Below are 56,423 nucleotides of genomic sequence, written 5' to 3' on the forward strand. Positions count from 1 at the left end.
TGAGGGGTGACCTCATTCATGGGGATCAATATGGAAAGGGGGAGTGTCAGGAGGATGGAGCCAGGCTCTTCTGGGTGACAACCAGTGACAGGACAAGGGGCAATGGGTGCAAACTGGAACACAGGAGGTTCTACTTCAATATGAGAAGAAACTTCTTTATGGTGAGGGTGCCAGAGCCTGGCCCAGGCTGCCCAGGGAGGTTGTGGAGTCTCCTTCTCTGCAGACATTCCAACCCGCCTGGACGCCTTCCTGTGTAACCTCATCTGGGTGTTCCTGCTCTGGCGGGGGGATTGCACTGGGTGAGCTTTCGAGGTCCCTTCCAATCCCCGACATTCTGTGATTCTGTGATTTGTGGGTGCTCACAACCACTGAAAAGCATCTCAGGAAACACAGAGTTTCAGCCTTCCAGGCATTTCGGTGCTCTGGGTATCCACGGTTTCCCTCGCTGTGGGGTTCAGCAACATCCCCCAACTCCCCAACACCAGCCCTGTGGGAACGGCACCTTCCAGCCGTTTCACCGGTGACACACGCAGCGTCCCCGGGGCCTCCTGCCACCTCCTGCCATCCGCACGGCCCGGGCCGGCCCAGAGCGAGGGGCCTCGCAGGGCCCGGCTGTCCGGGGCCCAGGAGGGGCTGCGGGGAGGGCCGGGAAGCCGGGGGAACCCCCGGGGCAGCGGCGCGGGGCGCAGCCGGCGCCGTTTGCGCGCCGCACCGCCCGGCCCGGCCCCGTTTGGCGGTTGCGCCACCTGCGGCTCCGGCTGCCGCTGTCAGTTGGGCGGCTGCGTCCCAACATGGCGCCGGCGGCAGCGGCCGCGGGGCGCGGGGCCGCGGCGGGCGGATGGAAATACTGATGACGGTGCGGAGACTCGCCTCCATCTGTACCATGGTGAGAGCCGCGGGCGGGCGGCAGGGGCGCCGGCCCCGCGCTGAGGGGCTCGGGAGGGCCGCAGCCGGAGCGGGGCGGCCTCGCAGGGGCCGCGGCGGCGCCGGGAGCGGGTGAGGCCGGAGGGGCCGCGCCGGGCAGGGGCGAGCGGGGCTGGAGCCGAGCGGGCAGGCCCGGCCGGGCCGCCCGAGCGAGCCGAGGGGATTAGGCCCCGGTCCCGGGAGGGGGGAAAAGCGTGTGGGGGGGAGCACGGAGCTCGCCGCAGAAAGGAGAGCTCGCCGGGGGACGTGTCAGCTCCCAGAAAGATGTGCTTAGGGCAGGTGGATGCTTGCTTTCAGGAAATAAAGCAATTATCGAGCATAAATTGTTTTTTTGGGTCAGATCGCAGTCGTTTGTTGTGATAACTGAGCTCGATTTAAAGGTCGCTACACCAGTTTGTGAAAGCTCTGTAGTCATTTCACATGAATGCACATAACAGGGTGTCATCCGTATTACCAATGAAAATCTAGCAAGAGGGAGACTGATAATTGCATGATTATGCAGAATTTTTAATGAAGTTACATTGCTGCGTAAGTAGAGGCCAGTAAGTGGTTTGTCTAGCACTAAAACACCCTGACTCATAGGAAAATATTGCAACTTGATACGCCATCAAAACATTTCACAAAGATTCTTACTGTAAGGAGTTTAGTCAGTATAAGCTATAACAGGGGTTTGAATTGTCAAAATCCAACTTAGAATCAAGCTGAGGGTATTCAGTTTTACTGTTTTAGTTTTCGTAGTCCTGCATCTTAGTTGCTTCAAGTGGTCAGACGTCAGGTTTAGATCTCACTTGGGGCAGCAGCAAACCAGAGAGCAGGTTGCCCTGTCCAGAGGGGCTCTTGTCTTCCAACTTGCTGAGACTGATTTCACACGTGTGTAAAGTGTGCAGGGTTTTTCTGTTTCTTTTCCATGTAGGTACTGGCTGCTGGTTTTGATTAACTTGAGATCCAGTTGAACAGAGCCACAGTGGTTCTGTACAAACCTGAGCGTTTGCAGATTCATAGTAATACTCTTAACATGAGATTATTTTTCTTTTTAAATCTGTGGCAGTGGATACCTGATCTTAAACTTTGAAGCATTGAAGAAGATTTCCCAGAATTTCACACTTCACTAATCTCACTAGATTTTTTGGCAATATAATTTGTATTTTTAATTGCCCATCACAAACACAAGCGAAAATAAGGTCATGAGAGGTGGCTGAATCGTGACTTCATTGGGGAGTTCTGCTCCCCAGAGGCAAGTGATTGACTCAGCCCCATGTAATATTTTGGATGCATTCCTGAGATCAGCTGACTGAGCCTCAGATTAAGAGGACAAATGTAAGGCAATGCATTTTCCTGTGAGTATGTAGCCAAACCTGAATACAGCCATTCCAGTGCTTACGATTTGGTTTTAGAGACTTTGGCTATGTGTGCTCAATCTTGGATTCATTTCTGCTCCTGTGCTTACCTTGGTTTTGGTTGAGATGATGGAAGAAAGCTAAGCAGATACCTGTAGCTTGCTAGTGCCCCTTCTGAAATACTGTGGGTTTTTTCAAGAGACTTTTCACAAGGTTGCAGCATTTGGGGAGCAGGTTCTCCTTTTACTGCTTTTGTTTCAAGTGGAGAACTTGTTTAATTTCTCTGCAGAAAAAGTCGAGCGGTGCTGCTGACACTAAATGATTGTATTAAACTTGCTCTCAAATTTCTTTTGTAGCTGTTTAATCAGATGCTATGGAATTTTTGAGCATCAGTGTTTTAGGTGCATGTATAACTTGGCTAAACTTACTGTCAATCTCACTTTTTTTTCTTCGGCTAGCCCAGGAAAAGTAAGGTCTGGGTGCTGTATTTTAAAGTTGAATCAGTTTATTTGCATCTACTTCAATTAATTTCCAGGAAGGGAAAATACTGTTTGCTTTGTCATGATGCGAATATGAAAAACCTAAGCCTTCTTTGTAAACACATGTAATTACAATAACAAAGTCCCTTTGGGAAACTACTTTCTTCAGGATTATGGTAATATGTAGTGATTGTAGAGTACTTTACATATTTCTAGTTAAATATACAGTTTTCACCAGTGCTTCTAGTCATCTTCTGTGCTTCAGGCTGGAAAACTGAAACACAGGTTTATGACATTCTCAGACCCCTTAGTCAATCAGTAGCACAGGGACTGGCGTTTCTGGCTTTCTGTCTCAGACACTTGTCTCCAGTATCTCTTTAAAAATTAAATTCGATGCCTTAACTCGTTAGTAGACAGTAATGTAGTTATAACTTTAATCATATGCCCCTCCCTAAAATAACTTCCAGATTTTTGTGCTGTGAATCATCTCTCCTGTGCCTCATGATGTGATCACCATCCCTTTTTCAGTGATTCCTTAACGTTCATGTGGCAGCTATAGCATTGCGAAGACGGGAAACTCGTAGAAAAATACTTGTCCATTTGAATATGATTCATTGTTTTGGTAAAGCTGCTGTCGCCTATGGCAAGACACATCCATAGCCAAGAGCTACCAACTAGAGCTCTGCTGCATCCCTTTGACTTAATTTTATTTCCCAGCCCTTATCTTTCCCGTGGACTTCAGGAGCTTCTGTTTTCTTTTTGCAAGCAACTGCAGAATTAACTGGGAAAGTGAAATAGAAAGCACTATTACGGTATTTTGTTACACTTCATGAAAAATGCATAGCTCCTGTTTCAAAAATATTTAAAAGCGGTGTCTTTGTAGTTCTGTGGCACACGCATGGTCGTGGACAGATGTGAATCCTCTCTTGACTGAGGAGAGTGAACAGGGAGGGCTGAATTTCCATGGGTCCGAATGCATCATCTAATTCAGAATACACCTCCAGGGGGCTGAGGCAGTCGGTTGTAGAACTGAGGTTTTGAGTCAGGAATTGGGGTTTTTCTTGTTGCATTGACAATAACTTTTTTTGTTGTTGGAGAAGCAGAACAGATCATTAGAATGGAGCAAAGTGTGAATTATAGATCCGATCTTGTCCTCTCTGACTGCTAATTTTGTATAATAAAATGTCTGTAGTAAGCTGTTAGCAGAAATATTGGTGTTTCTGGTAGGCTAATTACAGACACTTCCCCTAGATTCATGTCTAATTGTTTGCTAAACCAGTAAGACATGCCTGAAGAACTCAAATCCAGTGTACAAATTGGTCGTAGTCTTATTCTGCTCCTCTGAATCAGTACAGCATGGGTGTAATTATTAACTTCAGTGCTAGAGAAAAGATGACTGAATCATTTGTAAATAACGCATTTCCATTTGCCGCCTGAATAATTTACATTATTCAGTTCAAGCAGGGCTTTCGTGTTGCTGATGTATGTTTGCCATGCTGCTGTTTCACCTGTATTTATATAACTCTGTTTTAGCTTTATCAGTGAAATAGCATTTATGGCTGGGAAGGCATCGCTCAGGAAGGGAGGATAAAAGCAGAGATAGCTAAGCAGACTTCTGTTTCCAGCAGTGCTCTGCTTCTTGATTGACTTGTTAAGCTAAAGGGAACAAATATTCATCTTTGGACTTAAAACTCAGCTTAAAAATAACCTGCTTTATTTTAGGGAAAAAACAAACCAAAACAAAACCACGTGTGTAAACCATTGCAAACCAGTTAGTAGGTCACTTTGTGCAAGGTTTTTCATGTGCTGTTTGTACTCTGGTTAAATGCTGCGTGTGTGATGAGTGGTTATTGGTGCGTTCTCCAGATTTTGGACTTGCAGCAGTTTGGAGATGTCAGCCTGTGCAAAGCAGCCAGCCAGGCTGCAGGTAACCGCCAGCTCAGGTCGATAATGTACAGGTTTCCTTTGAATGATTTTTAGGATTTTGGAGGAGTCCTGAACTACCTCATGGACTAGTTTTTTCTGCTATTCAGGTGTCTGTTTTGTCCCAGATTGTCTATAAATGTCAAGATTTCGTTACTTTCCTTTGGAAAATGAGAGATCATAACTGTGTTGTGCCATGGAGTACTGAGGAAACCATGTGCAGTATATGGTTCATTAGTTGAAGCTAGATATTAATTATACTAGAGGGCCTTTACTATAGAGCTGTTACAATTAAAAAATGAAGTGTGAATACCTGGGAAAAGATGTCAAAATAGTGTGGGTAGTTCAAGAGGTGCTCTATATTATGGAATCTTTCTTGGTTTGTTCTTTAGTCAGGATTTAGGGCAAATGCTTTTAATACATTGAATTCATCTATATTTATATTAATATGAACATCACTTAGTATTTGTTCCTATTGAAAAGTAAATGGCTTTCAGTGTTTGCTCTTACAGGTGTCAGTTTGGGAGGTTCCTAGACTTGTTGCCAAAATAAAGGGCTAAATAAAAGGGATCATTGTTTGGTTTCTTATGTCATATTTTATATTTTCAGCTCCTTTCCTAGTGAATTATCCACTTAGCCTCCCATCCACTGAGTTGTGAATATATACACATTCAGATCCGTTGATGGGCCCTGTGTCTGAATTTTACAGCCATACCTCTGTGCCTGTTTAACCTGTACATGTGTAATCTGTGAAGTTACAACCTATTCATAAATCCATAGTGTGTTGCCTTCCATCAGCATCCACTTCCTTGCTTTTTACAGTATTGTTCCTGCACTGTTTGATGTGTGAAGGTCATGAGAAAATCTTATTACCCGCTCACAAAAGAACAAAACTGGTAAACATTTGGCCTGGGGTGCACCTGTAGATCTGTTTGTGTTTGTTTTTTTAGAGAGCCGAAAAGCTGCACAATATCTGAGAGCTGTGCTAGTGAGACATCCTCTCTTCTGTGCATTGCAAGGTCTCCCAAGGTCTGGAGAAATCTTGTGGAGCTCTTCTCGGGTGGATGAACTGCCTGTGAACACTTTGGTGATCTTGGAGACAGTGGCCAAGAAGGGGGAAATGGGTTGCATACAGTAGGACGTTAGAGGCTGAGACTCTAAGCAGCAGCTTCTATATTTCTTACCCTTCATCCAGCATTCTTTCCATATGTCCTTTTTATGGGAGCCTAGCTTTACTATCTAACGTTAAAGAGCATAAAATTACAGAATTTCATGAGTGTGTACGACTTGCTTTACATCTGTAAGTGAGGCGTAGATCCTTCGACCTTGCAAGACCAGCTTCTGATTGAATAAACATTGACATGAAACAGCTTATAAAGCATTCTGTATTAATTTATTTTAAACACTCCAATTAAGACTTCAGGTTTTAAACCCTTTATAGTAGTCAACTTATTTTGAAATACAGCTTCTTCTAATTTCCCTGTGGTCTCCATGATATTGGCAGTAGCCAGAGCACTCCGTAAGCTTGGCTCCCTGTTGAAGAGCAGGCAGAGCCAGGCGTTCCTGCCTGTAAAGTCTGTGACACTGTTACACCTGCTCCTTTCAAGATTATCAGCTTGTTTTGCATGCATAAGCACGCTAAGCACTGGCATCCAAAGTTCAATTTACCATAATTTGTTATGCCTAGAGCGGCAGCCTTCCTGGATGTGTGAGAAGGGATAATTTCAAAACCTAAATCACAGTGACTGATAGCTGAGCTGACAGCTCTTTTTGTCCGACTTCAGTGCTACACAACCAAGGAGTTTCAAAAGGTAGGGAAGCAACATCTCATTCTGTGTTTAGAAAATCATGACAGTATGTTCTGTAAACTTCCAGAAATACAACCTCAGTTCTGCTCCTTTCTGCGATCCCCCACATGGTATTTTTAATAGTCCTGAAGCTGGAACTATTATCACGGCTAATACAGCAATTTAAGTGCAGGCAGATGTTATGAAATGCGTCATCTCATTCAGATTTCTTTCCTGAAAGGCTTTAAGTAGCTCTGGCTTAGCCTACTTTTTCTTTATTTTCCTTTTTGTTTTGTTGGTTCACTCTTTAAAAGTCACTCTTCAGTCATGCAATATATTTAACCAACTTTTCTAATCTTGAGGGCCGCACGATGGTGTCCCTTGGAGCTTTTCTGCCCAACTGGAAGGCTACTTCCCACCTTTTTTCAAATGGTAAACCTTATCCTACTCTACTTTGTTAAAAAGAAAGATTCAAATGAATAATTAGAGACTGCAGCAAGACTTGTGTACCAGATATGTCCTGGACACTGAAATATCTCATAAATGTCTTGCCCATTTTTGTGTTTCTTTAAGGGAAATGTCTTTTGCAGGCAGGTGCATGCAGTGCGCTCAGTGGGAATAAACTGGTTCCAATCCAAAAGCTGAATTAATATGGTGTTGAGCCCAAACTAGTATATCATAAGGGATTTTTATTTCAACAGGCTGTTACACCAAGCATGCTACTCAGTTCTGAGCATGCATGCAGCTGTAATAAAAGTTTAGAGATATCCTAAGTTGCGGTGCTTTAATTACTTCATTTGAACTGAATGATATTAATTGCAATGGGAGAAGGATAAAAGGCTTGTGTAAAAAGCATATAATGTGGAAATTAATGTTTTGCACTCAACTAAAAAACCCAGTAATTTATCCTTGAAGGAAGACTGTATCTTCAGATTTCCATGGAGTGTTTTAAATTACCTGGTTCTCTATAGCTCGTTAAAAGTAATTGGATGATGATGTTAGTCTTCTGTGTATTTTAGATAGGGCTAAAGAAGTGAAGTATATAGGCAAGTATAGGAAACTACAGTTTAAATGTTATACTATGTACATATAGGATTACTTCTGGAGCTTTGAGAGCAATAATACAAATACATACAGATTTCAAGAGTTCACTTCTGAAAATCCCCTGCTGTCTACAAATGAACTGTAAATGGAGCATCTAAAATAAGCAAGACAGTGATTTACTCCGACTCGGTAGATTTTGTCAGGATCATTATTGTTAAAAAAAGAAACAAACTGCAAGTTTGTGGTTGTAGTTTATGAAAATGCGAGAAGGGCTTCGTGGTTCTACTTACTTCTTTTTCTTGTACTTTAAGCCACTGCTTCATCCGTGTTAGCATTTAAAAAACTCTGGTAGCATTTGTTTGTCAAGTGTCCTGTCTTGCTTAGGTATCTCTAAATTTCAATGTCCTTCTAAGAAACCTGACGAATCTTGAGTATGCTGTCCCATTCTGTTGAGCTAGTAAGGAAGGGTTATAAATCCATTGACAATCTGCTGTCGCATGGATTTTCCTGCGTAATTTCAAACCCATTGTATAGTTAGAGCAGTCAGAAATGCTGCTTGCACCGCAACCACCTTTAATGACTATTTTGATGGTTATTTTTTTGTGTCTTCACTTACTATCCCTCTTCTTTCATCGTAGTGTCTTCTTGTTTCCTTACTGTGATTCTTTCAGCCTGTCCCATGAATGTGTCACACACTCACCTCTACAGTGTAGCAAATGCACCCAGTTGTTGGTAGCTGGTGGATTGTGCTAATGTGAGACACTCCACCATTCAGTCCAAGCAGGTGTGAAACCAGCACCTTCCAAAATGTGCAGGATGGCAACCAGAGCCCTGCTCCTGTGCTGTCCTAATCCTTGATAGAATCACAGCACGACACCCTTTGCCATCATCTGCTCTGTGCTGGTTTTTTCTTTCATTTTATACCCTCAGTGCCTCTCACTGCTCGAGCAGCAGCACAGCCTTGACCTGATTAATTTTGACAAGTGCTCTGAATAGCAGCAAGGATGCTGACCCAATGTTGAGTTAATTTTGATCCTTTTCTTACTGAAGCTCGAGCAGCAGCTGCTTCATACTCATAAGGTCTGCTTGCATGCTTATCAAGACAGTACAACATTGCTTTTATAACCATTCCTACATCTGCAAAGTTACCTTGATAGCAGCAAAAAGTAGATACTTATAAATGGAAGTGTGAATTCCTTCAAAGTGTGAAGGTGTTAGTACAGGATAAACAATTTTGACTGGTAATGTTGGTTCCGTCTGTAATAATAATCCACTTTTTCTCAGCCAAGTTTTGTGGAGGATCAGGATTTTGCTGAAACTCGGTAAAGTCCGTAGTACTGAAAAGGGAAGAAGTTCTGACTTGAAGCAGGACCCGTGTGGATGCAGCCGTGGACTTCTCTCATCAATTGACCATAGTTCATGTTCTGAGTTGTATAGTTGATCCTAATCACTCCCAGCTGTTCTTCTGTAGCTTCAGAACTCTTCAGCTCTGGGCCTTATTATCATTTCTACTGTAAAGCTACTTACATAAAGCGAATAGAAAAAGTGATAACTTTTCTTCATCTCCCAACAATAATTTCTTCTTATGCCTCCTCTCAGAGAAGTGATACAATCGGTAAAACTTGGTCTATAGGAATAATTACAAATTCAAATAAGTTTAAGGGTATAGAAGTATTTAAGCCCCTGGAAAATGTTGATGCAGTTCCAGTTCTGAAATCATTTAAATCTAGACCAGGCAAAATATTCATTTTCTTTGCAGGAGTAGTCACAAACTGTAGAACTTATAAGAGACCGTAATGCCCGAGCGTACTTCTTTCTTCACTCGTTTGGGTGATGCAATGAGTTAGCAGTGTAATCTGGCTAAAAAATAGATGTCTACTACTATTTTTTTCCACTTGCGTGGTGTATTGAACTGGAAATAAATCTTTAAGACTTCTCTACTGAGCAAAAAGGACTCACGGCTTACAAGTTGGAAGGCTTGATAGGTCTCTGTTCTGGTTTTGATGGGTTATTCAATTAGAATTTCAGCTATACTGTGGGGTCACTTCATCCATGATGACTTGCTTAGACAGCTACCTCAGGTAAGAGTTTCTGAAACTGGTCTTTTCATATTCCTTGTTACTTTACTGTCCTTTTTGGCTTTACCAAACTCAACAAAGCGTGCCTTAGAGACCTTTTGGTGTTCTTTGGGTAAATATTAGTTTTAATTAATCCTATCTTCCCTATATCTCATACATATTTAGTGCTGGTGTGATGTCCTCACTGAGTTGATATGAAAAATGGAGAAAAATTTGGATATTACCAGTTCCCTGTGCTTTTGTTTGCTAATTTAAAATCCACTATATGGGATTTTTTTTAAGGGTGTTCTTTGTCTTTTCTGATGGAAATCAGCAAGCACAAATGTTTTTGGATAGGTCCCTTTTTTAATCAGCTATGACAGAAAATATTTTATTGTTGTTTTTTGGGGGTCATCTTGGCCATTGTTAGCCGTATCTATTATTCCAAATTGCTAAAATAGTTCAGATGGACCAGGCAGCTTTCCATTTTTGTATTTGATTAATAGTGCCAGAACTGTGGAAACCCACCGAGCTGAGCTTGCCCGCTCTCTGGATTCAAAGGAGATGTGAACAGAATAGGGGAGCTCTTGAAAAGTGCAACCAACCTCCAAGACATCGCTTTAAGTCACAGTAAATTCTAGAAAATTAAAAATCCTGATTGCAAGTTGCTGAAACTTTAGTTGTCACCTCCCCCACCAGTATGGAAGTGTTAAATTTGCATCTATCTGGGAATCTAATTATATAAGTAAAACAGTATTGCCGCTTTAGTTAAACTAGGAGGATGTTTTCCTCGTCAAGTAATTATGTGTTGACTGTATAAATTTGTGGTTTGTTCCTGCTCACAGAGCCATGTACAGAGAGTTTTTATCGTCTCTTCCTGAACCAGAGTAGCAGAGCAGATACTTGAGAGCGTTTCCTTGGGCCTCCTGAAAGTCTCAAGGATGTTCTTCTGGGGTTTTTATGAGATGTATTTATCTGTCTTGCTTTAGCAATGAGGAGTCAATTCTAATCTCATGCATTAAGCTTTATATTTAGCTGTATTGTGGTGTACATTATTTGCTTAGCCAACCAAACTCAATTGGTATGTATTGGTGATATTTTTGGGTCATTTTTTTATTGCTCCCACAATGCGTGTCATAGTTTAGCAAAACAGTATTGATTTTCTTATGTTTTTAGATGTATAAAGTACTGTAAGATGCAGAATAGTTTGTGGCACCCCAGAAGAGATACATCTCTCTTGATTCACCAAATAACCAAGTATAAATTTTCATACTTTGGACACTTGCCACTTTTGTTAGAATCTATTTCTAGATGAGAAATGTGACTTTTATGTTTCCAAAATTATGAAGCATGTATTGTTTCTTATGGGCAAATATTTATGTGATTGGAGGCAGAAATATTTATCCAGATGGAAAAAATTTTGAGTGGGAGTGGGAAAATGTGTATAACACCTATCGATCTGAAAACAAAGCTGCTTATTAGGCTTCATTACTGCAAGACACGGTTCGTGCTGCACTAGGTCTCATCTCCGCTTGGTTAATTTGCTATTTGCACGTTTAGTTGTAAAGGTGACGGATCGTGAGTAGCTGAACGTTGACTCCTGTTACGCAGCCTTGCAAGTGTGTCGTGTATTTCCATCCTGATACGTGACCAAGGCCAATTTGTGCTGTCACCATAAAGTGCTTTTTTCCCTACATACTCCTTGCCTTGTGTAGTGTAGATCTGGGTGTTGACTCCAGTGATAAATCACTCTATATTGTTTGCACCGTTGGTATTTTGCTGTGGTATGCTAGGCATGTGCATCTTAAAGAGCCTCTTCAGTATGTTACATATTATTTAATTTGCAAGTTTGCATCTCAGAACTATTTATGACTTGTTTGTGATTTTGATTCCTCCCACAATTGCTTTGAGTCCTGTTTAGTTTTTATGATTTTAGTATGCTAATTTAAAATGTTCTCTGACAAGAAACTTCAGAAACATTGCAACTAAATGTCAGGTTAATTTAGCTTCTGTGGCCGATTGACTTTAGCATTTGATTTGTTAAGAAAAGCTTAATTTTTGATCTGTCCCTGCAGTGAACTTACCCAAACTTACAAAGTTTGAACAGTAGATAAAAGGAAGCACTTGAAAAAAAGGCACATGTAACCTGTTAGATTAAATGGGTAGATACATGTGGAGTACAGGTTGGTGGTTTCGTTGAATTGCAACACTGCTTTATGGTAGGTTATTAAATTCTTTATAGCATACTTTTGATAAAAAATTCAATTTCATTTTTTGTTCAGATATTTGTTCCATATGTTGCTTTGCACACTGGAGTATTGGGGTTGTCTGGTTTCACTAGTTCTGTAGATTGTGGTACATGCTTATTCCTTTGTTTCTCCAATACATTGTCGGAGATTGTGGAGGAGATGAGAAGACAGTTCAGAGCAATTTAAACCGAGCTTCATAGGCTTGCAGATTTTACACACATCCCTTCCTTTATCTTGCAACAAAGAGAATGTAAGAGTAAAGGAACCTCACTGAGCAGTCAGGTCTGATTTCAAGACTGAACATTTTTCAAAACCAGCATCACCTCTTGTGCACTTACATAGTACGTGGGTTATAATTTTTTATTACAGTATTTACCCAAAGTCACAGGGTTGATAAGAACAAGATGAGCGAAGAGCTGAAGTAACATTTGGAGAGAGTTGTATCAGCCATTCTTCCTTGCAGATTTGCAGATGTCTATGTTTGGTGCAAGTTTTCGGGGGGGAGATAATGGAGGGAAAGTGAGGTCCTTGGAAGCAGGTACTGGATGCAGGGAAACAAATGAGAGGAGCTGCTTGAACTGGCACCGATGCCTCAGAAAATTTCTGTGAAATTGCTGCTTGCACAGCGTCTTGCTTGTAAATCTCTAAGCACCTAGTGAATGTGTTTGTGGTTTTTATAGTACCCAATTTTGAGCCTTCCGCATTTTGTCTTTTTTTTTAATATATGTAATTGACTGTAAATCTGATATGGGAGATCCAACTATAGAGTTTCCACTCCACCTTTTAAACTAGATTATTTCTTCGTTTCTTTCCTGTTTCTTAGAAAATTTTTAGTTATTTCTTTGGTAAAGGCAATCTAGATGGACCTGTCCGTACAGTCTTTCCTTGTCTGTGGTTTACATTAATAGCAGAATGCTAATGGAAGTGATGGAAATATTTGCTCAGCAATTAAAAAACATTACCAGCTTCAGGGAAATAGAGGAATTAAATTTTGTGGAACTGTAATTTTTGTTTGTTTAGTGCTTTTCCAGGGTGCTTTAAGGTGGCTCACCCATGCAGAAGGATCTCCGTTTACAGAAGGTTATAGGTGGAGTGACTTGGGTATTTGAAATACAAGTCAAGAATCCAAAGTGCTTGGATTCTGTGTCGAATGATGGTAACTCCTTAGCAGCACAGATGCAGCTTAAGGACTGTTGGAAGATCAGCAAGAAACATTAGAGAACAAGGTGGAGTGGGATGAGGGAAGGTTCCAAATCCCAAGTGAGAGCTCAGCTGTAAGGTATCGGTGGATTAAAAAAAAGGGGGAAACAATTGAAAGAGAGGTGTATAAACCACTTCGAGTGGGCAAAGTTAAATTTGAAACTAAAATGCTTATATGCTTTAGTTCTTGTTCTGTGTGACAAATGAGACCATATGGATCCGTAGTGGTATTTTTCAGTTGTATCGAAAATAGCAAGTTCTATCATTATTTGCTGGAGACACAAGGATGTATCAAAATGTACTGTAAGCTTAATGCAGTGTTCTTAAATCAAGAATGGCAAATCCGAAGCACTTCTGGTGATCTGAGTTTGAGCAATGACCGATAAAATGATTCTTTCCATTCTTTTTTTGTTTTTGTAATCATGCTCGACTTTTCCATAGTATTTTCCAGGAAGAATATTAAAACATTATAATATTTCTAATGTTTCAGTGAAGGCAAGATTTTTTCAAGAATTCTTTGTATGAGATGCAAATCATAAACAGCCACATCAAACCTTTTGTGCATCAACATCACAAAAAGGCGTTTTTTCTTTCATGGGATTTGTAGCCCATATGGTTTCTGTCCTCTAGATTGAGAAGTTCCCGTGTGCCACAAGTTTCTTTATTTGTACAATGCATTCTTGACTAAATTTAAATTGGTGTTGCTAGGTCACTGTGAGTAACCTGAAGTTTTAAGTGAAAACAAATTTCTTGTTGTTAGTTTTCAAATAAATTCAAATGCCAACTCCCCCTCTGTTAGATCAGATAGCTCTAATTCCGGCTGATGAAGTTTTCAAGAGAAACCATGTTACCTTTTATAGTAATAAAGCATCATATTGATTTCATTTTGAAGAGCATCAGAAACACAAGATGCTAATTCTCTATGGAAGTGACTTATTTTCTTAGCTTCCTTGTTTTTTATAAGAGTAGTACGAATTCTGTGGGACTTTTTTAGGAAGTTTGTTGGGTTTTTTTTTCTAACATAAACATATTGTTTCTTTATAGGGCGCCAATGCCTCTGCTTTGGAGAAAGAGATTGGTCCTGAACAGTTCCCTGTGAATGAGCATTATTTTGGCTTGGTCAATGTAAGTGAATTTTCTATGCTTGAAACGCTGGTTTTTAATTCATATTGTAATTTTGAATTTAACAAGATTCTCTGTTAGAAACCTATCTACGAGCACTTCTAACTTAAAAGGGGACTCTGAGTACACACCGCATCCTGCAATATGGTGCTGTGCTTTGTTATTAACCAAGATATAAATGTTGTCTTAAACACAGAAAAATAAGTATATATATTATGAAGTCTTTGAGAGAAACCTTCCTACTCAGGTACGTTTCTAATTATAGGATTGTAATATTTAGCTGGAAAGGACATTAACTAATTAAGTGTGTACATTGTTCATATGCTCTTCTAGAGAAGAGATTTGATTTTACCTGATGCTACAGTGTAAAATTTGAAGCCTTTAAATGAAATTTTGAGCTTTAAAAATGAAAATGTGTTACTTTTCTAAAAAGATATTGCTCATCGGATTAGTGGACGTTCTTCTATGCAAGAAGATAGCCAGGAGATGACATTGACTTGGTCAATAATTTTCTTGCATGTAGTAATACGCCTTCTTTATTTTTTGACAGCCTTGTGTAACAGTGAATCCTTCTAAAAAGGTGTATTTTTTGTATTTGTCAGTTTGTGTAGATCTCACTTGACTGGGGTCTGTTGGGCAATAAGAATTGTTTGCCTAAATTACCTATGGGGAGATTGGAACATTGATGTTGATCTTGCCAGTGCTTCTGGAGGAGAAAGGCAGGTGTTGCACCTGTGACATCTTTTACCAATTAATATAGGAGGTTGGTTAACAGAATCAGTAATTCCATGGCATCATATTTATGATGTGAAACTACCATTTTTGCAAAACTCCTGAGAAACATAAGTATACCTCTGTTTGCTGGTCGTCTGGGTACATTTTGTTGAAAATGGAAAGATGATATTTTGTTTGACACACCAAATAAGGTTAAGCTCACAGTTGAAGTGTTATTTGTTGCAGCTTGTTACAAATGCATTTAATTGACTTCTGTGTGGGTTTCTAGCCAGACACCAAACTGTCTAAACACGTTGAGTTATATTCCTTAAGTATGGTGTTAATGGCCATTCCAAAGCTGCTGAGGTTTGCGCCATAATGAGAAAAATGGAAGGCATCTCCAATTGTAACATAAATAGCCGAGCGATGAATAGTGTGAAGAGGAAAAAAATAGCAATCTAAAAATAACCAGAATTATTATTACCGCATCCATTCTCCGTTTTGAAGGACAAAATATTACTAATACTGTTGTGCTTTGCTCCTTGCAACCAATTTCTTTAGGATTATCGTTTTCATGCTGTTTCTCTGCAGAGCTTTTTCCTGAGTTATTTCTAGTTCTTTCATGTTTTGAAGGTAATTGGAGCACTTTAAAGAAGGCAGTTTCATGGCTTCAGCATCACTGCTGGTAAATATGTGGTTGCATTGCAAATAGAATAAAGCGTTGAACCCATGGACAATGGAAGCCTTAAAGTTTTCTTTTTTTTTAATAATTATTTTCTCTTTGGATCTCTGAGCTGAACCAGTTTGCCTGCAGTCAAACTGTTGCTAAAACCACCACAGTGTATATGGGAGAAGGGTCTGACTGCTCCTTCCCAGACCCTGTTAAAATACATTATGTGTAACATTAAACTGAAGTACAAGAGGGATGGAACAATGTTTTCATTCTAGAACTGCATCTCAGTTTTCAGTTTAAAAAAAGCTGCTATCTTAAGCCTTCAAACTTTATTTTTATGTTGAAAGTGTAAAATTTTACAGGTTCTTATAAAGGTAGGTAATGTTGACTCTAAGTACAGTTTTAAGCAAAACCAAAACCCCTATGTTTTTGCGTCTGTTTAAAATATTTTTTATACCAGAGAAACCATGACAAAAAAATTTTAAAACCTACATGTTCGTACCTGTTTTTCCTTTGTGTTTTAGGTCCCATTAGACTTTATACACTATTTGCATATTTGATCTGTGCATTGTAGCTTCAGGTTTGGAAATATTCATCAGCCCATTGAGAACTGCTTTGCCAACCTGGTTTTGGGGGTTCTGTCAGAGACAAATGGTTAGAACCCTCTTTTTTTTCCTGAAGAATTCCTAGCAAAGTTAAGGTCATAATTGGAAAGATCTGTCTTCTGTACTTCTAAATGCAAACCAATTGCAGTTTAAAAGTGTGACACTGCTATGTAATACTGTTTATTTGTGGAGAACTCTCTAGTCCAGAGAAGGGTAGATCAATAACTGAGAAACTGAGAAATTTCCCAAAGCCTTGAATTGCTCAAAGTTGGAAGGATTGTGTTCTAACTTGAAAAAAAAGTCAGAAATGCTGAATTAAAATGCATGGCATGGTCTTTTTGCAAAGTACTTGGCATGCAGTAAAACATCTAAACGGCTAGCATGCAAGATGTTGATTTCAGGAATAAAAGTTCTTCCCCATTACTTTATGTAAAGGTGGTAGACAACAAATAGAGTTGAAATATTATTTAGAAGGACGTTTTCAAAATCTAAAGCATACCATGAAGTGAATTTTTCACCATATCACACTGACTACTGCAAAGCATCTTGCATCTTATTGTCAGGAATTTTAAAAGCTATTTGGATGGAATGTAAATTCTTTAACTCCTTTAACGCTGCCATATAGTTTGCTTCTAATAATTTCTCTCCGTATAGATAGCATCGAAGCAGGCCATTTATAATCAGTTGACTTGTGGTTTTTTATATGATTTCTCCATTAATATAATTCTGAAATCTCATTAACTACTTGCTCTGTAAACTTGTTTTGACTTAAGATGTACCATGACTTTTTTTTGGTTAAGATGTCTAATTTCTAGTTTCTTCTGTCTCTTAATTTTCTAGGATTATTATAGACCAATATATTAGATACCTCATCTGAAAACAATCATATTTAATCACACTTTTGGTAGTTCTCTTGCCTATTTTGTCTTATATACAAATTTAATTAGCATGATGCTTATTTGTTTTCTTAGGCCACTAACAAGCATATGAGTTAGTTTCTATCCTAATTCACATTTGCTCAGCTTGCATATTTGTTTTCCTCATGTCAATAAGTTTTAACGTTGTTCTGTGTTGCTTGCATATGGTATAAATTAATGTTAATGTAACTATAATGCTGTAACCTTTTTAGCTGTGTGAATTAAGCTGTTAATGTTCTGTTTCAGTCAGCAAACTGATTATTATATTAACTTGAAATCATTCTGCTACAGTAATCACACTGAATTTTGGTGAGCATTAGTGGCCATATTCTCTGAGTACCACTTAACAAAATAGTCGGTGTTCTGTAGTGAGATTTGTGTGCTCATTTTGTTTATGTAAAATATTTTGCTCTCAATACTCTTGAGACACAGAATCTCATTGCCAGAATATCTGGGGACGGGCAAACCCAGGATTTCTTCTGCTTTTTTGAAGCGACGGCATTGTACAGTACAGTTGCACAATAAATTGCAAAGAGACAACTTAAAAAAACATAGTGTATTTCTTGGGGATGATACGGTAATATCTGAGTGGTCTGAGTGTTTGTTCTTGCTGAGCAATGCAGAGCGCTGCCTCTGGAAATTGTTATCGCCCTCCTCCTTTCTCAAACGATGCCACCTTCAGATATGGCAGATGTAAACCAGCTGCTCTGTGAATTTGCCTGCATCATGTTCTTCTCATAATATTTCATTAGAAACAGGAAATATTTAGCAGATACCTTGCTAACTATCTCTAAAAAGTACTTTGTGGGTCTGACACGGGCAAATCTACCGTCTGAGGTCATGCGTTGGTAACACCGCTGGGACGCAGCGATGCGAATGGGCGCTGCGTGTCTGCAGATGGGCGCTGCGGGTGGGCGCTGCGTGTCTGCGGGTGGGCGCTGCGTGTCTGCGGATGGCTGCTGCGTGTCTGCAGATGGGTGCTGTCTGTCTGCGGGTGGGTGCTGTCTGTCTGCGGGTGGCTGCTGTGTGTCTGCAGATGGGTGCTGTCTGTCTGCGGGTGGGTGCTGTCTGTCTGCGGATGGGTGCTGTCTGTCTGCGGATGGGTGCTGTCTGTCTGCGGGTGGCTGCTGCGTGTCTGCAGATGGGCGCTGTCTGTGGATGGGCGCTGCGTGTCTGCGGATGGGCACTGCGTGGCTGCTGTCTGTCTGCGGGTGGCTGCTGTCTGTCTGCGGATGGGTGCTGTCTCTTCCTTTTTCTGTTTCCTTGTCCCTCTGTCCCTGGTACATCAGCACCAGCAGGATCTCCCGTCAGGATTAGTCACACGCTGTATCTGCACAGGTTTTGATTTTGTGGAGAGCTCTCAGTTGGATTTTTTAAAAATTTTTGTCAGTGCTTTCCTGCTTTTTGTGTGTGCTCAGCATCACTGTGGCTGTTGCCTTCTCTTCCTTTTCTTGCTGTCACCAGCTGTGTGGATACAAGGATGAATCTTCTACACCATGCCTACTAGTATTTCCCCAATAAATGAGCTCTGACAGACATCTTTTCCATTTTCAGTATGTGACATTCTTAATGAGCAACCTTTCTTTGATTACTTCCTAACAGACCTAATATGAAAACGTTTGTTTTCCTTCTGTTCTGTTTTAACCAGTTCGGCAATACCTGCTACTGCAACTCAGTCTTACAGGCACTTTATTTTTGTCGTCCATTTCGGGAAAAAGTTTTGGCATACAAAGTGCAGCCTCGAAAGAAGGAAAGCCTCCTGACATGCCTCTCTGATCTCTTCAACAGTATTGCTACGCAAAAGAAGAAGGTGGGAGTCATCCCACCCAAGAAATTTATTTCCCGATTGAGGAAAGAAAATGGTAAATGAATACACGACTTTTGAATGCAGATTTAAGCATTGGATATTTAAGAATATAAAACATAAACACGGGTTTCTTTTTGAGTGAGTCCAAGCTGTCAAGTTTTAACAGATTTCTGGAAGATTTTTGAACTCCTGTTTGTGGTGTGAATTCCACCACCTGTGTAGCATAGGAGCAGAGATGATATCATAACCGTGCTGTGTCGTAAGAGCATTCTCTAGATATCTTTGTTTCTGTACTTGCTCGGACGAGGCACAGAGCGTGTGTATGAGTCTCAGTACTCCAGTTATTCCACGTTGGCATCATGTTCTGCAGAAGTCGGCTGCGAGTCAGCACATTTGGGGTCTTTGCTGGAAACCGTCATGGGCTAAACAGACCTCACGGAGCTGATCAGAGTTAAAGTCTCTAAGGAAATTTAACCACCCTTAGCCTGTTTACTTATATTTGTGGTAGGATAAATTCCTTAGGATGAGAACTAGTGTTTATTTCCCAGGGCTACTTCGTGAGGAAGGGTTTTGTATGTTGATTTATCATCTCTGCTTGAACTTGAAAAGATAACAAACTTATAGTAGGGGACTTTTGCCCAGTGATGCTGGACTTAATGAACTAGTGACCAAAGGCAACAAATCTGAATTTCTCTATTTCTCTCCCTCTCCAAAGAAAAACAAAACAAAACAAAAAGCAAACCAACAAACCTAAAAACCAATCATGGTTTTCTTCAGTTCCAAGAAATGCCCAAGCTGTTTCCTTTATGTTATTTTTCAGCTGCCTGTTTCTTGCAGCCTGAGGAACAGGTGAGGGTAACCTAACATCTATTGTGGGAACAAAGTACAATTCTTTAAAGACTCTTAACAGTGTAACCCACAATTGTAGGATAGGCCAGAGAATGGGGAGGGGCATGCACTGATTGCTATATCATAGTAACTTGATATTATGAAGTATCTGTATTTTTTCATTCTCCTTCATCTCCTCCTTTGCAGAATTATTTGATAATTATATGCAGCAGGATGCACACGAATTCCTGAACTACCTACTTAACACTATTGCTGACTTGCTACAAGAAGAGAAAAAGCAGGAGAAGCAGAATGGCAAACTCCAGAATGGCAGCATTGAGAGTGAAGAAGGAGACAAGACCGATCTGACGTGGGTCCATGAAATCTTCCAAGGAACACTAACCAATGAAACCAGATGTCTTAACTGTGAGGCTGTACGTTTAAAACAAAACAAAACCTCTTAGATTTTGCACAGGTTCTGGTTCATTTTTCCTAATACTAAGCACACTTTTTCATTTATTAGGGTAGATGAAATTGCACTCTCTCTATTAAAATATGGAGCATAGCCTATTTTATGACTGTATCACCTCTATGTTCAAACCAATACTCATTAAGGTATGTTTCTCAGAAAAAGCGTAGTGTTTTTCCCATTCCTCCTCCCTGTTTCCATCGAGGCAGTCTGCACCTGGCTGATCTAAGCTGCCTTTTTGTCTTCGTGTTATTCCTGTGTCAGTGATTGATAGTTTATGTTGTGTTTCTACATGAGAGTTGCTCACTATTTATTGAACTCTGGCATTAACTGAATTTATTGCAATCTAAGTCTGTGCTTCTTGATGCTGGTCCATAGCGACTCTATTTGAGAGCAAAAGAAGTGCCACAAAGTCTAGAATTAGAACAACACCACCTTCAGACCAGGAATTTGTAGTTAGCTGTGTGCTATGTCTAATTTAATATTTCTAAAAAAATGAAAACCTAGAAGGGGAGAGAAAAAGAGAAGTGATTACAACTGAAATGACTGTTCTTGGCATTTTACATCTAAAATTATGGTTATATGGTGAACAGAAGCTCTAAAAATGACATAAATAAGATTCTGTCTCAATAATTTTGAAATTAGATGTGAGCGTTCCACAAATGGAAAGATGGTTTTCCTAACTGCTAACCCATTTAATTGAAAACCCATCTGCCTGTTTCTGCGTTTCCTATAACCATTTACTGTTAAACTCTGAAATGCAGCAGAAAGCTGTGTTGGTTTACAAAGCAGAGTGGAATATGGTTAAAACTTCTCCAGCTCTGAGAGCTCTGACTGGTTAAAAGCTCAGTTTTGCCAGTGAAGTAAGCAGATGTGTCTTGAAGTCTCAAGGAGGAGGCATGGTTTTCAAGAAAGGTTTGGTGGTTCGGTTTGGTTTTCTTTTTAAATATTCCTCTCTGGATTGTAACAACACATCAGATGGTTTCTTCAGTTTTAGTTTACCTCAAGAAAGGACTTCTCTGTGTGTGTATATTTATTTTTTATCACAAAGCTCTCTACTTGCAGCGAGGACATTGCGTCATTCCAGAAATGGGTAAAAGAAATCTGCCAGTTCTAAACTGTTATGAAATATTTCGTATTTTTTTTTCAAGGTTAGTAGCAAAGATGAGGACTTTCTGGATCTGTCGGTTGATGTGGAACAAAATACATCAATTACACACTGTCTAAGGTAAATGAAAATACTTGTGAAAGGAAAAAATGGTCAGAAGAAAAGAGCCTAGCTTAGTGGCTCTATTGTGCAACAGTTGTAGGCTTTGACTTATGGTAAAATATGTTCTGTTCAGAGTGCTGTTCATTTTATCTTTATCGTGGCTTTTTGAAGCTGCTATTAGTTTCTTCAGTTTTTAGTAGTTAACCAATACAGTGATATCTTAGAGGTATGTAAGATTGATTTTTCACTTTCTTTTATGGGGATTTAAATTTGTTACATCATATAGTCGGGTTTTATCAAAACTAAGCACGATATGTTTGGTTTCATAATAAATTCTTGTTTATTTTAATATCGTTCTTGCATTTCAGTTGTCTGGTCCTGATGTTTGTGTCCAGGGGTTTCTTTGCTGATAGAAATTTGCTTCGTGTATTTGACTGCTAGATCCAAGGCTTATCAGCTGCTAGGATACTACAAGTTGCGTTTAGCAGCTGGCTTTTTAATAGCTGATAATGGATGTATAATTGCTAGGAGATGAAAGATAATCCAGGCTTGGGCCAGTCGATGGCTCATGGCTGTAGGTCTTAACATTTACTGTCTGCCCCCAAAGAAAACATGGAGTGGATACATCTGGAAACAAAACACCATCACCTTATTGCTGTTTATTGCCTATCATGTTAGACTCCTGCCCAGAAAATATGCAGTTAATGCTTGAGGGTGTAGTTTCCAGATTTTTCCAGCTGAACATTGATACTACATCCCAAGACTGGGACAAATACACCTAAAATGTGTTTGGGAGGTATGAGTGTTTTGAATAAGAGGAATTTCATCTTCTGTATGTACTTCGGGTTTTTTTCAGGATTGTTAGCTTATCTCTCTTTTCTTTCATTTCCACAGGGGATTTAGTAACACTGAAACTCTATGCAGTGAATATAAATATTATTGCGAGCAGTGCCGCAGTAAACAGGAAGCACAGAAGAGGTAAGGTCCAAATATTCAGGCTAATGGAAGTGTCCTCTTAAAATGGGCAGCTGTGGGAAAAATACACCTTGTGAATTTAGTAAAAAGAGAATGTAAGGCAGTTTAGGTCTGTGTTTGGTGGGGAAGGGAGTAAGGAAAAGTGGAGAGACCAAGTAACTTTGTGGTAAGCTTATCAGAGAGAAATGAAGAGATTGATTTTCTGTTCCTCCCAGAAGAGCTTGTATCTGGTGCTTCCAGACATTCGCATTTTCCCCAGTTAACATTAATCAGCTTAAAGCCACTGAAAACCATCGCATCTGCTTTCACTGAATACCAAATACGAAAATCTTATTTCTCACCTCATACTTGGTGACAGAGCAGCAAAACAGATTTATTCCATCTATTTCTTCCCATTGATGTGATGAAAAAATGATGTTTTCTACATAGGCAGTTGTCCTGCATGTCCTGCATGTCAGTTGAGCTGTTAATCTTTCAGAGTAAATATTGCCTGTTCTCACTGGAATATACATGAGAAAAGTGACATTAAAAAAAAAAAAGAGGCAAATTTCAAAATAAAATTTTCATCAACATTTTACATGCCTTTTAAGAAGCTTCTTCATATTGAAACTGTTCTTGAAAAGCTTTGTTTTAGCTGATCTGCTAATACCTTTTTCTTTGTTTAACATCTTTTTGTGGTTCAGAATGCGAGTGAAAAAGTTGCCCATGATTCTAGCTCTGCACTTAAAAAGGTTCAAATACATGGACCAGCTGCATCGATACACCAAACTCTCCTACCGTGTAGTCTTTCCCTTGGAGCTCCGGCTCTTCAACACTTCAGGAGACGCTACAAACCCTGACAGAATGTATGACCTCGTGGCCGTAGTTGTTCACTGTGGCAGGTACGTTGGCTTTGTGCTTTGTGGCACTTAAATGCTTTTTCTTGACATTTGAAAGGAGTCTGTCATCCATATGCTGTTTTATAACAGTACTCTGGCTGACAGTATGGGACCATGCTAAGCAGCATCAGAGCTAATTGTCCAAAAGTACATATTTTTAAAATGTTTCAGTCTTTCTTTCTACTTTTTTCCTAGTTTAAATTTTCCTTTGAGTACCTAGGTTCGCTCTTTTATCAGCTTTCAAATATGTCAGCAATTCAGACAAGTTGTTTCTTTGAACTGTAGCAGAGAGTGGTATTTAAAAAACCAAACCCAACAAAACCCCCACACCCTCAACCCTGCTTTCCAAGAAAGCAAAATGAAGTTAGAACAAATCTTGGAAAAACACTGAAATAGAATTAAGTTACAGTTCTCATGTTGCTGCTTGCTAAACCATTACAGGTTTTTTTAGAAGCTGGTGCCACCACGTGGAATAAACTGTGTACTGCTGATTTTTTAAAATAACCCTTATTCTCTTTATTAAATTTTTGTTGTTTTGGTGGTGGTTTTAATTCTGGTTTTAAAAGCAGAGAGGAAAAAATCTTAAGCACTTTTAGGCAAAAAAGCAGCCGTGGAAGGCAAAAAAATATTTATAACTGCCTTCTGGAAGTGTGAGCTTTAAAGTAATAAGTTATTACAGCACACAAATGTTCTGAAACATTTTTGTGAGGAGCGAGACAATATAATCAACACACTAATATTGCATAGATTTAGTATAGATAAACTATGTATAATAATAGGTGATTTCTATTGTGGTACGGTTGTGCTACTTTTTATTTCTTTTTGTCATGTTAAGATCTCATATATTTTCTCATATCTCATATATATATTTTCTTCTATAGATTCTTAATTTGCTGTACCTATAACTACACTTACATGTTTTAACAATGATGTTTAATCATTTAGATGTATTAAGTGGCTTTGCTTTTTCTTCTCAAACCTGTTGTCTGATATAGGGCTTCTAGGAATCCTGTGACTCCTCTGGTTTCAATTCTTACTAGGAACTTACCAAAGACTTAAGACAAACTACATTTTCTAAATATTTGAATTCTCAGAACTTGTTTTGAATATTTTGCCCTCAAGTTTTAGTTTTCATTTAGTTGCTCTAAACAAAGAAGTTTAATTCCATGACAGGTAATATGTTTAAGTGTATCAATAATTCTAGAAAGATTAGAGAAGTGCTTTCTTTTGCCTAAACCTGATATGAATATAGGTTGTTTTAAAGCCTTAGGTAGATGCAAAGTAAAAAGTAAAGCGGGGGGGGGGCGGATTCGGAACCCTGTTTTTTTTGGTTGGTAGATTGATAGCTCGTGGTTTTCCGTCCATATAGTTTATTAACCCAAACCACCACCTTTTCAAGGCGAGCGTTTGGGATATAGGCAATAGAATCAGACTGGGAAACTGCTAATGGAAAAGTGGGAACAGCAGTTGCAGAAAGCCTGGCTGCAGTCAGCCATAGGCTAAACCACACTATGAATTTAAAAAAAAAAAAGTCTGTGCAAATAAAATATTTCAGACAGTTATTAAAATTTTTGAACCGTGGTCAAAAGTTTTTGAACAGTGATTGAAATAACTGGCCTTCAGTTTTGGTTTCTGAAATAAATGAATGACAATCTGAAATATTTAGGAAATGGTATATTTTGAATATATTGTGTTTGGCAAGTAGCAAAGACAGACATTTTAATTCAAGCAATTTGGCGAAGGCTAAGAACCTAGACAGTGTTATGAGTACTATTAAACAACATTAAGAGCTGGGAAACCTAACTCTGCCAGTAATAGCTGGAATCATGAGAGAGAGCAGTGCTCCTGCTTTTGTAGGCACAAGATTAATAAATCTTCAATCCTTTTTTTTCTGGCAGTGGTCCAAACCGTGGACATTACATCACCATTGTGAAGAGCCATGGCTTTTGGTTGCTGTTTGATGATGACATTGTAGAGGTAGGTATGATTTACGTGGTGAAAACAAGTGTAGACAGCATCGCTCCCCCCCCAGCTCTGGTTTTATGTCTGGGATTAGCTTTTGCACCTCTGAAAGTATTTCAGCAAAACACAGGATAATTGTGGACATGTCAAAGGTAAACTTCAGCATTTTTGGGCATCTTCGTTACAGAAGTAGTGTGAAGAAGGGCAAACCCACACGAGGGCTGTATTGACCCCTCAGACCACAGTTGTCTCATTCCAGATCTGAAATGCTCTTATCTCAGCCCACCTTTTGGGCTCCATTTTGTTGCTAACTTGCTTTGTGCTAGTTGCATTTCATTGCTGTATTTAAGAACTTCTGTCCTTTGTAGGCAGTTTCCCCCAAAAAATTGAAGTGTAGAAAAAACGGAGAGTGTGGGAAGGTCCTGAGAGTATACAAAGATATTTGGGCTATTTGTGACAACGTTGAAACAGTCTGTTCAAGCAAATTGATGCTTCACTTTTCTACTAACATATCTGTAGGCTAATATAAAAAATATGTATATATCCATGTATTTCACATAATTATTAAGCAAATATCGAACACAAGAACAAATACCACAGTAGAACTGCTTTCTATAGAGATGAAAATGTACCGTTTGCCTCTGAGATCTCATGGTCAAGGTTGAGGCCTGATGCTCCGTGTCCAAATAGGTGCAGCAAATTCCTTGCTTGTGTTGATATAAAGAAGATGTAGTACTTTCTCCAATTTTTTTTTTAAATCTTTGCTTAGCTTTGAATGTCAAGAGTGACTTGGATAGCTTGTATGATTATGAACAGTTGCCTTTCTCCCATTATTGTATTTTGAGGGTTATTTTCCTCTGTTTCTGTCATGGCCAAGGGACGTATTTGTGTCAGCAAATTTTGGAAATAGTGTTCACTTCAATATTTTTAAATGCAAGTATTCGCTGTCTTTTCCAGCCAGGAGATAAACTTTACATTTTAAAAGCAGATGTAAAATAACCGTCTTGTTGTCCTCTATTTGTTTTTTATCAGTCACTTCTATGTTGTATCTTAGCTTTTAGGTCAAAATGGAATTTCTTGTTATCTGCCAACACTGTTGGCACTTTTATAGATGTGCCAAAACATAACTGTTATTGTCTGTTATTGGACAATAAATTCAAGGAGCTGTCACAAGTAAGCTAGAATGTAGTTCCTCTCTCTTAGAGGGATGCTTTTTTTTTTCTTTTTCTTTAAGCTGCTTTTCTAACTTTAATAATGGCTTTTTTTTTTTTAAGTTCATCTTCTTTTACTGAGTTTATCTAAAATGTTGTAAAAATAAAGCTCATTGTTCTGAAATTTCTGCTTTTTGTGTTTTCCGTAGTTCTTGGAGTATTCACTGTCTTGATTAGGATTAGCAAGGTAGCCCTGTCCCGTAGCACTATCTCTGCCCTGGCTGCACATCCAGAAGTTTACGATTCGTTTTCCCGCTAGAAGACTCTCCTTGGCTGGCATTTGCATGTGGTGTTTATTTTCTGTGAAATTTAGGCATTATTTTTCCGGTGGAAGGCATGAAAAACTGCACAGGAGAGTTCTGCACAAGTCATTCGAGATCGTTGGCCCTTTCAGATGAAAGGTTGCCCCTTGCGCTCCTTGAAGAGTAGAGGATGAGGATTCCTGCTGGGTTTGTCCCAGAGCACCTCTTTGCTACCCGTTGTAGCTTCTCCTGTCTTCCACACGTGTGATGAACATGAACATCCCATCTCACCTCCCTCTGTCTATAAAGTCCCACCCGTTCTCTTTCCTCGACCTTCTAGAACTCACCTGAATTTCTGGCAATTCAGTGATCAAGGAGAACAGGGCAGTGGAGACTTCTCCTCCTCTGCTGATACTACAGGCTGCTGGAAGAAGTAGCTGCAGTTTTACTCATCTGTTCTCTCTCTCCCCGCTTAGTCATCCGCTCTTGAGAATTAATTCCTTACTAGCGCTGCAGGCCGTTCACTGGAAAAGTGAGGTAAAGCCGCAACTGCTTTTCTCAGTTCCATCTGATGCCTAAAGACATTTAAGTGTCCACTCTGAACTCGAGCAAGTACTATTCTCAAACTGCTTGTGACTGGCCATAAGGTGACACCGCAGGAAATGCATTGCTGTGTGTGACATTTCAGAGGTTGTCCTCAAAAATGGAGTGACAAAAAACCCCTCCAAATCCCCTGAAATGTGAATTCTTTATAAGCTTCTGGGTTTGAGGCTAACCACAGGAGTCTTCTGCTCTTCAGAGGCTCTAAGAACATGAAGTCAGATTTTTAAGACTTAACATTTTATGTGTGAACTGGCTGCATGACAAAACAAGTGCTAGTCAGCAGACGACAGGAGATGAGTCCAAAGCCCTCGTGCCTCTATACGGATATTGCAACTGAAAGAGAACATGGGAAAAAGCTTTTTCCCCTGAAGTACAGTTAAAAAGCTTTGTTGCATTTTTGGCAAGTGATAGGAATTAGTAGCTCTGAACTGGCAATAGGAAGTAGTTTATCCTTATTACCCACTAAATGTCAGAAATGGTGAAGTCATATTTATTTATCTATTTGGATTTGGTTGGAAGGCCAACTTTCAATTAAATTGAAGATAGATAATAATCAAACATACTACAGCATATGTGAAAAGCAGCTGCGTCAAATCCAGGAGGCAGATCAGTCCGCATGGGATACCGTGCCAAGTAAAATTAATTGAGAAACCTGAGTAAATGATCTCTGGCTAGTTAGACATGTTGTCATTAGAGCAGCTGAGACATTACAGTGACAGATTTTATCTGAGAGAGGGAAAAGTGTCCACCCAGGGACTTCTCCACATTGAGAAAAGGGGGAGAATGATTCTACATCTTCACTGAAATATTTGTTCAGTGACTTGCAGCATTCAGTTGAGTGCTATGAATGGTACGCAAGAAAAAGAGTTGGTTTGGGGAACCGGAAGAGTTGTCTGGAAATGAACAAAGGATATTGAAGTTCAGTTAACAGGAAAAATAATCATAACGTCAGGTGAGGCTGCAGAATCCTAAAAATAGTTGTGAAACCATCAACTGGTTGTTACTTTAAAGCTGCAGCTTTGTGGTCCACAATATACGTGGTTGACTAAGGTTGGGAAGAACAGAGTCTATATAATCCTCTTTCAGTTCCACAGTGTTTTCTGTGGGTAGTGAAATTAAAAAAGGAAGTCAGTTTTGCTGTGATAAAACTAAAAATATCTGTAGGATGAATTAATCTAGATCAAATGTTTGAGTTGCATTCAAAATGAGTAGTGGAAGTAGACTTGATTGCATGGCAAGTTACTTGGCACTTAAAATAAAACATGTTTGAGTTGTCTCCTAAATATATTACAAGGCCTGTGTAGCTAACAGTTTATAGGAGATAATTTTGTTAATAAATGGTGTGAAAATTCAAAAGTCCTCAGTACAGTATTGCAGCTTCTCTGAAGTCTTAGAATGGAGAAGAGAGAGAGGCAAAACTTCTCTTTGGGGTTTTTTTCCTCCACTATTTTATTTTTAACATCCAGAGTCCGAAAGGTATTTTAAAATACTAAAATATAGTGCTGAGCAGCATGGGTCATTGGGAGTGTTTTATTTCAGTGTTTTGGTCACTGTGTTTGCTCTCTGCTGACTGCAGAGGCAAATTCAGAAATGCGAAGCCAATCATTCTCAGGAGCTGGGTCGAGACTCTGGAACTTGCATCTTTAAAAGACCTTTAAAATGCCCTACAGGCCTTGCTGGTTGGAGTAGAAAATGGAAAAACTGCTTTTCTGCATTTAGTTCCCAACTTGAAATAAAAGCAGACCATTTAATTGTATTAATACGGCAAATAATTTATTTCTCATAAGTTAAAACCTCATGATAATATTGCAGTAGGCATCGCACTGGCAAATCCTAAGGAAAGGAAGTTCTTGTAAGACCAGAAGATCATAATCAGATGAGATCCACAGATTTCATGGTATAGTTACCAGTAGCACTTGCAGGACTTCTCTATGTAAAGGGTCACAAGAACTTTAAAATCTGGGGTTATTTAACCTGAATGTTAAAAAATCTGTTCAAGATGGTCCTTATGTACTCCCAACTGTACAAAAATCTTCTTTGCTGATCAGTGACTGCTTTTTTAAAATTTACGTTACGAACAGTCAGGAAAGGTAACACCTGTCTGAATGAGAAAGCAAATACTAAAAAAGTAATGTGTTCTTTTAAGGATACGTTTTCATGGATCCTTTTTTCATAGTCAGGCTTAAGAGTGCACTGATTCTGGGAGGTTTATTATTTCATCTCTGTTTCCTTTTTTTCCAATAGTGAGTAAGGTAATAAGTGGAAAAAATGTTTTGTTGTATTGGGTTGGATTCAATGATACTGAAATATTGTTGCATTAATGCTGGGTGGCTTTCCAGCATCACCCCCAAGAATGGAGAATAATGCTTTGTGTGGGAAAGGGATTCTTGGGGTGATGTTTTGACTGAGGCTAATTATAACTGTCATTAATTTTCAGAAAATTGATGCTCAAGCCATTGAAGAATTCTATGGGTTAACATCAGACATTTCCAAAAACTCAGAGTCTGGATATATCCTCTTCTACCAGTCAAGAGACTAAGATAAGAGATACATGTATACAAATAAAATAAAAAAGGGATCAAGATATGTCCAAATGGAACGTGTTTGTGACAGCAGAAGCAGTTCCTCGTTGTTGCTGTAGGACCAGGACAGATGTAGCGGGGCGAATCGAGGTTTCTCCCTGCCGTTTCATGGAGGATTAGTGCCGACTGCCGTAACAAGAAGAGCTTTTGTTCCAGTTTTCTTTCTGGGCTTTTTTTACGTGCTATCTTCCAAAATCTGTGTTACCTCTACTTGAAACCCGGCTGCTTATTTGTTCACGAACTGAAGAAGAGATTTAAAAGTAGCATTGTAGAATTTTTACCATTTAACGTTGGCCTGAGGCTATACCTTGGTTTCTACCATTGTCGTTTTTCTGTATTTTAGCAGAATGATTTCAATATTCAGTGTCAGCTGAAGGCATATTTTAGGATATGAACAGCAGCTGGTTGCTGGATATTTTTGGTGACTCAGACTTGAGAAGCAGTACAAAGCTAAGACATATTGGAAATGTCAAGTCTGTAGTTTTTATTAAAAAAAACCCTCTCTCTGCAGCATTGTAAATTCCCCATTATGCATTATCTTGGTTTTAGGTAACACTAACAGCACTGATTCTTTGTATATTTTTATTTTTATTGTTCTGTTTCTTCTTCAGAAGGTCTAGAACTTTGTCCGTATTCAGCCTAGTCTCCCGTGCATTTTTCTTTTGAAGCAGAAGTTTTGACTCAGAGCCTCATTGCTGCAGATTTAAGGGGAGCAGTTACCTTCTGAAGAATATGTCTGGCAACCAGTTGCTGTAGAAACTTCGAAGTTACAGCATTTCTTGGAGCTATTGTGTAAACCAAAAGTGCCCTCGTTCCGAAACAGGATCTGTTCAACATTTCATTCAATACGTTGTAAACTGATGCAACTCGCATTTTGAATCTATGCTAATACACAGAAACAGCACTAATTGTGAAGAGTTAACCAAGGGAAGCATTATTTATGTAACTAATCCAGTTGTTCGTAGTCTTCAAGATAATGAACAAGTAAGAAGGAAAACAAACCACCCAACCCAGACGTTACCTTGCTAAGTGTTCCTCGTCACCCATTGGTAATGTTTGAATCCATCTGGGAATCACAACACCCCCCCAAAAATGCTTCTGATTGTTTTACCTCTATAGGCCTTGCTTAACAGGGGAAATTGTTAGTCTTTTGAAGACTGAAATTAAGTAATTATCCGTTATGTGTGTATATATTATAATCTCAAGGATAACTAGAAAGAAAAGACGAAGGAAGTTTGTAAGAAATCTCAGAAAATGTTCTGCAATTTTCTTTCTGAAAAGTCCTGTTGCCGTGCCAAAGCTTGTCACAGCTGGCTCTAAACTACCAGTGGAAATGAATATTTTCCTTTCTTCATCTTGTTAGGTGACGCGAGAGCTGTCCTCTGTGTGGTTGTTCCCAGCACAGCCGTTCATGGTATATACCAGTGATTGTTGTTCTTGAGGATATTTAACTTATGCAATTCTGTGGCTTGTACAGGATATAAAATATTTTACCAAAATACTGTCCTCAGGAAAACAGCATTTCACAAACAGTTTCTAGTCGTATGTATGTATCTGTTTCTTCTTACCACAACCAGAAGTGTCATGTTAGCAATTAACTCCTGTCTTCAAAATGCAAATTAACCATTATCATCGTGTTCCAACTGGGTACAGCTTCCATCCTCCTGGCACATCTCCTCTTCCAGAAGATAAAATATGGATACTGGGTTTTTAAATTATTTTTTATTATCCAGAGTACTGTCATTTTAAGAGACGTGTTCAATAACAGCAAACGTTCTTGTCATCTTGTTCCTATTGTGTGAGAATTGTTCCTGGCTAAGAGCCTTCTCCCCTTGTTCACACACAAGCTGTGAGTCCTGTCCTGGTGGCGCTACCAGAAGCCTGTCATCACCAAGTCTTGCAAAAAAATAATAAAAAAGAGAGCACTGAGTTAAAAATAATCTAAGCAGTAAATACAAAAATTAACGTAGTACACTAGACATGTATTTTGTATATCTGGCGAGACATTTTTACAAATAAAATACCTGACTGAGAGATAATATTGAAAGATATATACTATAGATTAAAAACTGTTAAAAGTGCACTTTTGCTACAGATTTATAAGGAGACTAAAAGGAATTAAATTGGAAGAGAACGGTGCGATGTTACTTCTGTATAATAGATGACCCCACCTGTCTCCAATAAAGGTCATGTATGATCCAACGCGCATGGCCCAAATGCTTTTCCTTGAATTTCAGCCCCAGGCAGAAGCAGACGGACGGGGTTGGGCGCTCCCTCTCCTCAGACCTCCCTCTGCGCCGGCTGGATTTGTACTTGTATAACCTGTGCGTGAGCGGTTTAAAGCAAGAGAAATGAGTAATTCAGCGTCACAGATGATAACTGGTGTGCTGGTGAAGCGAGGAAAGGTTTGGCAGGGCCTTGTCCCCGGTGCGGGTGTTCCTTGAGCTGGTCGGCAGCCCCCGTAGCTCTGCCCGTGCCTTTCCCTCTGATTTCCTTTCTCCTTCTCCCTCTTTCACCCCTTGCTCTTGGATTCCCTAAGACTTTGTTGCAAATATTATCTGACTGATCTGGAACAGAGGCATTGAAAAGCAAGGATAGTACCATATGCTTGGAGCTTTACGGGTTTGTTGGGAGACAGGTCTTCATTTCTGTCTCATTCATTGGAGTTCATGTTTTTATGGGGAAAATTGGATCAAACAAAGGCCGTTCCCATGAGGAGGAATTCGTGGGACTAGGTCAGAAAGCAACGGAAGCAAATGAGATTTGAAAATGACAACTGCTCTGTAAAACGACATTTTAAACCCAAAATACTGTCTGGTCCTTGTCCTGCTGGGTCACACATTAGCAATAAATAAACGGAGCTAATTTTAACACTGGTGAATGTTTGACTTTCAGTCACTTTCGAAAAAGTATTACCCAGAATTAATTTTCTGGAGGGCAAACGACCAAAATCAGAACATCTGAAAGCGACGTGGGTTTAGCTTGGAGTACTGGGAAGAGAGGATTGATACCAAGATTTGAGGGCTGGTCTTCTCACTTCAGGTCTCCTCCAGAACCTAGTGCTGGAGTGAGGGTGCTGTAAAGACCATCCCGTAATTATTATTTCTCTCTGCTTGCCAGCAGCTGAAGCAAAACTCACTGCGTGTGGCTATTTTGCTTCCAGGTCAGCAAATCCTACAGTTTGTGGAGAGGCTCTGCCCTAAAGACTTCAGAAACCAGAGTTGTTTATGAATTGGTGTTTGTGCTTGGCATGTTCTAGTTACCAGCAAGAGCTTTTAAAGTCACCGTGCCAGCTCAGTTTAGGATATGTTTAAAACAAATCACATTTGATTGGTACAAGAAAGAAAATAGACTAACAAAGGCCCCTGAGACAAGTAAAACCTTCCCATTGTAGTCCTCAGTGCTCATCAAAAGGAAACAATCCCCTGAAACATAATTAATTCTCAACATGTAAAGTCCTGCTAGCATTTGCCGTTGTTGCACTAATTAACCTTCGGGCTACTTCTGTCTGCTTCTCTCCCGCTCCTGCAACATCAGCCCTATCTGCAGAATTGGTTTCCACCTACCCAGCCAGCCTTTGGTTCCTGAAAGCAGCAGCCGACTGGGATTAGATGTCTGTATGTGATAGTTCAGAGTACATAAAGTTAAAAATGAAGCGGTAGCGGTGGGATAGCACAAGGGTCATCTTGGACTTTCCCTCTGAAGACGACGCTTTGCAAAGGAAAAGGATTTGATACTTTCTGCCCTCCGGCTGCTCATTTTAACTAACTCCCCTTTGTGTCAGCGTGTGTTTGGAGAGGATGCTGGCTCTGTGGCATCTGGGGAGCTTGGCTTGTGTCAAAGCAGAACCGAGCAGCCCCAGGCCAGGGTGAGGATCTCGCTGCTAGAGGTCGTACGTACAACAGAGTGTAGCAGTGTTGGAGCTGGTGGCACGGACTGCGGAGCATCGCAGGTCCCTGCGCAGGTTCGAATGAACCTGTTGTAGTGTGTGCAACATCTCTGCACAGCACCCCGAAGGGGAAGGACACATCCCACAGGGGCAGTATATTGTTTGGGTTGCCAACAATGAGCACGTTTAGCCGTTGGCAGCTGTTTCAGAAGCTCCTTCATACAAATAATAAAACACAAATACAAACCGTTGCAGTGGTCGTCAGTTCTCCCTTCGTCGGGGCACCTCCTACCGTGCCAGGGTATGTTTGTCTGGGACGTGGGAGTTGGTGGGTGTAGGAGTAGATGCTCTCTGAGACCACCGTGGCATGATGGGCTCCGGACCCCTGAGCCAGTGTCAGGGGCCTTGAAACAGAAGGTGACTTAGAAACCCCAAGAGGAGGAGTTAGATCTGAAGGGCCGAGCTAAGAAAGGATTTATAAAGGCCTTAAAATATCAGAGCCCCGAAAGTATTACTCTAGATGCACTGGCCCAGTTTTATCGAGGGCAAAATGCTTTCGGTGCCATGCTGCTGAGAAGTGTCCTGTGCACCTGGACCAGGGAGCTGCACCAAAGCCAGGATATGCAGTGGAGGCACAGATTACAGCGCAGTTTGTGTGAAAAAAATCCAGGTGGTTCCAGCTGGGTCTTCTGGTGATTTCCAAGTCCGAGGTGGTGTGCAAGGAGAAACCTGCAGAGGAAGGGGAAAAGGGCAAGGCGGGGGGCTAGAGCTGCGTTTGGGGTCGGGAACATCCCCAGGTCTACCCAGAGTTCATTTCCTTTTCAGGATGCTTTTTCTCTGGAGTGTAGCTGCTTTAACAAAAGATATTGTGTGCGGAATATAGAGGTGGAAAGAGACATTTACATGGCTCTAGGGCCTGGACTTAGAAGGGACAAGCTAACAGGAGCTTCAGCTGCCCAGCTGGAGTGAGCTTCAGACTGCTGCTGACCACCGGACCATGGCTGGGGATGGAGATCAGGTCAAATGTGACTGAAGTCATTTCTTCTGTCTGCCCCTAAGTATAGACACGAAAGACAATAGCGGGCGTTTTTCAGCAGGAGATGAATAACTTTGTAATTAAGTACCCTAATTAGTGCTCTATTAGCGCATTTGTTTCCTTCGGAGAGGAGCAGCGTGCATCTACTGCAGCAAGCCACCGCGGCGCCGTAAGGCAGAAAGCGGGGACCGTGCCGTGAAGAAGTGGAGGGAGGGAAGGGATGGCCCGAAGGAAGGGAAACCACAGCGGGAGCTCTGCCCAGAGGCAGCTGGGAGCGGAGGGCTGGTGTCTCGGGGGTCTTTGTGTGGCAGACCCCGGGCAAAGCCAGCAGGAAAGATGTATGTGGCCAGGAACCTTGCGCTGGTGTCAGCACAGATTTCACACCTTGCGAGACCTCCTTGCCTTGACTCGTTCGCATCCCCTACCATTTGGGTTTGTCGTTCCTTTTTCTCTTAGCGATGGGCAATTTGAAATACGCTCAGTATTTTGAAATGGTCAGGTCTGCAGCGGTGTCTTTGCCGGCCGGGGGCACTCTGTGTGTTCCAAGGGCTGTTGCAGGTGGGAAGTCTCGTCTCAGCGACACGTCTCTGCCTTGCGGACTGTCCCTGAGCGACGAAACACATGTGGGTGGATGTTTGGGCTCTAATTGGGGCGCCATCATGTTGCCGTGTGTTTTTCAAGTCTGAGCAACACCTGGAGGCCCCCCTTCCCCGTCACCTGGACAAGCCAAGTGCCAGAAGATTGTTCCGTTAGAAAACTCCTCTGGGTCCCTTTGCTTCCACCCTCACGCCAGCAAACACTCGGCTCCTCCCTGGCAAGCACAATGAATTGCCTGAGAGAGCACGTGGTGGTGATAGGGAAAAAAAAGTGTTATTCTTGGCAACCCTTCCCAAGTCCTCTTTTTTTATCTTTTTAAATTTTTTGATGTTAAACTGTTCATTTTCAGGTTTTGAGTCACAGTATTTCTCCACGCAAAAGGCCACGAGTTTGGAAAAAATCCAGTTTATTCCTTCAAAATTCTTTGCCGTCACTTCAGCATAGAAGAGCCAAACCGCGCTGGTACCTGCTGCCGACATGGATGGAGGAACAGCCCCGACGTCTCCGTGTCCCTGCAGCGAGGATGCTCGCTGACACCTTTCAAAGCCTCCTGGCAGGCGCTTGGGGTGTCCCCGAAACGTGGGGACAAGCGTGGGATAGCGAGGACCAGAGAATGAGTCTTCAGGCTGGGAAGGGGTATTAAAGGATGTGTGAAGCCACCAGACAGAGCAAAACGGAAATATTTTCATTAACTTAGCCCTGAGGTGCAGGCTAAGCAGAGCTGAATGGAAATTTTACCCTTATTTGCCTGGTTTCTCATGGGCGGTGTAGAACTGAAGATAAAACTCGGTTTGAATTTTTGAGGCCTCATAGTTTCTTTAGCTTCAGACCCAGCAGAAAGGCCAAACTTTGGTTTTGCTGAAGTTTCCCATCCATCCCCCAACAGGAGGAGGTTACTGGATTTGGGAAAACCAGTTTCTCCAGGCGGTTCCTCCGCAGTTCGAGCCAAGTGCTTCACCAGCAACGACTCGGGGAGCGAAGGATTCCCGTGAGAGCTGGCAACCGCATTATCTTCTTCTAAAAATATCTTCTGACAAAACATAAAACCTCTCCGAAATAACCCATCTGAAAGAGCGGGATCCAACTTTGGGCTCTCTGGAGGCTGGAGCTCGGCTCTCGGCTGCAGCATGGGCTGTGGGTTGCAGCTAAAGGGCAGTAATTAGAGCGATGTCACCTTCGGTCCCCGGGAGAGGCATCCTTCCTCGAAGCATGGCTGGCGAGATGAGCTTGGAGAAACCCGCTGCGTTAAAAGGGCTCTGCTGAGAGGGCGGGCAAATGAGAGCATCCTCCGCAGCACAAAAAACAGGGAAAACCAGGAGTGTGGCAGGAAGGTGGCTCGACTTTTTCTTGGGGTCATGGCTCTGAGCATCCTTGTGCTGGAGCCATGCATCCCTCCTCAAGTGCTGTCAAAGTTTATTCCGCTCTCTGGGACTGCAAAGTGGCTCCTGAAGTTGTTTTGTTGGGTCGTGGTTTTTTTCAAATCTCAGGGAGGAAAAAAAATTCACTTCCCCCTCCTCCTTCGCCGAGCATGTTTAATCATTTGCCAGTTAGTCATATTCCTAAGAAAAGCAAATGTTGCGTGATGGTGAGTGGCAGCTCCTGAAGAACTGGCACTAATTATATCTCGGCACCGAAAAAATAACACACCGGGCTGGCGAATCTTGCTGGGAGGGAGTCGCCTCTCCTCTGAGCGCTCGTGCAAACGGTCGGATTGCCCCAAAATCACTGAGCAGCCACTTTCCTGGCCCGCAGGCCCCTTTTCCAGCTCTCCACTGTAGGTTTGGGGATGATAAACGCCACCTTGCTTTGGGTTTCATCCCTTCCATTTCCACCCTGTTTTTCCTCCAAGGCCGGTGGAAAGCATTTCGGGAAGTCTCCCTTTGCCTTGTACATCTTTGATGGATTCAAACTGCCGCTCGCCCCCTCAGCAGCCAACACTCCCCGAGTTGGCACCGTCAGCTGCTGCCTTGCCCGGCGGCATCGCCTCTTCCTCGGCTGCCGGGAGAAGCCGGGCATCCTCCCTTCCTCCCATTGCCCCCACATTGCGGAGCTGCGATGAGTCAGGAGCAGTAGGGGGAGGGATGAGTGGGATGGTCTGGCTGGGGTTGTCCACCCGGCTTTTATTGTGTGTTAACTCTCTTTTATTTATCCTGCAGAGCGGGTTGCACTGGCCAGACACAGCCCTGCCCCCCTGTTGCTTTCTGGGGCATCTGGGGGATCCAAAACACCTTGTTTTGGGGCCATTTCTCCTAAGGTTCTCCCTCCTGTCCCCCATGGTTGGGCAGCAGGGGCCAGGACAGGACTTGGCACCAGGACTGGGTCACGCTCCATGTGCTGCTGTGATGCTCACCTTGAAAGGTTTCCAGGATGAAAATGCTGTAATTCGAGGGGAAAAAATGTGCTCCTGGTTTTGCCTGGTCATGTAGGTGCAGGGGCAGGGAGGAAGGCACTCGCACCATGCGTGGGTGCCCCACAAACAAACCCCAGCTGCCGTCCGCTCCCCTCCCCTTCTGCACTCACACCAGGGTTTTATCTGGGGCACCAGTTAATGCCACAGCATCCCTCCAGCACCTGGACTGTGCACCGAGTGGCTGCTCTGACCCTGGTCACAGCATTCGCTTCCCGATTTCCAGTTAAACAGACGCAGGCAATCCAAACAGTCTGTGCCTTGGCGCAAAATCCCCTGTATTTTGCTAAATCTGCAGTGAACTCAGGCTGGGGGTCCAGTCCCCAACCCCATCACAGCACCTTCGAATGCAGGAGGGTTTGGGGATGCTCCCAAGGACCGGGATTTGGGCTGGGTTTATTTTTCCCAATGTATCAGCGGTGTTTTTCCTGGATGGGGTTTTGTTTTCTTAAAAAGCCAAGTGGCTAAAAATAGCCCTCTGCTCGCTGGCCCGCGGTGTGCCGGTGTGAAGCCGGCGCAGGCTGCGTGCGGGGCCGACCCGCAGAGCCGCAGCTCCGGCAGCGGGAGCCCGGCTGCCTCCTGCTTCCAGCGCTGCCGGCTGCCTCCTGCGCTCGGCTATTTAAAGCAGCTATTTTGCCTCTTTTGTGTCTCAAGAAACACCTGATGGGAAAAGCAGGGAGGTTTTTTTTTTTCCTTGCTGAAATAGCCACAGATGATTCCAAGCTCAGAGATTTTGGATCAGATTTAATCACGTACTGGCCTTTAATGATCATTTAGTTGCATGGCCGTATAGCATCTCCCCTGCCCCTCCAGTAGGACAGAGTGGGATGTGGGTATTGCTGTCCCCTCTGGCACTGTGGGCCTCGGCGTGCAGGGACCAGCGAGGCGGGATTTGAGGGTCAGGACTCGCTGAGGCAAGATCTGGGGGGTTCAGACTCAGCAAGGTGGGATTTGGGGAGCAGAGACTCAGCGAGGAAGGATTTGGGATGCGGGGACCGAAGAGGGCAGGATTTAGGGGACTCGAGCACCCAATGAGGCAGATTTGAGGACATACACACCATGAAGCAGATGGGAAAGTGCCTGTCCCTTCCAAAGGACAGAGTTTGGGGCTCTTGGGGCAGTTTCAGGCACAGCAGTGCCTGGCCCTGGGGACAGTGGGGTCCGCACAGGAGGAGCATGGATGCAGGAGCAGCACTGCACCGGGCTGAGTTAAGGGGATTCACCTACATCCCCCTCCCCGAGGCACCTGAAAACCTTGCAAGGGGGTTGTGTGTAGCACTAAGGTACATGCAGTGCATAAAATACGAAAATGACCTTGACACTGGTTTCTGCAGCTGAGGCAGCAGGTAGCTGCTCTGGCACCTGCCCACCCTGCGATGCCCGGTGTGGGTTTCTGAGGACAAACCCCAGCGGGGCTGTGGGGACTGGGTGCCGTGGGGTGCCTGGCACCGCTGCCTGCGGCTCTGCAGCCCACCCCCAGCCCTTGCTCTTCGCTGTCATCCCTGCAGCAGTTTTCACCTGCATCAATAAATAAATCGTGGGCTCCAGGCTGCTTCATGGCCACTATGCAGAATGAGCTTCTTCCTGCCTCATTAATACCTCCGGGTTGTCTCTGCTGGATCAGAGGCAGTGCATTTTGAAGGAAAAGGGTGTCTCTCCAGCAAAGGGGATGTCCCTGGTTTGCTCCTCATAACCCCATTGCTTGATGCGGGTAGAACGGGTGTCCCCCTGTGCGGTGCGGTCATGCCTGGGCTGGGCATTGTGGGCAGGAACGGCTGGACCAAGCTCCCCGCTGAGCCCCGGAGGAAGCGGAGCAGCCCCTGACCCCCCTCCAGGCACTCTCAGCCGTGTTGCACCAGCAGCATCGCTGGGTCCCCGAGCCACACACGAGTCACGCTGCAGCTCAGCACATGCCGCTGCCCCCAGCAGCCTGTGAGCACGCAGGCTGAGCGCCACTGTTTGGGAAGCGGCACAGCGGGACCCAGCGGGGACAGGGGCCCCAGCAAACCCCGGCAGGGGCTGTGCAGGGTTTGGGGTCTCTGCCCAAAGCCAGAGCCAGCAACGCCATGAGTTGACCATGCTGAGGACGGCAGATAAATGTGGGTGCCTGCGCTGGTCCCCATGTTGCACCAGTGAGATGGGTCAGGCAGAGAGGGCTGGAGCGCTCCAAATGCAGAGCCACATCTTTGCGACTGTGCAGCCATCGCTTTACCACATGAGCTTTTTTCCCCATTGCATCTCCTCTGGTGACAGCCCTGGTGTCCCCATCCCCAGAGCTGCTCTGGAACCAGCTGTGTTCAAGGTTTTCTTGCATGGAGGAACGCTGCGGGACCCACGGGGGTTACGCCAAGCGGCCGGTGGAGCAGAGGAGGCCATGGCATGGTGTTGCCAGCATGAATAACTCCCCAAAAATCTGGGGAGCTTATGGGATGGGGCTTGATGGGATCACGGCTGCTTGGAGAGCACAAAGATGACGGGAGAGAGCCTGTCAGTGCAACCATGGCATCAGAGCACCCAAAAACGGGCTCTCCCACAACGCCTTAAGCACTGCCCACCAGAGGGGCAACAGGCCAGCCGGTACCCAGGAGATTCGCGTCTCCCCCACTGCCATCTTCCTTTTTTATCTCCCACTTTTTATTTTTCACAGTGGGATTTGTGAAGGGGAAAGGATGGTCCTTTCTGAAACCCAGCGCTGCTGGGAGACAGCAGCCCTTCAGACCCTGCTCATGTGGGAGAGAACAAGTACGAACCTTTTTGGAGAGCACGGCTGGAAGCTGGAGGCTTCTCCCGTCTCCTCTCCCCACCATCAAGAGGCACCAAATTCTCCTGCTCCGGAGGAAGAAGTGTGAGCAGGCAAGCTGCATCCCCGGCAGGAGCAGCGGAGCTAAATATAGCCGTTTACACAGAACGAGAGCGTTGTGGTGAAACGGCATCGATGAACACTCTGGCGGTAATTAGCGGTCCCCTAATGAAGAGCTAGGGAAGCAGGGGGTGTCCTGGGGGAGAGCAGCAGCTCTGCTGAGCATCGCACAGATGGTGGGAGGTTACTGATGGCAGTGGGGGTCTGCAGGGATGGACCTGACAGAATTGCCCTCCCTGTGTCCCCTGTAGAAGTGGCCAGGAGCTCCTCAGGGACCGAATCAGGGAATAAATCCCCCAGTCTGGCATGGGAGAGAAGAAGGTGAAGCAGAGGGACCGAGCAGGCTCCCCTGGGAGGTGCCTGACTGCGGGATGGAGATGCCCCACGGCGATGAAAGCCAGCAGGGAGAAAGGCTGGCAAACACCCAGGCGGGAGGAGATGGGTCCCGGTGACCTTCACGGCTGATCTCGGTGACCCGGTGGCCTCATTTCCGAAGGCAACAAACAGCCGCAGCTCCCTCGGTGCTGCCAATATCTCACCTTTGCAAATCAGGGCACTGGCTGCGTTGCAAAGGCATCAGCTCTGGCACTCCCAGGAGCCCCATGTTTTCCCAGGATACTGAGAAACAGCTCAAGGAGGGATGGGAATCCAATGAGCCGGTGGCGGGGAGCTCCTTCCATCACCACAAAGCCACTGCAGACCCCACAGGTCCCACTTTCCCCATGGTACCCAAGCCCAACATCGAGCACCACGCTCATCCGTACGCCTCCCTGGTCCTCGCCACCTCCCAGCCCTGTGACATCCTCAAACTTGAGCTCGTCCCACGCTCAGGGATCTGCCTGGGCATCCCTGCAGCCCCACAGCTGGGGAAAAAGCCTGACATGTCACACTGTGTCAAAAAGTCAGAGTGAAGGAGACTCTGGCCTGGAATTGTTTGGGGTTGTGTTTTCTCTGTCACAAGCAGTGATTAGGGTAATGAAGGGATCCTCTCCCCGCTGCTGCCATCCCTATAGCAACGAGCAGCCTCTTCCCGTTAAACAAGTGACTCATCAAACACGATTACACTGATATCAGGGAAGCTGATTGTGACTTCTAGCTCCGACAAGAGAGCTGACCTTTTGGGAGAAAAAAACTTTAAAAAATTAAAAATAAGGGTAATAGCTCAAAACTGGATGGGAAAGTGCAGTCCCATGTCTCATCCTCCCTATCCATCCCACCACCCTCACCCTGCTTAGGAACTCCCAGGTGGTAAATAAAAGCAGACTGGATGCAAACAGTCTCTGCTGCTTCTGTCGGTGACATGCACCGTGTTTCTGTCAGGGCCATGCATCATTCTTCTGCATATGCCAGGTGAAACTGCTGCTATGTTCCCAGAAACTCCCACCAAGACCTCCCCAATCCCTTCAAATTGGGCACGTTTAAAGTATTTGGAGGGTCTTTCCCCACTGCTAGTTTTCTCTTTTCTCACTCCCTCTACTAAGAGCCTTTCTGCCATAGATTTGACCATCTCAGAGGATGATATTTCCTAGCCAAGTGGCCTCCAGCATCACTGTAGGGAGATGCGCAGCACAGCTCTGGGGAAAAGGCTGCAGGGCACAGGGAAACCCTTTGAGAACAGAAGACTCTTCTGGTTTAAACTCCAGACTTGGGTATGGAGAAGGCAGATTCCCAGTCTATTAAGCAGCTCTCCAGTCTGGCTGAGTGTTTACGCTTCTGGAAATGTCTCTTTTACCCTCGGGAAATTCCCACCAGTGAGATGCAGCTGTGGGCAGCGGTGCCAAAGGAGAAAACACAATGCTCAGAGAGTGAAAAATTCCTCCATACACCCAAAATCCAGGTGTGTATGGCTCAGGCTGAAGGTCGGGATAAGATCCAGGTTGCTGGCAAGCCCAGTACCTGCAGCAATGCTGCCTGCAAACGCTGCCCCGCACCCTGGAAAGTCAGGAAGCCTTCACCGCTCCTGCTGCAATATTCATAGGCAGAAATAACATCACCTGCAGAATGGATGGGCCGAGGACTTCATGCCTGTGCCCTGAGCTAGCAACTGAGCCTGTCAGATGCAGGGGGATGAAATCTGCTTTTCCCATGTTATTTCCATCACTAATAATTTGAGGGGCAGCTGGGCACTTTTAGCTGCTTTTGGACCCATCCTGCTGGGCTGGGCTGTGGCACGCAGGCACTGGGAGGGCAGGGGGAGGCAGCAGCTCATGCCAGCCTATGGGAGCTGCTCCCGTTGGCTCCTGGCACTTGGCTTTACCCACTTATAACTCTGCCTAACTCAAGCTGGGGTTTTTTTCCAAGCCAAGCGCTTGCTTTACATTAATTATTTCACTTACCAGCAAGCAGCTGTGACCTTTTTCTGGTGAAGTCCTAGCCCACCCCAGGCTTCAGACCACGGCTGCGGGCAGTGTGGTCCCCAGCCTAACTCCAGGGAATGTGCCCGCGCTCAGGAGATGCTCGGAGGGGAGCCCGGCACCACGTCTCTACGTAGGATCCTGTTTAAATGTCAGAAGCCAGACTTAAAATCAATAAATAGAGAGGACTGGCTGTGCCTGGGCGAGGGCGTGTTGGAGCTGCCTTTTGCACGACTTCAAAGCTGAGAACTTGTTCCCTGGGTTTTATGAAACCCAACGTCCTTCCTGCCCAGCGGGATAAGAACTGGGGAGGCTGGAGGTCCTTTGAGTGCTGCCGCGGGGGGGGTTTCCCCGCTGGGTGGGCTGCCTAACACCCCCCCGTGCCGATGCATTGGGACGGATCAGCAGGAGGGTTTAACACTTGCGATGGAGCAACAGATGCATCCCTGCTGGCATGCGGTGGCTGCAGATTTCTTTTGGTGCTGCTCCAGGGCAGCCGATGGCTTTTCCGCGAGGACCTGGGACCTTGTTGGTCCTCAGACCTGTGTCCCTGCCAGGGGCTTATGGTGGTCCCAGTGTGGGCGCAGCAACCGAGCTCCTCTGGAGCAGCTTTCTGTAAGCCTGGCCTTAGAAAGCTCTCGTTGGTGGCAGCAGGTGGCCAGGAGACCAGCGGGGAGGGAAGGCTGCCCTGCATTCAGCTGCAAATAGACTTTAGATTTTTTTTTTTTTTAAGAATCTTTCTTATTTTGCCCTTTCCAAAACCACAGAAAACCTTCCTTTCCTCTGTGCCACATCAGGTAAATTAGGCTTTTGTTTATTATTAATTATCACAATCATTTGCCCTAATATTTTGCCTCTCATCCTGCATGCTCCCGGTGTTCCCTATGGCTTGATGAATCATGGCGTAAGGGAAACACAGTCACTCCCGATGAGGTAGCCAGCCAGAGCAGCAAACGCAGCCTGGAAGAAGGAGAAAAACATAGTGCAAAAGCTTTTTATTTTAGAAAAAACACACCTTGCCCCAGAAGCCCTGAATGCCAGAGCTGAGCTGACATATGGTGACACAGTGTGTGCCAGCAAAGGTGCTTCAAAGTGTGTCCCTCTGGCTCAGGAAAGCTCAGGAGCTTAAGGGCTTAGAGCAAAATCATTCAGATGGGAATGATACCACTGAAGGGAGAAGGAAAAATCCTCCCCCTGGTTTGTCCTGAGTGTTTGATGGGAATCGGGAGAAACCTTCAAATCACACAGGGCTGCTCCTGCCCTCCTGGCACAGCTTGGCATCGCCCCCGCTCACCCGTGCTGGTGGTCTTGTCCCTGCGCAGGTGCCATTTGTGTCCCATCCCCGTGCATGTGCAACACGGCCTTGTCCCTGTGCAGTGCCAGCAGGATGCAGGGATGCAAGCTGTCCTTGAGCAGGGGCGGCCCTGGATATCTGACTGCAACGGTGCAGGGAGACATGGTGTCCTCACCGTCCCCACACCAGACAACCCAGAGATACCTCATTTTGGTGCAGGAAGGTCTCACACGTCTCCGCAGTGTGGGGCAAGCTGAGACCTGTGTTCCCCAGTGCTGCTAAAGGCAACTACCCATCCACAGCTCTCTGAGAGGCACAAGTCATGTTGCGATGGTGCCGCTGCAGGGAGGATGGCAGAGGTCACTTCTGCAAGCCGAGCCCTGCAACAGACCCATTCCAGTGACCCGCGAGAGAGATTTTTCAGCTAAATCAACTGTTTCTCAACAGGGCGGGATGATTTTATAAGCCAGATGCCTGCCTCCGCTTCCTCCAAAGCCTGGGTTTGCCATCAGCATCTCAACCACCCAAACCCATCACTGAGCCCTGGTCCTTTCTCCCACCAGGCGGGGAGGCTGGAGCTGAAGCAGCGCCGGGAGAAGTCCCCGCTCTCCAGCAGCAGCAGCGGCAAGAAAATGGCCTCATTTCCACCCTGTAGCTGCAAAGATTATGCAAAGCCTTTGAATGTAGGACTTCATGCACTCTCCAGCAACGCGCAGCCCCCGACAGCCTCGGTTCGGGGAGGCTGGCGGGTGCAGCATGCTTGTTTGCCACCCCGATTAGTCAACACTGCTAATTATAGCCACACTTTTCCTTCTTTTAGCTCTTCAAGCACTGTTGCAGTGATAGGGAACAAAAGAGGCGCTGAAATAAGGCGGCATCCGCTCGCTGCAGAAAAGATGCCTGTGTAAATATGGGGATGAATTTCCAGCGGTGCAGCTTCGCACGCCCGTCTTGGGGGGTTTCAAGGCAATGTTTGCTGGTTTGGCCGTGGGTGCTCTGGTAGGAGTGGGAGCTGAGGTAGGAAAAGCTCATGTGATGCAAGGAGGTAGTGATGTTTCCCCAAGGAAAAGAAATAAAGCTGATTTTAATGCTTTTAGAGAAAAAAAAAAGACGGCAAATTGCATTGCATCTATTTGATCAAATGTGTCCTGGGTATGATTTTATTACAGCCCATGATGGAAGGCAGAGGATGCCCAGAAGGGCTCCCTGCACAGCCACAAATCCAGGGCAGCACCCGCAAAGCCCCATGGCGTCACCATCCACTGGTGACGGCACAGGGCTCGCCACGGTACCATCAGCGATTGGTGATGGCACAGGGCTCGTCACATAGCCCAGGGGACCTAAACCCAGCTGCCCGCTGGCTCAGTTGCCTGTGGTTTTCAGGGTATTTTGGTTGCTGTTTGCAAAACGAACGCACAGTAGTGAAAATGCTGCCACTCCATCCACTTTTACAGATGATTGGCATCATAGTTATTCGTCTTGGCGAGCTCTGGACCACCTGTTATGTCTGTTAAGCAGCAGCGCTTGTGCAAACTTTGGTTGCCAGTGGGCTCTGCCTTGGATGGCCAGGTTGTTAGTGATCACCAACCTGTAGCCACCCAGGTGTTGGTTATCTCCCTCTTAGGGCCACCTAATCACCACAGAGACCTGGCTATAGAAATAGCTGTGGTGAAGTAAGTCAGAGATGGGGGTAAAAATTTAGTGGCTCCCAAGTTTGTCTCCTGCCTGCCAGGCAGCCACACTGCCAGCCACTTGGTTTTTAACCAAAAAAGCCCAGTTTCTAAGGCAGGATGAGACCCAGATCAAGCCCTGCTATGGGTTTGCAGTGCTGGGGAGGAGCATGCATGGTGTTTAGCACTGAGCTTCTTCCCAAAAGCCAAAATCCAAGGAGGAAGATAAGAAATGACAAGGGAAAGCCTCTCCTTGCTGAATGACATTCCCAGGTGAGGCTGGGGGCCTCTTGCTGTGTAATTAATTACTGCATCAGGCTTTTGCTGGTGATTTTGATCAGCTTTGATTTTTACACCTCACTATTGAGTCTGTAGTTTGAATATAGATAAAGCGTACTCAATGTGTGGTCAAAATGTTGTTGTGGATACCCAGCTCAAAACGTTATCTGTGACTATAAAAGGTGGATGCTCAAATATTACAAATATGATGTGTAGTGGTGCTCACCAGAGATGCAACACTGCTTGCATTCCGGGCAGCTCTGGAGGTGACATGCCTTGGTTTAAAAATGGCCAGATAAGGTAATTTTTATCACTGGTGCCTTGAGGAAACCATGATACTGCTTGGATGCCCCAGTGCCCCTGGCTGCCCCAGTGCAGCAATGAGTACATGGAAATGGGGCACCTTTCCAGTGCTGGGGGACAATACCTGTGGGGTCTGGTACTCGCTGCAGGACCTGGGAAAATCATTCTGTGATTGTACCCAGCTTGTGCTGGGATGTTGAGGGGAGGAGCTGAAGGTGGGGAAGGAAGGCAGTGGGGTGGTTTGGGACTACCAAGGCCACTGTAGGGGCTGGGGATCAACTGAGACACCTGGGTGTTTGATGGTATTTCTGTGAGTGAGGCTACAGGAGAGGTTGGATGCTGGAGGGAGCGGGAGGTCCAAGCCAACCACCAGTGAGACGAGGGGTTTCGGGGTCACCTGAGACCTGTTGGGGTGTGTGTGTCTGTGCAAGAGGATCCAAGGGCCAGACTGGGGCAACTGGGTGTCGGAGGGCACCTACTGGAGGGATGCACAGTGCATCTGCACATGGCCATCCCTGCTCAGCCTCACTGCCGGCTGGACCTGGGAGCCCAGCGCTGCAGCAGTGTCCCCTCAGCGGGGTAGGGGGTTCGGCAGCCCCCAGTAGATCCGATGGTGACAGCAGAGCCGTTCCTGCTCAGACCTGCAGCTGCTCGTGGCCCATCAGCCTGGCTGGGCTGAGGCCGCCTGCACTCATCTCAGCCCGGGGGCCCTGGGTGGGCTCTGTCCCTTGCACAGCTGTCACATCCCCTCTGCCGCAACCCAGCCCATCTCCTGCACCCACCTCCTGGCAGAGGCAGCTGCCGATAGGAGTCAATCAAAGCTCCTCACCCGCCTCCCCTTTCCCAGGCAGTGTGTAATTACTGGGAGCGGGAGCGAATTCATTCAGTTCTTTGCTCAGATTTCCTCCGCCCCTTTTCATGCTGCTCATGTCACTCGGCACACAACAGCGCTCAGTCACGCGGCCGGCGGCCCCAGGTAGATGATGATTCAAGTCCCCTGGGATGGGGCTCGGCCTGATTAAGAACCCAAATGATCCTAACTGGGGCAACTGGGTTCAGCCAAAACCACCGATATTCACCAAAATATCGTCGCGCATCAGGAGCTGGAAATTCTTCCTGCCATCAAGCTTGCTGCACTGTATAGCTACAGCCTGGAAGAGAGAGAGGGATGAAGGAGTAAAGCTGGAGTATTATGAAACCAGCTGGAAAGGGGGGAGAAAGTGTAGCTGAAATATTGCCGACGTGGGAGCTGAGCATCCCTGCTTTGAAGATCCTGCTCCCTCTCTGAATCACAGAGCTGTCTGCGGCCAGAAAAATAATTGTGTCTTTGAGATATGTTCCTTTCTGGGCTGATCCTTTCCCAAATAGTCAGGAAAGAAGCCTTGGGGGTGGGTGGGTGCTGTGGTGTGGAGAAGGGGACAGACCCCCCCTGCACCCATTGTCCTTGGGCAGGACCCCTGTGCAGGAGAGTGGGTGCTGTGCTGGGCAGCCCACGTGAAGCTCCCAGGGGTTGATCCTCTTCATCCCGGTTTTTCTGCTGGCTGGAGGGAAGACCATGCAGGGTGAAGGCTCTGGGGTACGATGTCTGCCCCACAGGGCGATGCATCTGCCCCAGCCTGGTTACACAGGGCCCCCCGAACACCCCCAGCTGCCAGCTCCTGGGGCTGCATGGAGACCAGCGCTGCTGTGGCTGGGCATTGCCCTTGAAGAGTGGGGCAGCCAAACCACGCCACACCAGATCACCCCCCCGCTTCAGATCCTCGCGTCCCTCGGCACAAGCGGTAAAAATAAACCTTGCCCGGCCGCCTTTGCGAGCCACCGAGGCCTGGCTGGCACCCAAGCTGCATCCGCAAAACGCAGGTGTGGAGGGCCCTGACCTTGGGGAGGTGCATCGGGCTGGCGGGAGAGCTCATGAATGAACGGCAGGGCGGGTGCGTGCAGGGGTGCGTGCGTGGGTGCGTGCGGGTGCGCGCATCCCCTCGTGCCTGCGGGTGTGGATGTGGATGTGGAGCAGGGAGCCAGCCTTGTTGTTATTCTGATCACAGCGGCTCTGATTCACAGACTTGGATCATGAATATAAGTGAAGACTTTGACGTCAGAGTTGAGATTTATCAGCAGATCCAATGGGGCAGGAATATTAAGTGCAAGTGGATGCCAGCTATCTGCCAACGTTATTAGCAATGCTCACCGAGGAATGAGGCTTAACACCAAGGACTGGAAGGACTGGGAAGGAAAAAAAATAAAAACCAGGGGAAGCAAGCTGATCCTCGAGCATTAAAGCCAGGTAAAAAACAACAACCCCCAGGCTGGGCTGCATGCGGGAAGGGGTGATGCCGGCAGTGGGGGCTGGCAGCGGGCAGCGGGTAGAGCCCCCCTCGACCTTCACACTTCGGCTGCCCGGCCCTGGGGGGCGCGCATTTGCTCTGCAAGAGGGACTGCACTGAGCAGGGCAGGATCATGCAGCTGTCTGCAGCAAGCTGGGAGCACCTTGCACCAGTCTTTTCCAAAAGAAGGGGAAGGGAAGGAGAAAGGAGAAAGTTAACGCAGGCTGTCCCTTGCCGCTGCCTGCTCGTTTCATCAGCGGCTCCGCATACATGCGAGGGCTGGCCTATTAATAGTATTTATTTTTACTCGCTGCACGCAGAAAAGAAAAGGCTGCGGGGCGGGGGGGGCGGCGAGCTTTGAGCTATAAATAGGCGACAAAAGGTAGCTGCCCCGGGGAAAGGAGGAGGACGGGGCAGGCGGCACCGTTTGTTCCCCGGCGGCGGGGTGCGCAGCGCCCGCGGACCCTGCGCGGGGCAGAGCGCATGGAGGCTGCTGCCGGCATCGGGGCGCTGAGTTGTGCTCGGCCTCAGCCCCACGGGAGGAGCAGGAGTTAGCGGCGAGGCTTCCCCGGGCAGGGGTGCGTGTGGGGCGGGGGGGATACGGGCGTACCCCGGGCCGGGAGGGGATGTTACTTTCCGGGGCAGCTGCAGTCGGGCTGGGGGGAGGCGGACGGGATGCGCCCTGCGGCGGGCGGGAGCGGCTCGGTGCGGGGCGTCCCGGAGCTCAGGACGGGGTGGGTGTCTCCGGAACCCGGTGCGGGGCTCGGTGCGGGGCTCCCCGGGCTCGGTGCGGGGCTCGGCTTCTCTCCGCCAGCCCGGTGCCCGGGTCCCCCGCCCCTCACCGCATGCCTCTCCCTCTCTCCCCAGCGATGCTGCACGGCCCCGCCGCCATGGGGGAGCCGTGGCAGCCGCAGCCGCAGCAGCAGCGGCTCCCGGGGCTCGGCAACGCCTCGGAGCCCAGCGCCTGGCCGGCGGCGGCGGGAGGGCCGGGGACGGCGGCGCCGGGAGGCGGCGGCGGGGCCGGAACCGGGGCCGGGGCGGCCGTCAGCCCCTGGGACATCGCGCTGTGCGCCACGGGGACGGCGGTGGCGGGGGAAAACGCGCTGGTGCTGGCCGTGCTGTTCTACACGCCGAGCCTGCGGGCCCCCATGTTCCTGCTGATCGGCAGCCTGGCCCTGGCCGATCTGCTGGCGGGGCTGGGGCTGGTGGCCAACTTCGCCGTCCGGTACCTGCTGCGGCCGCCCAGCGAGGCGGCGGAGCTGGGGGCGGCGGGGCTGCTGCTGGCCGCCTTCTCCGCCTCCGTCTGCAGCCTGCTGGCCATCACCGTGGACCGCTACCTGTCGCTGTACAACGCCCTCACCTACCACAGCGAACGCACGCTGGGCTTCACCTGCGCTATGGTGCTGCTGATGTGGCTGCTGTGCCTGGGCGTGGGGCTGCTGCCCCTCCTGGGCTGGAACTGCCTGCGGGACCAGAGCGCCTGCAGCATCCTGCGGCCCGTCACCAAGGACAACGCGGCGGTGCTGGCCGTCACCTTCCTGCTGCTCTTCGCCCTCATGATGCAGCTTTACCTGCAGATTTGCAAGATCGCCTTCCGGCACGCCCAGCAGATCGCCGTGCAGCACCAGTTCATCGCCACGGCGCAGGCCACCTCCACCCGCAAAGGGCTCTCCACCCTCTCCCTCATCCTCGGCACCTTCGCCCTGTGCTGGATCCCTTTTGCCATTTACTCTCTGGTGGCCGATTCCAGCTACCCCGTGGTCTACACCTACTCCCTGGCACTGCCCGCCACCTGCAACTCCCTCATCAACCCCATCATTTACGCCTTCAGAAACCCAGACATCCAGAAGTCGCTCTGGCTGGCCTGCTGCGGATGTATCCCTTCCACGTTCTCCTCCAGACCAAGGACATCCAGTGATGTGTGAGGACTGAGCACAGAGCGAGACGCAATCCCGCGCTCTCCTCCTTCTCCTCCTTTTCCCTTCCACCGTTATTGTTTCCTACCGGGAGGAACCCCCCTCCCCGGCCAGCACATCTCGTTCCATGGAAAGATGGCCAAAAAGAGAAAAAAGGAAAAGGGAAAAAGAAGGGGGAAAGAAAGAGAGTAGAATGATGATGGTTTCCTTTAGAAATGTTATTTTCTTACACATTTTATTTTTTATTTAAAAACACAAAACACCAAAAAAAAAGAAAGAAAGGAAAAAAAGAATCTCTGTACGATGGCGTTTGTCTCCTCTCATGGTAAGGAGACAGAGGAGCAGCGAGCTTGGCCTGGGGGGGCACGTCCCACGAGTGGCAGCTGCCGGGAAGGCCACAGGGAGCGGCAGGGGGCACGGGGGGGTGTCGGGTCCCCCCACAACGGGGCTGGTCCCCACGTGTGGGTTTGTTGTCCAGGGCGCCCATCCCCCTAAAATCAGGTCTTGCAATGCTATGCAATAATTGGGGGGGGGGGGGTGGACAGCTGCAGCTCGGCGGGGGTGGGTGGCTCTGCGGGGGGGGGACCCGGAGGAGCGCAGGGAGCTGCGGGGGTCTGGGGTGGAGGGGACCTTGGGGAGGGAACAATGCGTCTCCGTTTGTATGTCGTTTGCAAAGCACTTTGAGAACCTGCGGGGCGAAAGGCACTTTAGGGTACAGTCGTTGTTTTAGGCTGTCGTGGGGATGGGGGTACCCCGGGGAATCCATTCTCCACTCCCCCTCTCCCCGCCACCCCCCCAAAAAAAAAAAAAAAAGGTGACAGCAGGCAGGGTGGGGGCTCATGGTGTGCAGGAGGTGAGGGCAGCCGGGGTGCCCCGCACCCCAAGGCTCTGGGGAGGCCAAGGTAGGGCACCCCTGCAGGGTTCGGGGCCCTGGGGTGATGTGCCGCCCCAGCTGTACTCACTTCCACACCGAGCGTTTACATGGGGTGGGATTTTAATCCAAAGACAGGTCCGGGCTTGCTGGGGTCCCCAAAAGGGAAGCCTCTGTATTCACACGTGTTATTCTGGATGCTACCAGTTTAACTCGCTTCATTAGAGAAGCTACGGTACCCTCGCATTCCTCTACTGTATCACATGCTTTGTGGTGTTAGTGAGACCATGATGAAGTGTCCTTTATCTTGTGCTTTCTTTTGGCCGCAAAGTGGAATAGTGCATTCACTTAAAAAGCAAGAAACCAAGCAACCTTCAAAGGGATGGCAGGTCTTGGGGTGAAACGCCCAGGGCAGAGGTGGTGGATGGGGTCCGGTACGGAAATGGCTGAGCCATTGCAGCAGGAGACACCCCACCAGCTGAGCCTGGTGTCCCAAACACATTTGCTCTTCTTTAAAGAAAGATGCTGTGATCTCCAGCATCCAAGATGCCCCTCTTTAAAGCAGGAGCCAGGTTCTGCTGCACCACGGGCAAAACAGACGCAGGTTCCTATCAACAGAACCCAGTGGCATCATTGCCACCAAACCACAGCGTGTGTACACCGCAGTTTCGTGGAAGACAGAACTGTTCTTGCTTTGTGAGGCAGTAGTGGGTACGAAGCCACTTTACGGGTGGATACAGGCACAACTTTTTTTTTTCTCTCTGGATCCGTGCAATGAATTTCTCGCTCCTCAGAGCTAAGTGCACATGAGAAAGCTATGAATCTCCACAGTGTGCCTGGGGCTTGGACTTATTGTCTACCTTTGAAAGGTGGCCAGTCTCTCACCTTTTTTTTCATTTCCTTTCTCTTTTGAATGCCTTGGACAATGGGCAGTAGGCACAATGTTGAATCAGCAGACATTTAAAAGTAAATCTATATATAAGAAAGAGTGATATATATATAAACACTTTGCTCATTTTATTTCTTCTGGTTTCTGTAGGTGCAGCCAGGTCCCTGCAGTTCCTCAGTGTGAAAATTCAAGACAGAGTTAGTTTAAACCATTTTTGAAACATTGTGAACATTTTGAACCGTTTTTATACAACCCTATCTAGTAGACAGTATTTGTTTCTCTGGGAAGCTCATTTTGTATCTTTAAATGAAATGTAGTATTAATTAAACATCTCTAGAGAAACATGGTCATGAAAAAAGTTGCATTTTCTTGGCTTTCCAGTCAATTCCGTGTTGCTGAAGAATTTTATTTTAAAATTTTCATTTTAGAGTTTAATCATATACTTGTCTCAGTTGGAGGGATCAAGGATCAGCTTTGACAAAGGCGTACGAGTGGCAATGGAAAATAATTTTCCCCTGTGTCCCTCCACAACAGTAGGAGAAAGACTTGGGATGAGAGGAGCTAAAGCTGAGGATAAGGTCCCTACCAAGCAGCTGAGTTAGAGAGGAGGTGGAGATGTACTCACTGAAATGCTTGGTACTCTCCCAAACACATGGACAGCAACTTTGCCCAAGGCAAACGCTGCTGCCTGAATTCTGGTCCTTGCACTAGGGAGACATTCTGCTGCACTAATCCAGCTCATGGTCAGCATGAAGATGTGGCACAAGTATATTGCATGCTCAGGTTTAGTTCAAAATGCCAATCTAAAACCTGTCTCTTGGAGACTGTTGAAGGTGGCCATGGAAGTTGTTAAAAATGCTTGATAGGCTTCAGGAAGACTCTCAAGAAATCTCTAAAGAACATTTTGATACATTGGCATTTTTGCAGTCTTTCCACTAAGTAAAAATAAATGCATTTTCTAGGTGTTTTTTCCTCTGATGTTTCCCCTGTTGTTTCTTATCCGTGGAAAGAGGGGAAAACAAGGAGAAGTGAGGAAGAAAATAAACAGGTATGAGTTAACCTGCCATGCATTGCATTATGGAAATCTCTAACCCTTTTACTGCGCCTTTGCTTAGTGTTTTATTGTTGTTGTTGTTGTTTGGCTTGGTTTTTTTTCATAAAGAAAACATTTGACTGGGAAATATTTTGAGTGATAACATTGGACATCACTGAGGATGCCGGATGTTGGAAGCTCTTTATGTTGGACATCATGAGAGCTAACTTAAAGCCTTAAAATACTTAGCAAGTTAGCAATGCCATGTGCAGGGTGGGAATGCCCTGGTGTTCAGTGTGGCTTTAGAACGTGTTCAGTACAGAATACAGGGCCTGAATTTGGATGAGATTTTGTTGCCATAAACCAGGAGCAGCTCCTGTGAATGTCATGATATCATATGTGGATGGGGCACCAACGATAAGAAGAGCACTGGAAGACAGAAAGGGTTTTCCAGCACAGTGAATCCTCTGTGGATTCACTGACGATCTAAAACATCTTGAAAAATGGTGAAAAGAGCCAAGCAGCTCCTGTCTAGCTCATGGGCATCATGAAAAGGACACAGTATGGACCATTGTTCTCAATTTTCTGCTATTGAATGTATTGGTAAGCCTCCTCCAGCTGTGATTCCTATGTCACGAGTCATTAGAAAAGTTGAGATCTATAAAAGCCATTGATCTAATTGTGGTGCTTTTCAGATGAGCTATAAGACGACAGTGGCAGTTCTGCAAAGCACAGGGTCTTTAGCTGGTGGAAATGTGCAGGTGTCCTGTGAGCTTATGAGGAGCAGCTAAGGGAGCTGGGGGTTCAGCCTGGAGAGCAGGAGCTGAGGGGAGACCTTCTGATCTCTGAACTGCCTGAAAGGAGCTTGGAGCATGGAGGGGGTTGGTCTCTTCTCCCAAGTAACAAGTGACAGGATGAGAGGAGATGGCCTCAAGTTGCACCAGGGGAGGTTTAGATTGGACATTCTCCCCAGAAAAGGTTGTCAGGCATTGGAACAGCCCTGGAGGGGTTTAAAAGATTAGTAGATGAGGTTCTTAGGGACATGATTTAGTGGTGGACTTGAGAGTGTTGGGTTAATGGTTGGACCCAATGATCTTAAAGGTCTTTTGCAACCAAAACTGTTCTATTACATGATGCTGTGATTTCCACTGAGCCACTGTGGCCACTCCAGCTGGAAGCTGGACCTGCTTGGAGAGGGCTGGCTGGAGTTTAGTTGAGAAGGCCCCTGTGTCCTCGCCCTGGTGAACAGCCCAGATCTTGCCACTGTACCTTCAAGAACTGAGCTTTGCAAATAGCTTCTGGCAAAAGGTGAAGGGCCAGAGCCTGGCCCCTCTTACGCTTGCGTCGCTTCTGGACCCTACAGGAGCTGGTCTCAATTTCTAGCAGTAGAAACAAGCAGAACATTGGTCCTGAGCAATTACATGAGGTATCTAACCAGTGCTGAACCTATGGCAGGGATCAACGTATCCAGGGAAATGAATCACTTTCTTATTTGTTTGATTTGTTTACAGGTTTCTGTTTGCCTTTGGCTTTTCTACTGTGAGTTGGTGGCAAGCAGATTATAGGTATGAAATACTTTCTGTGTCAGTGGTTGGCTGTTTGAGTTGAGGGGATGAGGAAAGGGCAAGGAGGAGAAAGAGAAAACATTCCTCAAATATACTGTGAAAATGTCAGGGACACTGTTGGATGGGATGTGACCACAGCTGCATGAACACCCGGAGTTTCTTAGAGATGTGCTAGGAGTTGGTGTGAGCTTGTGGATTAACAGCAAGCCCTTGTCCCCATCCCAGAGTGTTTCAGCTGAGAAATTATATTTAAAAAAAAAAAAGAAAAGAAAGAAAAGGTGATAAAACGTATAGACTCTACCAACAAACCAATGAAGTAACTTAGAGTTTGTGGGGTTTTTGTTTGTTTGTGGTTTTTGTGGGTTTTTATTTTTGTTTTTCCCCATTTTGATTGTTTTGTTTGTTTGTTTATGTGTTGGTTGGGGTTTTTTTGTTTTGTTTCTTTGTTTTGTTTTCCTTCTTTCCATTTTGTTCAGTTAGGGATTTTGAGCAGAGAAAACATCTCTTTTTAGCCAACTTCATTTGAGTAACCAGCAGTAAGTAACTCAAGGATCTCAGTCCTGATGCGGCAGCCGTAACTTGTTCATCTCAAACAAAGAGTTTTAATCGAGCTTTGAATAAAATCCCAAGAAACTGTTACTGTTCTTGGTAGGTGATGAAGTACCTCTTCCTTGTAGAAGCATCAAATTTGGGGTAGAGAGGTCTTTAAAAAGCCATTGATCTTGGTAATCATTTGTATCGATGTGTAGTGACCAACATTGAAAACTCACCTAATTGTTAACAACAGTTCACTTTTAATTGTCAGGAATAATTGTTCAATGCGCATGGTATTTCCTTGTAACTCCTTTCTTTCCCTCACGTGCAACCTTTGCTCTGGGTGAGGTGGTCACGTGCTGCTATTATGGAATTACTTCCCTAACACAGCTGACGGCTTCGCTTGTACCATTTGTACCTTTGCTGTTGGCAATGCAGTTGCCTACTGCAAAATCCCCTGAGAGCCACCCTTCCCACTGTCTCTGCAACCCCGGGAATGGAGCTTTCCCACTCCCATTGGAAAACTCTGCAATACAGAGCATTGTAGAGAGAAAATGGATTTTCGGTAGAGAAGACCCAAATCGGGATGGGTAGTCCAGAGGTCTTTTGTCCCTGACTTTGAGAGATGTGAATAAATAGTCTCCGGCTCCAAGGGTAACAGTTGCCTTCACAAATTCTGCTCAACGTCAAGCATAATTATGTCTAAACCCCGGTTACTCCTTCACAACTTGAGCATACTGCAACGGGTAGGACGCTGGATGTCTGACAGCACATCATATCAGTAGAGACCAAAACCACAAGAAC

General features: G+C 45.3%; 2 protein-coding genes across 4 annotated transcripts; both read left to right on the forward strand.

Annotated features, from left to right (window-relative positions):
- The first annotated feature begins 775 nt into the window (after positions 1-775).
- Positions 776-32,624, forward strand: LOC135993585 (ubiquitin carboxyl-terminal hydrolase 12-like). Of its 3 annotated transcripts, none has more exons than XM_065643535.1 (9): positions 776-886; positions 14,045-14,125; positions 18,680-18,893; positions 19,874-20,100; positions 21,287-21,363; positions 22,240-22,323; positions 23,004-23,201; positions 25,097-25,175; positions 29,654-32,624. In XM_065643535.1, exons 1-9 carry the CDS (start codon positions 839-841, stop codon positions 29,753-29,755), a joined length of 1,110 nt encoding a protein of 369 aa, XP_065499607.1. In that variant the 5' UTR covers positions 776-838; the 3' UTR covers positions 29,756-32,624. The 3 variants fall into 3 exon arrangements, with proteins under 3 accessions (XP_065499607.1, XP_065499608.1, XP_065499609.1); XM_065643536.1 differs by having other exon boundaries at positions 19,874-20,036; positions 21,292-21,363; XM_065643537.1 differs by having other exon boundaries at positions 797-886; positions 18,820-18,893.
- A 17,056-nt stretch (positions 32,625-49,680) lies between these two features.
- Positions 49,681-50,736, forward strand: LOC135993558 (G-protein coupled receptor 12-like). The gene has a single exon (XM_065643498.1). The coding sequence runs from the start codon at positions 49,681-49,683 to the stop codon at positions 50,734-50,736; it is 1,056 nt and encodes a 351-aa protein (XP_065499570.1).
- Positions 50,737-56,423: the final 5,687 nt, after the last annotated feature.

The sequence above is a fragment of the Caloenas nicobarica genome, chromosome 12, assembly GCF_036013445.1.
Source record: "Caloenas nicobarica isolate bCalNic1 chromosome 12, bCalNic1.hap1, whole genome shotgun sequence".
NCBI classification, from domain to species: domain Eukaryota; kingdom Metazoa; phylum Chordata; class Aves; order Columbiformes; family Columbidae; genus Caloenas; species Caloenas nicobarica.

Bases quoted from the DNA above. Each gene is read 5' to 3' on its own strand.
- LOC135993585 (XM_065643535.1), top strand. From the start codon at position 839: ATGGAAATACTGATGACGGTGCGGAGACTCGCCTCCATCTGTACCATG. The intron at 14,126-18,679 runs GTAAGTGAATTT...TGTTTTAACCAG, and splicing joins ATTATTTTGGCTTGGTCAAT to TTCGGCAATACCTGCTACTG. The intron at 23,202-25,096 runs GTACGTTGGCTT...TTTTTCTGGCAG, and splicing joins GTAGTTGTTCACTGTGGCAG to TGGTCCAAACCGTGGACATT.
- LOC135993558 (XM_065643498.1), top strand. From the start codon at position 49,681: ATGCTGCACGGCCCCGCCGCCATGGGGGAGCCGTGGCAGCCGCAGCCG.